Raw genomic sequence first — 71,666 nt, 5'->3', positions numbered from 1 at the left:
AACATCAGACTGTAATTACTTTTCTGAGTTGCCCTGTCAGCTTTTACTGTAGCACCTCACAAAACAAATCCTACATTTCACATATCCCATTGTCCAGTCTTCCATTAGTATTCTTAATATTCTTTCATTTTGTGCGGGTTCAGCAAGCAATGGTTTCTTTACACAGTTAACAAGATACAAAATTCAGAGATCATTTCTGACTGCTGTTTGCAGCACCAGAATTTTTATTTTCAACGTCAATTTCTACTCAATTCTAGCAATTTTTTCGACCCTGCAGTCACTGGAAAACGAACAGTTTTATTGGTAATTTTATTGCTGTTGTTATTTTCCAAAAAGGACTAATTTCTTTCTGTTGTCCAGATTGTTGTGTACTTTTTCCTGCTTTATTTCTCCGTCTTTACAGCCCTCTCTGCTGCCTGTCAGCCACACCACGAAGGCAAAGGAGAGCTCACTGCCTTCTAAAGTGCCTTTGGTGCTGTGCCTGGAGATTTTGGAGTTTCTGGGCATCTTCTTAATGCGAGAAAAGCTCTGACCAAGGCAGGGAAAATCCTGCAGACTGGACTGTCGCCCTGCCTGCCCCTTTAAAATTCCAGGCATTTTGTTTGGATAGGCTGAATTCTCTCATTTTCGACACTTTCAGAAAGGTCTTTTGCAGCTTATTAGGGCTGGAGGGGGGTTTTTCGTCGTTTCGTTTTCATAGTGATTTGGAGCCTTTTTTTTTGTTGTTTTTAGTTGGGTTTGGGTTTTCTTTGGTTATTTGTTCTGGTTTGGGTTTTTTCCCCGAGAACGTCCCATGTTTGCTTTACAAATATCAGAGTTTCACTTCCCGATGCATTTCCCACTTCACAGAATAATTATTTTTTCCCCACCGAAGCAGGCTCAGAAAGCTTTCACAGCATTCTAGTCCAAATGCAAAATACACAAAAACCAAAGTGTTTTCTCTCATTATCTTCCCTTTTTCTTGTACATAAAAAACCTCAATTCACTGAAAACTGAAGCATTTTGCTGGCTTAAAAATAGATTTCTTTTTTCTTTAGCAATCCTTTCAATATGTTACACACACAGAAGCAAAGATACACATTAATCATTCCCCAGTATTTTAGACCTACTAAAACCCTTGAATTAATAATTAACACCTTGTTGATTAAGTGTGCATGCTCATGGAGAATATTTGCATTGAAGAAATATTAACTCATTTTTAAAATATCAATAACATTCTTTTAAAAAAACAAATTTAATGGAAAAACCCCAAAGTAAGTGGAATAGTCATATTTTTTCTTTCAATCAAATCAGACAATTTGTCTTCAAATTTCTTTACTCGGGTGGTTAAACTTTTATTTAATTTGCAACAAGTACATTGAATTTGAGTGATTAGGAAACAGAAGGCAGCACTCTCTGCAGGGAGCACTCACTTCAGCTTTTCCATTTGCTTCTCTCTGCATTTTGAAATGCTCATGCCATTAAAAAACATCCTGTGATAATGAGAAAGACATTACATTCCAAATAGTATTGAATTAAGGATTCTGAATCCATTCAACAGGATAACTTTAACTGTTTAGCAAAATATGAAGTATGGGTTTTCTCCTGACAATAGAAATATCCCAGTTAAAAATGTCTGGGTGTGCATATCAGCCTCTTTGTATCTCCCTGCAGAGCAAAATTTTAAATTCATTTTGCCATGAACTTTTCTAAAGTTCCCATAGCTGAGGCGTTTCCTGCGCCAGAGGAGAGCAGCCCTGGAAGGTGGAGCTGTGCTCGGAGCAGCTGCAGGTTCCAGACCCAGCTGCTGGTGGCAGCAGGGACATTCTTTTGGGGGAACACTCTGGGAAGGCTCAGCTGACAGAGACATCCGTGGTTTTTTGTGGGTGGAAATGTATTTGCTTGAAAGTGGCCAATTCCCAGTGGGAAACCATCCAGTGGGCCATAGTGAATCATCAGATTTAACATATGCTACCTCATATTATTATATATATATATATATATACACACACAATGTAATAATATATATTATTATTTATATATATTATAATTATAGGTATTATTTTTATATATATAAATAATATCTATGTATCTATGATTTAAGATTTACACTGAGCTTTTAATCATTTACATGTTGAATTTTAAGGCTCGTTCTTTCAGTATATTCTTAAGATTTTGAAATGGACTGCTTCAATAGGTCTGATTCAATACCTGACACTCTGGAGGTATTTTTTATTTTCCATGACCTAAAGAGGTTTTAGAGATATCAAAATGTAAGATGGAAAAAACCCAAACCAACCAACCAACCAAAACAAAAAAAAATCCCAAACCCCCCCCAAAAAAAACAAATCCCAAAACCAAACAAAAAAAGCGAACAAAAACAAACCAAAAAAGGAAAACAATTAAAAAAAAAAAAAAAAAAAACAAAAAAAAAAAAACAAAAAAAAAACCCAAAAAAAACCTACTTGAAAATAAGTAAGTAGAGAGGTAGGTCAAGTTGGTAGGAAAACTGGAATGCCATAAGTGTAAAAGCAACATCTTTGTTTTCACGATTGTATGAGTCCCCATAATTCCAGAGTTGAAGTGAACATCCACACTTGAGCACAGCTTCAGACTGGTAAGATGATAAATAAAACTGAAGTTCTAGTCATTAGTTAGCCCATAACACAAACAGTGATGTAATATCCAGCAACTTTGCTTAGAAGCTGTACTTCTTAGAAAAAAAAAAAAAACAAAACTTAAAAATCAATTTTCTGTAGTAGAAAAGCCAAAGGCAGAAGTTCTAAAGTATAGTTGTTACTGAACCAGAATGGTCCAAATCCTGGAAAAATTTTGGACCTGGTTTCTACTTCTGGCAGCTTCATCCCATTAGAGCTTTGTCATCTTGCTTGAAAACTCATTTTTCACCCCATTCTCATTCCAATCCTGCCAAGCACATTCAGGAACTGAGACACCCTCCATTTTCCCATTGGAATTCCAGGAGTTGAGCTTTGAGTCGCTTTTTAGACATAAAAATTTTCAATTTCTTTGGTTTGCCCAAGCGTTTTCCAATAAATGAGTGGTGTTCTTGGAGTGCCTTCCAGACACTGCCACACCAATCTCAAATGAATATCCCCCCTCCTACTGAAGTTGCTCCCATTTTCCCATTTGAGAGCTCCATTTGCACTTTGACAGCCCTTTTCCACATCAACCCCAAACCCTTTTGCATTCCTGCTTCCCAGAGCAGCATTTCTCAAATGCGCAACACACATTTTTTTCCTTGGGTGTTTGTCCATCGTTACTTTGTTCTTAGAATGTTTGTTATTTTCCTGTGGGCAGTTCATCCATTAATATGCCACTTGCAGAAATTTGTCTTCATCCTTACTTCCCACTTATGGGCTACATATGGATTTTCCTCCTTCCGTGGAAAAGCTGTGCCTCACAGAGCTTTGTAGACAGTCCAGATCTCTCACTGATCTTGCACAGATAGCCAGGATTGCTCCAATGATTTTCTTCCATATGGGACACAGCATCCAAGTGCCTCATCCCAGGATTTTCCACACACAGACAAGAGCAATGCAAATAACCTTATTCTTGTTTTCTTTTCCCTCATTTCTAGTGGAGGCACACGAGTACGGCGGATAAAGCTTGCAGCTACTCCATGTGATTCCAATGGCTCTGAGTGTTCTTAAATGTCTGTGCCACAGTTATTCTAACACAGCCTTGCCAGGATGTGGAAGGAGTGTCCAGAAACCTCTCTTTCTTCCCATCAGCAGCCAGAAAGGTCTCCCTTCCCTGCCACTCAGCACTCTCAGCTGGGACAGGCAAACATGTGTCATCAATATGCAAGTGGTGCCCTCAAGAAGAAATTGTGTTTACAAACCAAGATTAATTTGAGTCAGACTCTCTCATTGAGGTTGTCAAGGACATAGGCAGGGATAAAAGTAGGATATTTAGAAACCCCATTACACATACAACACAAATGAAAGAGTTTTAGCATTCTCTTTTAAATTTAATCCCTCAGTCATTGCCCCTTCAAGTTTCCCTTCAGCAGGTGTGTCTGCCATAAGCTAAGCAGGAATTCCTCCCTTCTATATGGATCCAAGGGAAGCAGGGAGCCCCTGGGGGGCTCTGCTCCAGCATCCTGATCCCAGGGTACAGCTGTGCTGTATCAGAGCCAGCCCCATGACCTGGAGCAGGGAAGAAACACCCAGGGCCCCAACAATAGAACATCCTGGATTGATCACCACGAGCAGCACAGCTGCACCCCATCTCCCGGGTATGTAGTGCGCAGCGGGAGCCTCTGCCAAGAGCACAGCTCCTGCTCCTCACTCTGCTTCCATCCTCAGCAAATAGGTAATCACATGGACCTCAGCACCTCTCCTGGCTCTGTCCTCTGACTGTCAAGCAAGTTGCTTAAAACTGATCAGCGGGAGCAGCCAGACAGCAAATTCATTCTGTTTTTACCACCAGATAGAAACTGACCATTGTACTTAGTTATCACATTAACCCATGGCCAGAAGGATTGTTGTTGCCCAAAGGATTTCAGAGGAGAATCCACCATCAACCTCCACCAGTCACAGACCAAATATTCTATTAAGAAAAAACAACTTCACATTTCAGATGTCTGGATTGTAACATAAAAGCTGATTTGTTTCTGAATGTACAAATAGAACAAACCCCAAAACAACAGAGGCTTCAAAAGGAATACCAACAGGAAGTCTCTCATATCCATGTCAGTAAAGCCTCTGTCTAGTCATGAACTGGAAGAGAGGAGAAGGACTTGACAAAAAAGTAATGTCTTACAAGACAAAGCAAGCTCTTACAAGATAACAAAGGGATAAGTATTTAAAATAAGAATTTCTCTGGAAAATGAAAATGAAGCAGCAATAGCTTGACAGCTTCCTCTTTCATAATATTCTAAGGCACTTCCCTGGTTTCCCTTCTTACATGCTCACCCTTCTACAGACAGTTCCACAGAGCTAGAAATCATCATATTTTAGATTTCCCCCATATGAGCCAGAAAGACTTAAACATGCAGAAAATGAGGAACAAGAGAGACCACTTCAAGAATGCTTTTTTTTTAAATCCCCTAAATCGTATGAAGGCATGAGTGCATTTTCAAGCAATCAAAGAGTCCTGTCCCTCAGCTCCAAACAACCCTGGGACCAGGAACACGTCATTTCAAAGAGACAAAATATTATAAAAGGTTGATGGTATTAAAACAAAGTACTAGAATTACTTAAAAACAGGAAACAAACTGAAACTCCTCAGAGACAGCTTAAATTCCAGGCTGCACCTTGAAGGAAAGCTAAATAGCCATCTCAGATTAGGTGCTAATTGTTAAACTGGTGAAGCTGGGTGAGATGCTTTCAGTAAGGCAGGGAATAGTCAGGTAATTATCACTGACTTAATGGCCCTGTGGATAATTAAGCCACATGGATCCAAGCCCTGTGGGTAATTAAGCCGTTACACGGCCATTGGCTTGACTCAAATCCTAGCAAAATTTTGGAGTAGAAGGTGGAGAACTTGATTAAAGATGACTTGAGTGGACTAAGGAGATTATTTGGCACAGTCAAGGTCACTACCTCTGCTTGTAAAGAATAATGAACAAGCTGCACAGTAGAGCCATGTGGATAACCAACAAACTGGAAGAGAAGTAATTTATATTTAGCAGTTCTACAGGCTCAACCTGTTCACCTGAGCTGGGAGATTATTAGGAAGTTACTTGCTCGTCCAGGCACCTCTCAGAAGGGAAAAAGAAAGTAAATGCATTTTTCACAAGGAAGAAGAAGGTTTAGAAGGATTCAGTTTCTAGAAATTGAAATAAGACAAATTTAGATTAATGAATTACCAGAGATGTTATCACTTGGTTCAGTTAAGCCTGAACTACTGAAATCTAGGCAGGGTCTCTAGCCCGTCCTGGAAGAAATCAGACCATGTGATCCCAATGGTTTTGTTTGCTTTTGCAAGCTGCAGCTTCATTACAGCTTTTCCCCCTCCTAGGTATTTAGCTGCACTTTATTTATCCAGTCCTGTTTTGGGGATTTCAGGCTACTTTCTTGATGTTCCTCTAAACTATGGGTTCAGTAGTCTCTTCTAAATCCATTGCAAACACAATAATGAGCACAATAGCTCTGGTACAGGCCACATCCCTGAAACCATTTACAAGAGCTACATCGTTCATCCCCATCCCTGCAAACAGGCTTTAGAATTCTTGATTCCTTGGGCCTTTTCCACCTGGGTAGAACCCAGTTTGCATCAGAGTTACTTCTCTAGAAGTTAGTTCTAAGTATTTCTCTTACTAATCTATTTCTGGTTTTAAGATTCACTCCATCCTCAATTGTGGCATCTGACATCTGTATGGAAAGTGAGACAAGGATCCAACCCTTGATGGGGCTTTATATGCACCAGCACACTGGATAGTTCCTGGGAGGGCAGATTTGTCTGGTTTGGGGACTCTTTTTGAATCTGTGTTAGTTTTGAATATGAGAAGTGTCAGAGCAGACTGACTGACAGACATCTAATTAATTCCTAAATCTCCCTGACTTTGGAGACTGAATAACTCTATCCAGGCAAGGATTGCAGTGCTTCCCTACTCTGCATGTGGCAAAGGTTTCCCTTTTGTCTCCTCTGAACCTTTTCTCCTGTAATTCAAACCTCAGCTTTTTGTTCTCTCCATCCTGAACAAAGAACATAGCATCTGAGCAGGGATGGCTCCAAACAGGCAGCAGGAGAGAGGAGAACAAGCAGAGTCATTTATCCTGAATTCTAGAGGCTGTGCTGGACAAGTTTTTCTTCGAAGAGGACTCTTCCTTTTCAGTCTTAACCACAGCTATCTCTGAAAGCCAGTTAGTCTGGGTTCCTCACTGCCATAAAGTGTGATTCCCACCTTTTTGCCTGAAATTTGAGCTATGATAGCACAGAGAACTCAGCTGAAGATCCTCCATAGGGAAATTTGTTTTCTTCATTTCCAGCCTGTCCAAGCTCAAATGGTTTTGGTCTAAACAGTCTGACATATGCCTAATTACAGGGACTTGACAAACCAGCATAACCGTGAGAGAAAAATACACACAGGATGGTTTGAAAGAGTGTGCTGAACTGTCCCCTCCCTCACATACACACACACAGAGTTAAAAATGGTTGAATTTATATTTGTGTAGACAATAATATATACAGCATCTGTAAATCAGAGGTTTTAAATATATGCAAGCCCAATTATGCCTGTCATTGCATATTCCTGCATTTGGCAAATCTTTTTATATTGTCTGACCTTCCTAACTGCTCTGTAGGCATCAAGGAGCCCCAAAGATTTGGAGATCATAGGAAGGGTTGATGTAAAAAAGGGAACTTTTGCCTGTGGAGTATAAGGAAATTTGGTGTAAAGCACAGGACCACTGGAGGTGTTGCTGGATCACCTTTTATCTCAAGCAATTATTATTTGCTGGCATTCATTCTGACTTGCACACATTTTTGCTTCACATGGGTGACCAAAATTGGACATGATTCTCTAAATGAAAACCAGGATGTGGATAAAATTTTGAACACTTTCATATTTCAGTTTCAAAATACCTCTCTAGACACACCCTAGAATTCAATTGCCTTTTTATGCACAGCTGCATCATATTCTCTCTTTTGGTCATGCTGTGAACAATACAGCTGGTTCTTCTCCTATAATTTGAAATCCAGAAGTCGTTACCTTCAGAAGTTGGTGGCTTTTTGCTCTCAAGTTGAAGTGTTTAAATGTGACCTCTGCACTGTTGTATCTCATTCAGTTTCACTGCTTGATTCCTCAGGATTATCCAGCTGGAGATGCTGAGGACAAAGGTAGGGAAGCAATAAAAGTGTGCAAAAGAAAAAGAACTAAATACATGGCAGGCAAGAGAAAACTGCCAAAAGGGAATTCTGTCAAAAGTAACAGGGCACAGTGGATGGCTGAAAATGAAAGAAAAAAACCCCCAGAAAGTAGGACTAGAAAACTGAAATAAAAGGAGCAAGAAGGGTAGATCGAGTTCAGTAAGTTTAAAAAATGTTAAAGGTAGAATTGCAGAGAAACAGCATATTACATCAAACACTACAGAATTCTCTCTGATGCACTTCTGTCTGCACAACACAATTCATTTTAGTGAACTGATTGTGGGGTCAGTATAGGGGAGCTAGAGAAGACACAGTGCCTCTTGGACCAGGCCCCTGTACTTGAGAATGACAAAAAGATACACAAAAGACCAGACAGATCTGGAAGAAAGAACCAAAGGAAGGAGAATGAGCTGAGATAAGGCCTCCAATGCCACTTGTCAGTTTTACTTTGGTCAATAGTATGTTACAGGCTTTTTTTCAATTTGAGGGTGAAAAGGAGCAGAAATCTAGATGTAACACACTGGCATCCCGTAGAAATCCCAATCCTAGAAATTAATGTAATTTTTTTTTCTTCTATTTAAAAACAAGTGAAGATGACACCATTTTGTACAGATGAATAAGGATTTTAACCCATTTTATTAAAAGGGAAACTGAGTTCTTTCAGCTACCTAGCCACTGCAGGGAGGAGTTTAGTGTCCTGCCATCCCACTATGCTCCAAGTGAGGGTCTTGCACAGGCAGGAATGTCCCTGTCTGGCAGCATCTGAGCACATGGATGAAATCCCTGACTTGCAAGGGGTGTAAAAAACAAGCTTCACTTGCAGCTCTGCCTCCAGGGTCATTCCTGGGGAGCCTAAGGGAAATTATGTGGGTTGGAGGAGAACATTAGTTGGTAGCTTTAAATATAGATGTATTAGAGGAAAACTAAAAATAGCCTCAATTGTTACCCTTAAAAGAAAACAGACTTGGACCTAATTTTGTTTGGAAGTCTGAAAAAATTTGAATTTCAGCTACAGACATGGCTGTCTCCATAGACAGCACATGGATCAGTTTTAACCACATGGAGTTTATATTTAGACCCAAGCACCATAGCTGAGTGCTTTACATTTTTTAAAAATGAGCCAAAATGCAAAAGGTAGGACATGAAATAATGAATGAAGTGTGAGACTGGAACACTCTTGGAACCTGCTTTCCACAACCACGGGCAATTTTTTATGAGCAAATCAGAAAAGAGAAGTTAGAATGAAAGATGCCCAGAAATAAGTACACAAATGGGTTAATCCAATAGTGACATTTATCCTGGCTCTTGAATAACAAAAACCAGATATTGGAATCAATAATCATTGACTGAGAAATAAGGAATTGTGTTCAGAACAAGCACAACATCTCTTGCAGTTTGTGTAAATGCATTTGTGCAATGATTATGGTAGTTAGGTGTACAAGTTAACCCGAATTCCTGATTCAATGTCAAAACCCTGTGGGATTAGCACTGAACTGCTCATGGCTTCCAGAACAGCTGAATTTGGCAGAACTGGGGTAATTATAACCCCAGTGACCTGAGCTAATGAAACACAAACCCTGCAGAGATATGTCCATGCAAGCACTGGGGCTGGAAGTGGCCATGACATTTCTCTCCAGGCAATGTAGTGGTATTTATTATCCTGCATCTCTCTGTGCTGCAGAAAAGAGGAAAACTGGGAGTATTTTGAGGGTTTCTATTATGATCAGTAGCAGATGGGGATACATGGGGTATCTCCCAAAGGGAAAAACCTAAAAAAAAAACAAACTGAACCTGCACTGAAGGTCAAGTGGAAGGGATGGATGTGCACACAGAGACCTCCCTTACTGGGAAATAGCCTTCCCCTCTCCTGGCAAAGTCACTGAAGGTGAAAAGATTAAAAAACATTTGGAAACTGGGCTTCATGAGCAATGCCAGAGAAAGCCTTCATCTGAGTCTGCAGGCTGAGATGCAGGCTGTATAAAACAACCTGCTTGGATCCTCCTCCAACAGCATGAACGGTGGCACAACTGCCAAGTGGAACTTGAGTAAAACATGAATAGATCCAAATGCTGAGGAAAACATAGTCCCTGGTGTAGAATCATAAAATCATAGAAGCACAGAATGATTTGGGTTGGAAGGGACCTTAGAGAGGATCCAGTGCCAACCCCTGTCACCTCCCACTAGACCAGGTTGCTCCAAGCCCCGTCCATCCTGGCCTTGGACACTTCCAGGGATGGGGCATCCATGTACCTGCAAAATAAGAAATTCCTTTCAATTTGTTCTTTTGGACGTGCTCAAGAATTTGCGTTTTGCAACTGGATTTGAAGAGCATGAAAATGGTCTAAGACCTAAGACCAGAACACAAGAGGGGAACAGGAACATGCTGGTATTTCCCTTCTCATGCTTCCTAGGATCCACTTCAACACGGGAAGGGCAGACCCCACCCTAACCCAGCTGGAATCGAGCATGCGTTGAATGTATTTCCAATCTGCAGAGTCACATTTCCATATTAAGGTCTCACTCAACTTTCCTCTTACTTTAATAGTGGAGGAAAAAAGGCAGATGTGCTGGGTGGGGATGGCAAAGAGCTGTCCAGGGGGGCATGGGAGAACATGGGGAGGGGATTGAGGAGTTCAGGTGTCCACCCAAAACCTCTCTGCAAGGTCTGGCCCTGTCACTGTTCTCTCAGAGGTGTGTGGCAGGCCCACACCAAAAAGGGGCACTGAGATTATCAGTCCAGTCCTCCAGCACTGAGTGAAACAACTGAAATTCAGCGAGATTCAGGTCAGAATCCAAACAGAGCCACCAACAGAGTTCTGTGGTGGCACAATTTCAATTGTACAATTTCCATAAATTTCAATTTAAATTATTTTGTGGTTTAAGGAGGAGTAACAGCTATTTCTTTGGTTTTCCTCATGTGTTTTCACATCTTTACAGCCCTGGAAAAGCACCTATCTTTTCTGTGTATATTCTGTGCAGTCAATCCTAAGCTGTTAGGAAACTTCCAAGGCGGAGGAAGCCCTGTGGCTGGGTCAGGAGAGCTCTGCCGGGGACACTGGTGATTCCCATTTGTCTCAGGGGGATCCATTCCTTTCCCTCCAAGTCCTCCTTAACACACCTTTTCCCTTTTTACTGCTATTCCTTTGCTGAAACGTGAGGATTGAGGTGGGATTGCTCTGCAGACTGGATAGGATGGTTCTAGGTGACCATGCAGTTCCCTCAGGAGGTCTCAGTCACCCCATTAACTTCCATGTTTCATTTCCCAAATGTTTCAGTCTCTCACCATCTAAAAATCTCAACACTTCTCAAGGCAGCCACTAATTCCTGTTTTTTTTTCTTGCATTCCCTTTTTTTCCTGTCCTCTCCTATGGTTTAGTGGGCATAGTGGTGTTTGTTCACAGGTTGGACTTGGTGATCTTGGAGTTCTTTCCCAGCCTTAATGATTCCAGGATCCTTTTCAAAGCAGAAGCTCAGCAGCCCAGTGAAGATTCACTGAGTGCTGTAAATGGTTTTCTGTATTTTATAGGTCTTTGTTCACCTACTTTACCATCTCATTTTCCCAAGCAGCTGTTTTCAGCTCTATATAAAGATGCTGATTAATTTGAATCAACCTGAGGTTGTCAGAAAATCTGTCTAAGAAAATTTAAACTTGTCCCTCTACAGTGTTCATGGCAGACTTTTTGCTTTAATGTCTGACACTCTTCACTCGATTGTGGATGAAGATGAATCTCTGAACAGAGTGAAATCAGCTGTGAAAAGAAATGAGTTCTCCTCAAAAGTTTAATATACATGGGTGTTTCCAAGCAAACGAAATTTCTATGAAGACTTTTAATATGACACTACAAAAAAAATTTACTAAAAAGAGAAAAATGTTTCCCATCATCTGTCATTTTCCAAATTTAAATTCAGGAAACATGTTTGTGAAAGACAACAATTGGGGTAAAGATTAAAATACTTTATTTACATATTGAATATAACAATCCAAAGCAGAGAGGCAATGGCACAGAAAAGGGTACTGTGATCTCTGATGACAGTCAACAAACTTTCAAATGTCTGCCTTTGTTTTGGTTTTAAATAAAATTCTGTCATTCCCGTGACAATCAAGGCCCCTGCAACATGTTAACTATTTCCTTACATAATTTGCTAAACTGCAGCTAAAGTTCACTGCTTAAATTTCATCGCTGGGCAAGACCAAGTCTCCAGAACCAAAAATTAAAGTTCTCCTTGCTCATTTTAGTAACATTAGGGAAATTGGAACTCTCCTCTCAAGATTTCACTATTAAAGCTACTTATTCTAAATTGTTAGGGGCTCAAAAGGAAAATAAACTTTTAAATGTAAGTGCTCAGAGAGAAACAGATGTGAAGACAGCTAGAGGTAAGAAAAATAGTTTGATTGCTTTAATCAGCCTTTGATGAGTCCCAGAAGGAAAATAATGGGCAAAATGGAAAAGTAAACCTCTCTTTAATGTCAGAGAAAGAAAACAAACTTAAGGAAGGGTTTTGCAATATGATGCAAAAGGGGAAACCCAAGATTAGTCATAGTATCATGGAATATCCTGAGGTTGGAAGGACCCACAAGGAACATCAAGTCCTACTTCTGTCCCTGCACAGACACCCCAAAAATCCCACCCTTGGCCTGAGAGCATTGTCCAAACACTCCTCGAGTTCTGGCGGGTTTGGGGCCATGAACACCTTTTTACTCCAGCTCTGATTCCACTTTTCTCCTCCTTCATCCCTCCATGAGCTCAGCCCTCACAGACTCCGCTGCCCCAGGGAGCGTTGCTTTTCCAGCCAGTGGACAGAATTTTGCAGAACAAATGCGTATTCCCCAAATATGTGCAATTTCCAGGTTCAAACACTCACCCCAGGGCTGTACAATCCCTACCACCCAAGTGCTTGTGATTAAAAACCCCCATGTGCACCAGGGTTCAAACCAAGCCAGGTTTGCATTTCCACCCCAGCCGTGGTTCAGGTGTTGCTGTTTGAAGTAAACAGATGTCAGATGTAAAATTTTACTGTTTGGTCAGACAAAATCACATCCATTGGAAATTTTACTGAGATAAAGACAAGGAAATACAACAGAAACAACATTTTGGGGCGGAACTGGGGGCAGGCCAGCATGATATCCATCAGGCAGCTTTGTGCCAGCCAAAATTCCGGGTGGGCAGCACACAGTGACCCGAACACCACAGGTATCTTCAGAGCATATCCTGCAATGAGGTTAAAAAGTTGATTTAAAAATTAAAATCTGCAGCATGAACACCACTATGTGCAAAGCAAAACAGCTTCCAGCTCACAGCTTGCTCTTGTCATTCCAGCTCAGAGCAGGGAAATAATTAGAGCCCAAATGTCTCCATCCACCTGCCACAGACAAGCCCTCTGTCATGGAATTTTGGAATGGATTGGGTTGGAAGTGAACTTAAAAGGTAATTCAGTCCAGCTCCCCTGCCATGAGCAGGGACATCATCTAAATCAGGTTGCTCAAAGACCCTCCAACCTGACCTTAAATGTTTTCTGGGATTGGGCATGACCACCTTCCTAGAAAACCTTTGCCAGTGTTTTATCACACTCACCATAAAAAATTTCTTTATTTTCTTTAGGCATAAATCTGAAAAATCAGGAAACTTTAATGTATAGCAGGCCAAGATTTTTAGGCAATATATTATATTTGACCAACTGTATATTTGGAAAACATAGACAAGCTTTTGGGCACACAAGTCATTATTTAGTTCTTGTATGAATTGTAAACATCTGCCTAGAACATGAGCATCACCAGGAATACTCAGGCTGGTAAAATCTGTTAGATGAAAAGAAACTCCAGTTGTGAGCTGTGAATGGTTATGACCTAATGGCTATTTACACAAGTAGGTATGTGTTAGAGCAGTTTTTAGGAAGCATGAAGAAATCTCAGTGAGGTTTGGACTTCTTTTGTAAAAGGAGATGGGGAAGAGAAAATAAAAGGGCAACTCTTCTGAAGATAAGAAAAACATGGGGGTGGGATCCTGACCTAGCAAATATTTTCACATACTCTCATTATAAATGGGCAATTGCCCCAGGCGAGGGCTGAGCTTCTGTACAAGAGTTTGCAAGATTAGAGTAGGTAAAGAATTAACACAGAAGTGTCACCTTGTTACTTTCCTAAACTGCAGCAACTGAAAATTCAAGCCCATTGTTTTACTATGGCAAAAAAAATTCTTATGGCAAGACTTGTTCCTTTTGGTTACTGGAATTTTTAGAGTCTCCTAAATAAGATGCACTTTCTTCTCTCAGATTCAGAATCAAATCAAAGGCTCTTCACATCTGATATGATAAAATTTGAATCAACTCATTCAAAGGAGACTCCTACCCACAGCCATGACTCTGTTCCAGCCAGGGTCTGAACTTTCACATCTGCTTTGAATGATTCCAGCTGTGCAGCATTTCAGGCACAGCAGCACTGTCTTCCCAGAGGTTAATCCTCCCCTGTGAAACTTCAGGCTCAGACAGATCTCTTTCAGTTGCAGCTCATGCAGATGTATAAATCACAAAGGATCCAGCACGTGCATCCCTGCAAATCCCAATGGAGCCCAGACAGATCCAGGAGTGAATTATGGACTGTCAGAATGGTTTGGGTTGGGAGAGATCTTAAAGCCCATCCAGTTGCAACATGGACAAGGACACCTTCCACTATCCCATGCTGCTCCAAGCCCCATCCAGGCTGGCCTTGGACACTTCAGAGATCCAGGGGCAGCCACAGCTGCTCTGGGCACCCTGTGCCAGGGTCTCAGCACCCTCTGAGTAAAGAACTTCTGTCTCCAATCTAAATCTCTTTTAGTTTAAAACCCTTCGGCCTTGTCCTATCACGTTCTGGATGGATAAGAAGTTGCTCTCCCCTTTTTTGATAAGGGCTGAAGGGGTTCTCATGTCTCCCTGGAGCCTTGTCTTCTCCAGGCTGAACCCCCCCAGCTCCCAGCCTGGCTCCAGAGCAGAGGTGAGCATCCTCATGGCACAGCTACAGCCACCAGTGGAAGCAGCCTCGATGCTCCCAGCACTGATTTGGCACAGGAACATAGTGTGCAGAACAGACAATTCCAGAACTGATTCCAAGCATTTGGAATTAGAAGCATAATACTGACCATCTCCCAGGGAGGAGTGGTCAGTAGGGCTACAGAAGCAGGTGTAGAACAGACTTGGTGTAGCAACAGTGACCAGCTGAAGCCCTCCCAATGCAGAAACTCTTCATCTTTTAACTCCCCAGTAATGAAGTCATTACAACCAGATGAATGGCCCAAAACATTTTGTTTCACTCGCTCTTTTTTCTGCATCCAGCAGCTTTTCACTGACACAAAGCTAACCATAAATCTGGAGACTGGCAGTGCCTCTGGGGGAACAAGGCTTCCATAACTCTGACACTGCAGAAAAATGACGCACATGGAAATAAAAATCAGCTTTCAAATACAAGGAAGTACAAGAAAAGGAGTCCAGGCTGGTGACATACTCTGTGTACCCTGCAGGGACTGTCACCTCAGGTGAATGGCCACACTCCACAGCTCAGGTCCTCCATGAGTATCCCCAAGTCCCAGACCTTGCCACATCTTGGAAGTTATTCAGTGCATAACCCCAAGGCACATAAACACTTTACAGCAGTGGCCTTTTATAACTCACATGAGTTATGGCTGTGATTTATATGGGATTAGAGCAGCCACTTGGAGGTGTAATAAAACAAGGTATTACTTCATGATTTATTTTTAAGACCAGAAAATTAACAGGAAACACAATTTGGGGGGGAGGGGGTTAAATTGTCATTATTCTTTTATGTTTTATAGCACATTTTTGTAGCCAAGATTTCCTAGGAAAAATTTGATGATGTGGTTGAGTTTCTGCCCTTGGCCATATAATAACCATTATAAAGCTCAGTTGGGAGGGCCTTCACATCTTAGGGGAAATAAACCTTTTGAGAAAAGAATCAGGAAAAAATAACATCTCGGGGAGTTGTATTTGAGATAGCAAATACAACTTTAAGGGCACTTTTTTTGAGCAAATACAACAAAGAGTTTTTCCACTCTTAGAACTACAATTCTTAGGTATTCCAGTACCAGAGGAAAGGTGCTGGAAATAAAATAATTGTCAGAGATTTGTTGCTAAAGCTGAACAACGTGACAGAAAACCATTGCTGAGATTCATATCCCTGCATCACTTCTGCAGGTTTTGACCAACTTTGGTTTTCATGACAATGGAATTTTTCCTCTCCACCATGGCAAGAAAGAACCTCTTCCTCAGCCTCCTGCTCTGCTACAGCCTGTTCAGGGCTGCTGACTCCCACTTGGTCATTGAGGAGAAGACAGAATGCAACGTGTCCAGGAGGAGCAAAATGGACCTCTCAGATCTTCCACCCATCTCCATAGTAGGTGAGTAAAACCTGCCCTTCGGTGCCAAATTAACAACATTTGCAGGAAACACTGCTTTTGATTATTCTGAATTATTTGGATAACTTTGCTTGGCTTCATAGGACACAGAACTGTGGTGGCTGCAGCACCCAAGAATGACAATGTGGTAAACCTCAGTTTAGAGGGAAAAAAATACAATTTATTTCAGTTTTACAGGTTTCCCTTCAGCTCCCATCACACTGTAAGCTTTTTTATATTGAAGAGAAGTGGTCTTGTGCTAATATGGGAAATAACCTTGCTTACAAAATCTTATGCATATGAGAAAAAAATAACATAATGTGAGGGTTTTAAGGGTCTGCTCTTGTGGTAGAAAAATCAACAGTATTAACAGGTATTAATATAACCTCAGTTTACCTGACATTTAAACAGGGGAAGAAAAGAGCACTGCAAGGGAGAGCCAGGTGTCATTAATTTATCTGTCCAAGACAGGACCAACTCTGTCTCTGCAGTTACTGGCAGATGACCACCTGCCCTGTTTGGGAAGAGCCTCTTTGGGGGGATGCTTAACTCTTTTCTTCACAAAATTCTTTCCTTGTGTCTGCCTTAACTCTTTCCATGTAATTTACACCAACTTCTTCTCTCAAGAAACTCACGGGTGTTTGGAGATAATCAGCTACAGAACATTCATAACTGTTTCAAAATGCTAATAATTAAAAAAATAAACCTTCTCTTGTTTAGGTCCTTTCTGCACGTTTTTAGGGATTTAGTTTAAAGCATTCTGGTTCTTACCTTGTTTCCTGTGTTTTCTCCATGCTCTTGCTCAGGACAACGGATCTTTAAGGAGAAACACTTGCCCCACACATGCATTTCTAAAAAAATCTGAACCTCTGAATCCTGAGTTAACTCAGTGTTGTTTAACTGAGAGTTTAGCAGAGCTTGTGCTGTTCTGCAGCCTCCCAAGCTGTACCATTTCATGGTCCTTGTGATCCTTGATGCCTTCACTCTCACAATTCCCATAACTTTTTTATTTCCTATTAAAATCAGGGCTATAAAATACAATCCCTTCAGCTGATTTCTCCATGTCACAGAAGTGAGCCCATGCTTTTGATATGGCAGACAGGCTAAGCTGTAACACATTTCTCCCCACTGCTTCTTAGAGATGCATAACCCTAACTTACAATTATACAAGAAAAATAAATGAAACCCCCCAAAGCAGCTCAAAATATTTGTTCTTCATTCTGCATCTCAGTAAATCCTAGCAATTGGAAAATATTAAAAAATATATTGAAAGTGGATCCTGAAACAGATAAGGAGCCACCATTCTCCAGTGGGGATATGGATGTTTTTTATCACAGTCATCCATTACATACAGGTAGTGCTTATTACAAAACTCACACACTCAGAATAAAGGTATCAAAAATACCACAATAGCTTGGTGAGCTGGGAAGTGTCTCACATTTTAACAGTCTTGCTGTGTTAGAGCCCAAAACAAGCCCCAAAACAAGTAATGGAATTTACACAGTTATAAATATCTAAAATTAGATATCATGACAAATATATAGAGGGACCAAAGTTACAGGCATTGGAATGAAACACCTTTGCAAGTAACATTATGTAAAATGAGGTCATGGGGGGAGAAAGAACTGCAGAATGAAAGGTGGAATCACAGATGCAGAGAATATGCCAAATCAGCAGAGTTTTTGCTTGTGGAAAGCAGTGTACACTAGTTAATTTCTTCCAAAATTATGCATGTAGCACCACCTTTTAACAGAAGAAATTACAGAATTCTAAAGATTTTTCCTATTTTTGTTTATGTGACTACTGTGCATGAGCACCCCAATCTTTTCCACAGAGACCTTTAATTTTATTTCTCTGAAATAATTAATTGTTTGCATTTTACCAAAAAATGTGTAAAAAATCCCTCCTAAAATGCAAATATCAGTTGCTCCTCTGCTTCGCACAAGCAGCAGTGAGAGAGTTCAGACACTCTGAATTGAGATGAACATCACTGCAAAACATGCAGCAGTGAGGTAGCAATGCAGGTTATCTGCCTCCTCTCACACAAAAATAGGATTATATTGTCAAAATAACATTCTGTAAAACTGATTCTGTATTTTGCTGTGCTATTCTCATTGAAGATTTAACTAGAAAATCCCAGAAAGTCAGCAGGAAAGAGGCAGAGAGCAAGAAATCTTCCAAGGTAGGTGGTTGTTCAAAAAACTTTGTTGGATTAGAACAGTTTGTTACTTCTAGAGTTTCCCTCAGTGCATTCATCTGAAAGGCTTTTGCTGTCATTCCCTGATTTAAATAATTTGTGTACAGTTTAAATCTCTAAATGTTGTAAAAATAGATGTGAAACTATAACAGTGGAAAGAAAATTAGAAGCTGTGGCTGCCCCATCCCTGGTCCAGGGCCAAGGTGGGACGGGGCTTGCAGCAACCTGGGATAGCAGAAGGTGTCCCTGCCTGTGGCAAGGGATGGCATGAGGGGGGCTTTAAAATCCCTTCCCACCCAAAGAATTCCATAACTCTGAGTTTCAGAAGTGCACAGGGTGCCTGCAGCCACTGGGCTCCAGAGATCCCTCCCAGGTCTTAGGCACATGCTGAGCAACCCAAAATTTTCCACCTTTCCACATCCCCAGCAGAGAAACTGCACTCCTGGGGGAGATGAGAGGCCTTTTCCCACTCCCTGAACTGTGTGTGCAGGGGAGGATTCCCATGGATGGAGGATCACTGGGGTCACGAGGTGGAGCATTGCCGAGTCACTGCCCTGCTCTCTCAGTGTCACAGCTCAGCAAACGAGACTGATAGGGAGTTTTCACTCATCTGGAAAGCTGGGAGATCCAAACAAAACACCTTAATTGGTTTTATTGATAACTTCACCATCTTGAGTACATTTTGGCACCCCTTTCTTCACTGCTGCCCCTCTTCTTCCTAGAGACCCTTTCCAAAGCTCCATCCGTGATCATCAAGGTCAAAATGAGGTTTGTCATTTTGCTCAGAAGGTTGCTCTCAAGCCACCCTTTCCCATTTCCCAGCCCCACCATGCCTCTGCATTGCTAGTACAGCTCCCACTGCCACAATCAGCTGCTCATTCCCCCAGAACCTCCCGCTGTTCACCAGCCTCATTTCACCTGTCTATGAATTCTCATGTTTTTATCTTCCAGAAAAATGCTAAACGCAAGGTATCTCCAAAGCCAAGGCCCCCACCTGCTGCTAACTGTGTGCCAACCTTCAAAACCTGCAAGCCACACTTGAATTCCTGCTGTCACTACTGTGCTTTGTGCAAATGCCGAATCTTCCAGACGATCTGCCAGTGCCTGATGTTAAACCCCAAGTGTTAAGCCAAGTCAGAAACACAGCAAGCCTTCTGTCTTTCATTAGCTTCTCAAGTGCATATTTCAAATTGCCCCATATCTCTAGTAATCAAAATAGAGAGCTCTGAAGCTTGAATTTACCCCTCTTAAAATTTAATGGACAGTTGTTTTTATGGGGTTAATGTTACCACAAGCTGGATGTTATTTCAGGAAGCAGACAGGGAGATTGGCACTGATAAGGCATTTTTAGCAGAAGAGCTGTGTTTTATAATGAATTCTGGATTCCTGTGGGTTTGAGCTTTTATTTGAAGGATCATATTAATGCCAGACTGCAGAATTATCTAACCAGCACCATAAAACCTGCCCCCATGGCATCCAAATGGCCACTAACACAGGACTGGTTAGGCCAGTGAGGGACTAGAGCTTGGCTTTGCCCACAGGGACATCACCAGCATTCAGCACAGCCGAAGTATCAGGCTGAAAATGCAGGGTTTGGGTTTAACTCCATTTTCACATATTCAACAAAAATCAGGAAAATAATTTGTGTAGGTTATTCCACCTGCAAAGATGGACCCAAAGCTATAAGGACATTTTTTTAGTCATTCTCAGTTAAGCATTCACCTTCAGGGGTTTTGGTCATTCCGCCACCAGGGTACCTCCCAGGGGTATGATATACATATATACTATAAACCTAAATGTATCTGTGCCTTGGAATATAAAAATCAGATGCTTTTTTCTCCAGACATATCTGTAGGAATCAACTCTTCAGCCTTTCTCGTCCTGCTGCCAAGGACACTGCATGTACAGAGCCCAAAAGCAGGAAGACATAGCTGGGACTTCGAGGAAGAAAGGAAAGATCAGCAAAAGATGAATGTGTGTCCCACATGTACATCTTGAAGCAATCTGTTCCAAGAAATCAATTCTTTGCCCTTTCTTGCTGCAGGAACTCCTATCTCCAAGGTTGAATTGAGGCAGGAACATCCAAGTGCTGCAGCAACCAGGGGAAAATAATACACCACATGCTGTATCAAGACTTAAAGGCTCAGAAGGAGATGGCTGAAGCTCAAGGCAACAGAAGATTTCTTTCTTTTGTTCTTAAAGCTCTTTGTCTTAAATTTGAGGTATCCAAGATGGCACAGAAGGAAAACCCTTCTTGGTTAAACTCCCAGGAGAGCAAGGAGGGAGCAGACCCAGAAAATGTCCCTGACACTGAAGACTTTTTATTTGCCAGACTCCAGCTCTTGTTTTTTACCTCCTCTGTTCTGTACCTACTGTGTTTCTCCCCTGCTCCCTTACACTCTTTTTTCTTCTGTCCTACTTCCTTGTTTTTAGTGTTTTTTCCTTTGTCCAACTGCTACTCTTAGTTACCACGGGAGCACTCCAGGGCTAACCCACATCTCCTGTGCTCTCTCCACCTGCCTACACCAAGGTCCCTTTCAGTGCTCTTTAGCTTTCACAACCATATTTTTCTGGCCATGAATTTATAATCCCAATCAGGAATTTTCTAATTCCTGCACCCTGTGCAGGTCTAATTGAGAAGACAGTTGTTTACTGACTTATTTCTAAACACAGCTGTGGGCTACAAAAATCTTCTAGGCAGGAAAAGATGATACAGATGACACTTCAAAGGGGCTTAAGCTGCATAAAGGAGGTTTTTTTTTTAAATTCTAATAATCAGTCTAAAGCCCATAACTCAAAACTAAGGTCAGATATTGACAGAAATTTTTGTTCATACTACATATATATATATATAGTTGTTGGATTAATCTAAGAAAGAGCCTAATGATGTCAGAATGTCATTGTGTTCCTTATCTTTTATAAGGCGCATCAATTGGCATGTCTGATATAAGTTTAAATTCCTGTAAATATACGTAAGTATGTCTTTTAGCCAGATTTCTTGGCTCTGGAATCTGTAAGCCACTCAGTTATTATGAAAAAGGAGATTAGAAGGAAGAACAATACATTATAATGGATTTCAGAATGTGGCTCCTTCTTTTACTAGGTAAAGATTTATGTTCCATCAAAATTTTTCAAAAGTTTCATAACCATAACAAACTGTTGTTGATTTGATGCCTTAAGTTTTATCTTTAATATTTTTCAGATTCTGTACTGCATTGGTATAGAACTCTGAACTTCATATAAAGTGTCAGCAGTTCTCCTCACAGCTCAGTCTGACAGAACAATCCTTTTCCAGCCCCAGAACCAAGGACACCACTGCAGCTTCAGGCCCAAAATGTGCAAACAACAAAAAGGCCCAAAAGGCCCAAAAGGTGTAAACAGCAGCAAATTGAGGAGAGCAGTCTGGGAGGATGGGACTGCAGAACCTGAAGCTGGAATTGAACAATTAACCCCAATATGGAAATGGACCAAAACTTATAAAAGTGTGAAAACTTGTGACCCAGTGTCCATCTTGGGTGTAACCTTGGCCAGGCTCTTGTGCAAGATGCATCCTTTGAAGGCCTTTTAATAAATCCCTACTTTATTCCTTTAACACTGCCTAGCCTCTGTTCCAGGTAGCCTCTCAAGGCATCAGATTGATACTAAAAATATACCAATAATCACACCACTTCTTATGTGGAAACAAGATCATTTGTTTCCTTTCATAACAGGAAGTCCAGCTGGTGAGAAAAATTAGATTTTACCATGGTCAAGGGGAGTGGGAGCAGAGGGAAGGGAGGGGAAGGAAGGAGAGCCAGAAATCCAACAAACAGCTGCTCTCAACTGCAGCTCCCACTCCAGCTTTGCAGAACCTCAGGATGGTTGAGGTCAGCAGAGACCTCTGGCAGCCATCCAATTGGATCTGCTTGCCCAGGACCACATCCAGGCAGCTTTTGAACATCTCCAAGGAGGGCAACTCCACCCCCTCCCTGGGCAACCTGTCCTGGTGCTCAGTCACCCTCACTCACCATTAAAACCAGGAAAAGAAATGTTTCCTAATGTTTGACTCTCTGCAGTATGTCCCTTTCTCTCTCGCACTGGGGAGCCCAAACGGGACACAGCAGTCCAGGGATGAACTCCACAGTGAGGAGCAAGGAGGGATCCCCCCCTTGACCTGTAATGACAATGCTCCCAACACAGCCCAGGGCACAGTTCACCTTCTGGTGACTCTTGGTCAGCTTGGTGCTCCCCAGGTGCCCCAGGGCCTTTCCTGGCTCCCTGCTGGGTGTCTCCCAGAGTGTCCTGGGCTTGTTCCTCCCCAGGAACAGGACTTTGTGCTCCTCTTGCTGAGCTGTCCAGCCTGGCTCGGTCCCTCTGGACAGCAGCACATCTCTTTGGCACATCAGGGCTGTGTGCCCAGACACTTCTGAGGGGTCCCTCTGCCCCACCATCCACATCATGATGGAGATGTAGCACAACTTGGGGCTCTCAGACAAGGAAATTAAAGTGCCAAGACCCACCCAAGGACCTCCAGACATGGCAGCTGACCCAAACAAGGACAGGATGGCGCATGTAGGCAACGAAGGAAAAGGAAAAAAAGCTGTCAATGACAGTAAGGAGATTTGTTTTTCAACAGATATGGACATAGTTTTTCATATAGCATCTATCTGTAATGCATTTTTCAATTTGATTTATTAATAAGCCTTCTTTGTAACTGGAATTGATTAGAAAGAGGCTTTGCTTTCTTTGTTGTTCATCTATCACACCAGAGAATACATATAATCAAATACTCTGAAATTGTTATTAGCCTTAGTGACTTGACTTTTCTGGGTAAAGATCTCATTGTATGAGGTATTGACACAGGATGCACAAATCAGCAAAATATGTACACCAAAAATTTGCTTCACTGTATTTAGTTTGAGCAGTTATTTATACTGAGGGGATGTTTGTCAGTGCAGGAGTCCCCCCGGAGTCCCATCTGAAATGCCATCAGCACACAGATGATAAAACATGCACATGACAAAGATGGAGTATGTAACTTTTACCTGTCACCCACCAAATTGTCTCCACTGAAAACTTACTGGATTCCAGGGATAGAGATAGTCTCAGGAATGCTCTGTGACAGAGTCATTGTCCTCCTAGAGACTAATAGAAATTTTACCCCAATTGTAGGCTAGTAGGATGAAACACAAATAAATCACTGTTAGCTTTTCCACATATCACCTGCCTTGTGTAAATTTAAAACATATACTGTATTTTCCTGACTTGATTGCTTAGTGTCACACCCAAGGCCCATAAAATCCAAGTTTATCCCGATGGATAAAACAAGTGGTAGAATTAACACCTTAATGGCTATACCAAACTATCTCTAAACATGTCATAGTTTTCCAAGCTAATAACTCAAATTCTCTGGAAGACCGCCAAAGGAAACCAACCAAAGCCTTCAGGAATTGCTGAGAGAAGGGAAGATGTGATGGAAGGTAAAATGACTTTTTCCAAGTTCTCTAGAACAGTCTGCAGTCTGTGATACTGCTTTGGCTGAGGGTGGTGAAAGACTGAACGAGGTTCCTTTGAGATGAGGACAGCATTAAACCCATGATGGAAAGAATTACTGGAGCAGCAGAAGGAGATTTGTATAACCAAACCGAGGGGCTGAGGAAGAACTTGTGACGTGCCCAGCTGTGACTCTGTGGGAGCTCTATTTCACAGGGCACAAATGACATCCATCCCAGTGCTACAGCAAAGATGCCTCTCAGAGCATGGTGGGACACGCTCCTCGTGAGGTACTGCAGCCTCCAGCTCACTCCCTGGGTGGGTGCAGACATGAAATGGTACTCAAGGCCAATGCAGAAAACCATTAAACCATAATACATTTCAACAGAGCATTTTAAGATGAATTAGATCATTCTATGGCCAGAAGTGACTCTATAAATGCTAAACAGACCAGTTCAACACTTGTCCATATTGAATGATCTATTTAACTCCAAGACATGCCTCTGAGTTGCACACTCAGGCCTGGAAAAGAAAATAATTAACAACGTATTCCCTCAGCAAACCCAGGAGCTATTTTTTTTTTTCTGTCTATTCCTGAGCTCCAACCTTGCTGCTCTTCTGGACAGTGCTCCTCACACAGTCCATGATCTCCAGAACCCAGCAGGAAACACGTGAGATGGCCCTCTGTGGTTACTGCACTCCAAAATCCCAGTTACCCCTGTAATACCTGTGGAAGATTTGCCACAGGCACCTCATTTCCAAAAGCAAGAATGCACAGCAAGCAGCTATTCATTGCCAACCAGAAATATAATCTTACATTTTTGTAGTACATTTAATAGTTGGAAAGAAATAATTGCTTCCTGGGCCATCTGCAAACCACTTGAAGCACCATGTGCTTTTCTAAGTGTGGGGATGAGAAAGTCACCAGTCACTTTTGGCAAGCACTGGCCCAAGGCAATGAGTGAAGTCCCCAGCCTTATAAAGGCACAGTTGGCAGGTCACAATGTAGTCATAAGAACACCACTGGGGACATCACAGGTGGGCACGCACACACGGGCAGTACTGAATCTTATCACTCCACGAACAATTCTCTCCTCTCTTTGTACAACCTCCACTGTTTCAGTTTTCATTTTGCCGGTGTCCAGATTCCAATGGGTATTTTTCAAAGGCATTAGCAGCTCCTGGGATAGCACAAAGAACAGGATTGCACACACCAGTCCCACAGTGCATTTCCTTGCTCTTAAAATGATTTGGGTTGGAAGGGACCTTAAAAGCCACACAGTCCCACCCCCTGCCATGGGCAGAACACCTTCCACTGTCCCAGGCTGCTCCAAGCCCTGACCAATCTGGCCTTGGACACTTCCAGGGATCCAGGGGCAGCCACAGCTGCTGCGGGCACCCTGTGCCAGGGCCTGCCCACCCTCAGCATAAAAAGCAAAGATCTTTTTTACATCCAGTTTAGATCTACATCTTTCAGTTTACAACCACCAACCCTTCTCCTGCCACAACAGGTCCAGCTAACAAGTCTGACCCCATCTTCCCTACAGACCGCCCTCAAGTACTAAAAGGCTGCAATGTGGTCTCTCCGGAGCCTTCTCTTCTCCAGGCTGCGCACCCCCAGCTCTCCCAGCCCAGCTCGTGGCCTCCTCTGGACTTGCTCCAACAGCTCCATGTCTTTCTCCCATTTGTTATGGATGAGTAATGAGATGGTTGGCTCTCCCAGTTAAAGGGTGAACATTATATATATGTTAAGAGAAGTTTTATGGATGTAGAGTGATGTTACTGTAATATGTCCTCCCGCCGTATTGTTGTCATGGGATGGCCTTGGTAGTCGGGGCATTTGGGAAGGTTGGCTTGTTACTATGGCAGCACCTGACTTCCAACCAAGGTGTAAGAAAGTGATCTCCACCACTGGACACCAAGGAAGGAGTCGACTGACAGGACTTTAGGAGAGGCTGGAGGTATAAGAGGCGGAGCATCCATTTTGAAGATGAGCCAAGTGGCTGGCAGTCACGGGGGTGGGGCTCCCAGCACTGTAATTTTAACCTTATTTAGTCCTTTTGTTGTATTTTTTGTTAAGGTCTGTGAGAAATAGCTACTCACTTTTCATAGTTTAGGAAGGTGTATTAAACCTTATAAAAAACACAACAGAAGACTGAATAGAGAAAAAAGGTTACGGCACCAGGAGCAAAAGATTTTCCCCACCATGTGCTCTCTTCCTCACACAATGGTTTCCCATTTTTAACCCTTTTACCCCTCCCAAAGTTCTGTCCATTGACTGCTTTTTCACTGTTCAGTGGTGGAGGTCTCTTCCCCAACTCCTGACTGGAGGTCAGATGTCACCATAGTGACAAGCCGGCCCTCCAGATGTCCCACTCCGGCTGTGTCTTGATAACCACGTGAGGAGGTAAAACATAATTATAAGTCTGTAAAACTTTTCTTAACGTATGTACATGATATTTGTCTGTTAATTGTGAGAGTCAATCATCACATTACTCACCTATCACAGGTTTAATAAACCTTTAAAATGTTAAAAAGTGAGCGGTTGTTTCTCACACGTGTGAGCCCCCAGAGCTGCAGGCAGCCCCTGAGAGGGGAGCAGAGAGGCAGGGTCCCCTCACTGCCCTGCTGCCCACACGGGGGGTCTGGGCTGCCCAGTGCATGTGGCCACCCACAATAATAGCTCTTGGACCTGTACAATGGAGTTTCACAGCTAGAAAGGGGTTTGGTGGGATATTCTTCCCCTTCACCAGCAAATTATGCCTGATCTGGGGACAAAGACATCCCAGTGTCAGTCTGGCATGATGGGCTAGTTCAAGTTTTTCTGGTCCTTCAGAAAAAGTATTTTCTGCCTCTTGCACAGTCACATCAGAGAGGGTTGGGAGAGGGAAACGAAATCCTGCCACTTGCCTGACTTCCAGCAGAGGCCCTGTGCTGTGGAAGAGGTTTCACAGTGACTTCTGTGAGCCAGAGAGAAGTTTGATAAGAGGATCCATGTTTACCTCTGAAAGAATTTCCTACCAAGGTCGTTAATATAGAGACCAAGAAAGAAAGGATAAAGAAGAGAAACCTGCAACTGCCTATTCCAATAAGCACTTTGTCTTGCCTGACCAATGAGTAAAGTGTCAACTTAGGAGTTTTGTAAGAATGTATAAAAAGCACCCATGCTAGAATCAAAACGGTTTTGAAGCCTTCTGAAAATGGAGTGTTGCTTTGGATTGTGACCATCTCAACTACAACACTGTGCCACAGCAGGAGCACCCATGCCAGGCTGGCAGGTGTGACGTGGGACCTGGGGGACACCATTCCCACGTGGAGGAGCAGCACCAGGCCAGGGACATGCGGGGCTGCCTGAGAGCACAACCACCCACTCCCAAAGTGCCTGCAGATTACTTTCTAGGTAATACAAAGATTTTATTGGCAAGCTTCCCAGGTGATATGCAGATGGGCAACACATGGTCAAGTCACTCTCCCAGAAGAAAAAGGAGGCTTTAGTCACTTCTGCAAGTTTGTTTTTTTTTTTTCAGTAAAATGAGAAACTATTTCAATTGCTGCATAGCATATGCACATATCTTTCCATCCAGGAAATCCTTAAAGATGAAACCCTGCCTGAAATATGGGAGCCCTAAAATGGCTATATTAATGACATAACACAATGCACATGTGGTTTCATTTTATACAGATAAAGGCAGGAAAACACTAAAATACAGCATTTCCTAGTGATCCACTGCAGACCCTCTGAATCAGTGGAAATCATCCGTTGACTTTAATATACTCTAATAAACTTTAATAACCCCTTCATCACTCACTCTCTACATTTTAGCTAATCTATTAGATTCACCTAACAGTGTTCATGTAGTACCCTTGCCATTTTGGGCAGTTTCCTCAGCTAAAATGTCATTTGGGATCTCATATGGGCTCCCCTTTATTGTGCACAGCTGTCTCAAATAGATGAACAACACTATTTTGTGACTTACAACAGTAATAGCCAGAAATGAACCACAAGAATACACAGCCTCACTTTTCCTTGTGTTCCGTAACAAATAAGAGTGGCATTTAAAAGATACCTATATTATAAATATATACATAAATTCATTAAAAGAATGCTCTTTCACTTGTTGGTGAAAGACATCAAACCTTAGAGTCTTCTAAAATGGAAAAAGGAGCATTCAAAGTAATTAGATACCCAGGGATCCCTCCTCCTCTGAAAAGACCTCAGAAATATCTGACAGAACCAGACCACTTTAAACATTTCAAAGATTTCGTTGCTATAAAACTGTGATTCAATTAATGTCAATTTCTCAGTTTGGGAAGCAAATAAACAAGCAGAGCAGATGGTTTGCTTCCCTGTATTCCCTTCAACATTCTCCGTCACTGCTCCTTTGCTCTGGGTCTGGAGTGTGGTCAGAGATGTTGATATTTATCTCCAAAATGACATCTCAGGGGCAGGACAGGCCCCAAAAAGGGTCAAAGGAGTCTGCAGCCAGTTGTTAATAAAATACACAGGACATAAGTTTTGGAGAGGAGGAAGAACAGGACCACGAAATGTTTGTTCTTAGTGGAAACAAGTTAATAAAAAGGCAGATGCTAACAGTAAGCCCTGGCTCAACTCTAAACCTCGTGCCTGATTACTAAGCATTTAAGGTGCCTCAACCTCTGCATTCTGTTCAGTTTACTTGCAAAATGCTGCTGCTTCATCAGGGAAAAGGAGCACATACCTATGACTGTGGCCCATTAAATATTCCCTTACAGAAATGATTTTCTGGTTAATGAAACCAAAACCAGGGTGCTACGGAAAAGTACCAGGTTTGCTGAAAAGTGTCTCTGGACTTTGCAAATGGAACAAGAAGTAAAAACTTTACTACAAACTTTCTAAGTATCCTAAATAATTTAATCTTTCTGTTGTGCAGTTTTGGGGAATTACACAAGAAGTTGGGGTGTCCCTATCCCATAAAAAGGATGCTGCAGAACCTTAAACCCTTTTTTTTTATCCCACTCATTTCTGGAAGTATTTTTTCACAGGGTTGGGTTTTTTTATTATTATTATTCTGTCAGTCTATTGTTTGTTTTTGCTTTCCCTAAGCTGGCATGCAAACCACAGGCATGAAGGGGATTTTAAAAGAGAAGAAAAATAATTGTAATTGTTACAATGGTGCAAAGCTGTCCAGTGACAAACAATGCTACTGCAAACCCTGCTGAGGTCTCCCAGACTACATTTACTACATTTGATTTGTCTTAGCAAAAAGCCCCACGGGCTAAAAAAACCCACAATTAGCTTCCAAGAAGCTTCATATCATCTGCAGGAAGAACCACTGCTATGAAAACAAGCTCAGTCATGAATCTCAGAGTCATCAGCGCAGCATCCATTCAGCCATGCCTCGTTCCCCTCTGCACTGATCTGTGTTTCCCAAGGCATCCTGTGCACCTCCATCAATCTCCATTTCATAGAACTCCAGCCTCAGAGAAAAATAAAGAGCAGGGCCTAAGAAGACAATATTGCAAATTTAAAAATCGCAGAGTCTGGCATTTCTGCTTGAGATAAATGGAGAAAAATGTACAGCCTGTGCTCTTTTATCACTTCTGACTCAACCATGGAGGGAAAACAGAGGCAGGGGGTGCCTTATTTATAAGAGAAGGGTTATTTTCTCTGGTAACAATAAGGAAAGCATTAACAGAATGTTAGTCTGACAGACATTTGAGAAATACTTGATTACTTTTGGCCAAATTAGAGCTGTCTCATTGTACCATGAGTACAATATTTAATAATTAATTTCATTTGATCACCGGATTCCATCAATTTGCAGGGACAAATTTGCCAGGATGACAGTGCTTGTTACCACCCAGAACAACCCAACCTCACTGAAGGCAATGGGACAGCAAAAACCACTTGAAGGTGCTAAATAACAACCTGAAATGGAACACAGCATGAAAAAATAACTTTTCCCAGTGTGGAAACAAATCTGGTTTAGCACTGCTTTACTACTGAGGGTTTTTTCCTGATCAAGTAGAAAGAAACAGCAGGAAAAGCCCTGCTAAATTAAACACCAGGAATGGCTAAATTTAAGGAACAGCTATTAATTACAGTGGACTTGCTATTTCAGTTCTCAGCCTGTGGTTGCTGGTATTGGGGAGATAAGGGTGGGAGGAAGCAGCAAATCTGAGCCAGCTGCTGTTGTATGAAAGAGAACACACAGAGCTCCACCTATTCCTCACCCATGCCCACACTTTCCCAAACTGCACCTCCTTTGGGCACACGTGGAAATCTCACTTCTTGCTTTTTTTTTTTTTTTTTTTTTTTTTGCCCCTCAAAATGAGCCTGCAAACAAGGCTGGGGGAAGAGGCTGCTGAACTCAAGGTAGGGCTGCTTTGGGACTTTGTGCATTTGCCCAGCTTGGTTGGGACAGGGGCCTGAGGGCTGCTCTGGGACAGCCTCTCCCCACACCTGCCACAGGGAGCAAACACCGCTCTGTACATCCATCCCCCGCTCATCCAGACACCAGACCTGCTGAGCTTCACCAGGCTGAGACTGAATCTCACCCCGGCTGCCCCCTGCCCTTGCCAGCCCTCCCTGTGCTCGCAGTGACCCAGCTCCCCCTCTCCAGACCCCCTGGCAGACCCAGGGGGCCCGTGGCTCACATCTCGCCCAGTGGTGCAACATCTGCTGTGCAGAGACCCAGAAGTGAGAAAAGCTGGAGCCTGTCACTGTCCTCTGACTCAGCAGCCAGATGTGGGGTGCCAGAGGAGCCCATCTGAGGGGTTTTGGTGCTGGGGAGGGGACACTCCCCAGCCTGGGCACCTACAGAAGTCAGGTTCTCCTCAGTGCTATTCTTCATTCATTAGCTCCTGCTAAAACCACTGTAAAGCAGCCACAATGGGTCTGGCAATCTGTAGTTAGGCGGTCTAGATGCTCAACCTCAGGCTAGAGTGAACTCTGAATTAACAGCACGTGGATTGGAAACAAAGAGAAAGGAGGGGAAAAAAATCAGTTGTGAATGATTTAGCAAAACTCTGCCATCAGCTGTGTTCTTGCCCATAAAGAGCAAGCAAGCAATAGGGCTGAGTGATTCCAGTGTCATTGAGGTTGGAAAAGACCTTTGAGACCATGGAGTCCAACCATTCCCCCAGGACCTCCAAGTTTGCCACTAACCCATGCTACTTTTGAATCCTTCCAGGGATGGAGACTCCACTGTTGTAATGTGTTTTTATACTTTGTAATGGTTTTGTCTTTGTATCCCCTTATTTTTCCCAAATGGTTTACCCCAGATTGTACCCCCTCCCTGTACCTGTGTATTCCCTCTCCTTTGTTGAGATCATCCCCAAATCCCTGCCCTGGCTCTCTGTCAGTCACTCAGCATCCCATCCTCTCCATCTAGAACTTTTGGTCCAGGTAGTCGAGTGATTAGTCAGAGGCCAGGGGTCAACCCCCCAAGTGCTACCCCATACACTATCCCAAATGTCCGTTCCGGAAGTGTTCATCCCTGAAGTTTCTTTATTGGTCAGCAAATGTATCTACCTTTGGTTTCCACCCTCCCTGTAAATGTAACCTTGGCACCTCTCCCTCTCAGCAGGAGGCCCCCTGAGGTGTGGGAGCTCCCAGGAGTTCAGAATTAAACCTTGGATTAGCCCCTGCTAAGGGTCGGCCCTTTTATCCTGTGCCGACTCTCTAGCGTGTCCTCTGCTGCGAAGGCGACTAGCCCAGCTGCCTTGGTACCCTCGGGCACGAGTGTCCCCTGCTGTCTGCTGAGCCGGGGCTGACCGGGGTTCCTGGGGGACCCAGAGAGACAGAGACACTCCACCACTGCCCTGGGCAGCTGTGCCAATGCCTGGCCACCTTTTCCATGACATTTCCTCCAATATCCACGCTGACCCTCCCCTGGCACGACTCAAGGCCATTTCTTGTCCCATCCCAGTTCCCTGGAGCACAGCCCGGCACCCCCAATTGTCCCCTCCTGTCAGGAGTTGTGCAGAGCCACAGGATCCCCGCTGAGCCTCCTCTTCTCCAGGCTGAGCTCCTTTCCAGCTCCCTCAGCTGCTCCTGGGGCTTCAGCTCCTTCCCTGGCTCTGTTCCTTTCCCTGGACACACTCCAGCCCCTCAATATCTTTCTTGTGAGAGGCCCCAAAACGGCCCCCAGGATTTGAGGTGGTGCCTCAGCAGCACCAGCACAGGGGGCAGTCAGTGCCCTGCTCCTGCTGGACAAACCTGGTGCCCCTGGCCTCCCTGCCCACACTTTGGCTGTAATGTGGATTGTACATGTTAAGAAACCAGCAGGGAGTCACAACGTGGAACAACAGCATGTATTTTTTTAAAGGAGATCAGCTGCTACACCAAAGGTCAGGTTTCAAAGTCTTCCATTCATCCTGGAAAGCTTCTGAAATGGAATAATAATCTGTGTAACCCACTGAGGCTGAGCAGCTGTACCTAAAGAATGTGAAGTGCACATAAAAAGGCTGAACAAAAATATTCAACATGCTCCTGGTTGCAGTACCAGTTTCCAAACCACTCTGCTGACAGGTACTGACCACAGCAGTGCTGCAGCTACCAAACCACAACTGCACTGGGAAGGAGGCACAGAAATTCTTCCAGCGATTTTATAGGGCCTGTGTTTGATCTAACCCTCGTCAACAAATAATATAGAAAAATAACATTAATAACATAACAAAAAATAAGCAAAAAATAAATACAAGACCTAATACATATATTCCAAATATAAATTCTGCATTTTATCAAAACAACATAATCCCACATTGCTAACTTGCTCACAACAGTGGATTTTCAGCAGCAAATCAGATTTTCATTGGTTTGGTTAATGAATGCACTGTGCTAGGAAGTCACTGAACAGTTCTCGCTCTCACAGTGGTACTTTAATGCCCTGACCCAGGGCAAAGCAGATGAGATTTTTAGAGGCGGTATGGACACTTCCCTGATTTGTCTATGGAATCATGAAGGTAGTGAAGATGGAACTAGTTCCTTCCCAGATGCACAGAGGGAGAAACCGAAGCAGCCAGCACAGGCTGTAACACAGGAAATTCCAGTTGAATGTACAGAAAAATACTTTCACCAGAGAGTGGTCACATTCTGGGAGAGAAGCCTAAGGAGATGATGTGATTGCCCCAAGACAACTGAAACTCTTCTGGGCAAGTTCATCTCAGCATGGCCCTGGTATGAGAACAGGGATGAACCAAACCTCCGGGTGGCCCTTCCTAATTGAATTTTAGGTACCCATGATCTAAGAGCAGAATTACAGCCTTGCACTTCAGCATAGCAGATTTCAGCTGTGAAATGGGTTGAGAAGCCATTTGAAGCCAAAGCCCAAGTAGTGGAAACTAAGGAATAAGGGTACCAGCTGTCCTTATTTTCCCACTGCATTTGTTCTACCACAGTGACATTTTCCACCATTGTTACTCTGTGCCACAAGCACAAGGTGCACATCACCTACATTTAGATGTGTACTCAACTGCTGTGTGTCTCTTGAAGGATAACCACCATTAATGGAGTCATTTATGGGGCCCCTGTGGGACCCTAATTCAGTTCAAATTGGTGCTTTTTAGAGGTCAATGCAAAACAAAACCATGAAAAAAGCTGAACACCGAGCAACATCTTGTTTACTCATCTCTTTTGTTTCCTCCTCCAACACTTCACACTCCACACCATCCAACTGATCACTGAGGTTTGGGCATGAATCTGAGAATTTCAAGCACTTTGTAACATCATTTCAAACCTTTTATCTTCTCACATCCAGAAACAAGAGGTGGTCCGCAGTGCAATGCTGGACTGAAGAGGATAGTGGCAAGAAAGTTTCCATGGCATATGGAGCTAATTCTGTATGGGCAGAGTGACCATCCTGTAAGATTCAGCCCTTCAAATATTTCCTTTGAAGCAGCTTTTCCCAGCCCCAGCACAAGATGCAGAGCAGCCACAGCAAGGGCTTCTGCCTTCAGGACACCCCATGTGGATACATCAAATATTTTCAGTAGCTTAAAGATCACACAATGGTAAACAAACCCATGGCAAACCCCAAAACATCTCACTGCACAAAACAAGTCAGGCCACAGTCAGATCTTTAATAAAAGCACTTGAAGTCAGTGACAAACATGATACAGCAGCCATGACAAGTCGGAGAAATCAAGTTGGGGGTAGCAGTGTGCTGCTGGTGTCCGCAGAGGACTGAACAAGGCCCCTAAACCAAATTATACCCCTCAGTGGCTCCTCAGCTGCTCACAACACTCTTGAATGCTGCTAAAAGTCTCTTGCCTCACCTCTCCTCAAGCTGGTATGGCAGAAGCACAAAATGGTCTTGGTTCGGACCAAAACCGATGGAGTAAATTAACCCAGGTAAAAGCTCCAGCTCTAATCTCTGAACAGGAGGCAGAGTTGCTTTTATAGCGAGGAGAGCAAGCAACCCATATCCTCCCTATTTCCTCCAGTTTCACAATATGCATTTTACCAGGGCACTGTTGTGGAGAGGGCCTGACACTGCCAGTCTCCTACTAGCATTCACCTGATTGGAGCAGGGCATGGCAAAAGCATCTCCCTGCAGAAACTGTTCCCCACCTCATGGTGAGCCTGTTCAAAGCTGTCAGCCATTTGTGTGGCAAGAGTCCATATTCTTATTTAGCCACCTTCTGTCCTGCTCCCCTTACTGGAGCATTATAAACCAACAAAAGGTGCACAGGATCCTTTTCACTGTAACATTAGCTAAGTAACCAATTCTAATTCCAGGAGTCAGTGATCCTCATCCACTGACAGGGCCCTGAAAGCTCCCTGGTAAGGGAAGGGGTTGTGCAGCACTGAGAGGAAAATGGCAAAAGGCTTGTCCTCAGAAGCCCAGCACACACAAGAGCTTTGGAAGGTTGTATCCCTGCACTTTGGTTTTTGAGTAGTGCCATCTGCTCAGTATCTGTAGTGGTCTGGCTTGAAGGGCCCATCTCTGGACAAGCCCAGGTATTTGGCCTGTTTGTCACTCAGCTTCGTCAGCTTCACACCCAGCTTGTCCAGATGAGCAGCAGCCACAGCTTCATCCAGCTGGTAAACAAAACAATGAGATAAGAACATTAGAACAGAGTTCTATTAGTTCAGGAAGTCAGAGTCCAGAGGGAGAAATGAATATGTGGAAATCAACAGCAGCAACAAGGGGGACTTACACTGACACAGCTTATTTCCTGCCAACGTCCCTCACCTGTCTGAGCACAGACCTGCACTCACATGGAAGAGCCTTGTGCTTTTGAGGGAGTCAGGTTAATTGAGACAAAATTTCATATAATCAAACCCGTTTCAATCCGATTTACATATTCACATCCATCCAGCAAGTATTCACATCCATCCAGCAAGCAAAGAACAAAGATCAAACTCCTCAGATAAAAGAATATCCAGTTTGGTAAAATGATAAAGTCCCAGCTTCCACTACAAAGACACCTGGACATACTACACTGTCATCCTACGATATTATGTAAGTCCTAACACTGGAAAAAAATTCTTGCCCTCTCCAGATATCCCATCTTAGGGGCACATGAATAATGATAATGATTCTGGAATAATTCATTCCAGAATCTCCAGTACAGCGAGACTACTTGTATCCACTGGCACTGTCTTCATGAAGACTAAAACCAAGGTGGGCTGTAGGACACACAGAAAGGCTGATAAAATTTCTCTATCCCAGAAATGTCAGGCAGATGTGTAAACTCAAGAAACTGAAAAATTTATGAAGTTAGAAGGCAGTTAAGTGGTCCAGGAGTAGGTCAAGGAGAATCGGAAAACAAACAGGAGGATGCTGACCAAGCTGCTGTTTCAGAGGGGGATGTACAGCCACAGGGGATATTCAGAGGTAGAAAGGACAGCACATGCAGGGATCAAGGACAAGTCTGACTATCTGTAACTCCTGCAAAAACCAGGCAATCATTGCAGAGGGAACTGATACAAGGTAAGACTAAATCCCAGCAGCACAGAGAAGACCAGCAATATTTCCCTCATAGTAGTTAAGTAGACATGAAAGGCTGCAATATAACCAAAGGGCAGTAGATGAACAAAACAATCAAGGGCCAAACCTGCAGCTTGTGAACCAGCAGGACCTAAATGATTCAAAAACTACTCCTGGATTTCCCCCTCCAAGGGCCTGTGGTAACAAAGCCACTACTCTGAAGTAATGCCATGCCACGAACCAGGTAAAAAGCTCCATGTGCACAAAGGGTAATTCACTGCAACTCAGCCTGCTCACAGTGACCACTGTGGACCTGGCCTCTTGGGAACCAGTACAGCCAAAGGTGACAGGACAAAATCAGAAATCTAAGGGGAAATGGTTGAAATGGTGGCAGTGAACCATGAAATCCATCAAAGAGTCAGGTAAACTGTGAAAGAAAGAAAACCTAAGGGAAAGGTCCATGTTTAGAAGGGAAACAAGTATTTAGCCTACTACATCCTGTCAGGATGCCATGAAACAAAAAAAGGGGGGGGGTCAGAAATTGTATTCTCATCTGGTTGATTAGACTGAGGTGTGAAGCTCTCACAGGTGCATTTCCAGTGAATTTCAGACAGATTCCACCCACTTGAAAAGGAACTGAGTCCCTGACAATTCCCAGATGAGGTTTTCAAGCAGCAGCAGGGATCAATTGTTTCACAGCTGCTTCAACTTGGGGACTTTAAGACTTAGACACAGAGACAGACAAATTTAGACAAAGGTAAGCAGACATTCTCACCTTAAAATCAAAGCTAAGCAGGACAGATTTGGTGCCAAGAACACAGAGACAAGAGTTTTCCTGGATTTCCAGGAACACATGTTGCAGAAACGTGTGCACATTTGTAATGGCCAAAGCAATAGTCTTGCAATCAAAGAAACTGCAGTGTAAGGTACTGGGTAATTGTTAAGTCTTGCATTTAGACCTCAAAGCAATTGCACAGAACCAGGAAAGGCATTAACCCAGAAAATTATCACAGAAAGCTCTTTTGTTGGTTCTGACAAGGTGACTGCTTTATTCTTTGAATAAAGCCCTCTGTGAGGCACAGAGGGTCAAAAGTGTTTTGTCACAGTGGATGAACCTAAGGAGATCACTACCATATGCTCCCCTAACAGGCAAATTCTTATTTAACTGCTCTGGGCATTACTTCTCATTTCTATGTATTTCCAGTTCAAATATGCTTACTAAAAATTGTTATTCAGTGAGAGGATGAAGTCATATTTTATAAGCAACACTGGGATCTATTTTCAATAGAACTGTCAATAAGATTGTTCCTTTGAAGACAAAATTGTGGCAGTTTGCTGATCCACTCCTACACTGCATTTCTAGTATGCTTTGCTTGATCCTTAACTAATGAGTTTGTAAACTGAAGTTCTTCAGGAAACACCTCATCAGTAAGCCCAAACATACACATTCTACTTTCCAAATGGAAAGTATTTTCACGTTTACTCTCACACCTGGTTGTGCTCCAAAAGCAGTAGAATTTTACTCCAGCATCTTTTTCCATGAACCATCTCAAATTCTCAGGCTTGTTTTGGAAAATTAAAACCATGTTAGTTTTCTAAAATGAATATGCAAGCTGTGACATGATCCAGACTTTTCCAAGAACAAAGAATGCAGAGATAAGTTTAAAGGGAGATCTGAGGAAATATGTCATTAATATTTTGTGAAGTTATTAGGACCAGATTGTGATAAGCTCTCTCAGGTGCAAACGGGATCAGGACTCTATCAACAACAGTAAAAGGGATTCAGTTCCACTCCAGCTTCAACTCTGCCCACTACACTTTGCTGCTGGACACGTTTGTAGAAGGAACAAGCTGGCTGGTAGAAGCTCTGCAACTGAGGTACTGAGGCAGCACAGGGCTTCCCAGCCCCTCAGAGAAGTCAAGAAGTGCCTGGATGTTCTGTCACAGTTCTGCACACAAAAGAAAAGCCCATTCACACTCAGCACATCCAAAGCCAAACATCCTTTGAAGGACAGAACCACTTTGCAACAAAAACCCTCAGCAGGGAAATGAGTTCAAGCACCAAAAAAGCCACACCTGAAGTTGCCTTCCCTACCAGCACTGCTGTGAGACTGTCACTCACCTTCTTTGGCAGGAAGTGGACCCCCACGGCATATCTGTCACTGTGGGTCCAGAGCTCTATCTGTGCCAGGACCTGGTTGGTGAAGGAGTTGCTCATGACGAAGCTGGGGTGGCCCATGGCACAGCCCAGGTTGACCAGGCGGCCCTCGGCCAGCAGGATGATGTGGTGGCCGTTGCGCAGGGTGTAGCGATCCACCTGTGGGAGCAGCAGGGCCACATCAGCCACGGGGCAAATCTGGGGGGCCTCCCTGCCCCCTCAGCAACACAGGTATAACAGAGACACCCCTCTCTCCATCCCCTGTGGTTGCAAAGCTTGCAGCAACCCTGGGCCTTCACAGCACACGCATCTTGGCATCTGCTTCATACTTCACCAGCTCTCCAATTCATTCAACCAGCTCTCCAAGTCTCCTGGTTTTTCCACACGCCAGTGTAGTCCCAGCCATCTGTGATGGGAATGTGCTGCTAGCAGTAAATCCCAGTTCATCCACACCCACTGGTCACAACTGGTGTGTGGTGACAGGGAAGAGGGAACACCTCTGCATGCAGCAGTCCAGAGCCTTGGCATCTAACATAGGGAACAGCTGGAGCCCTCAGCCTGCTGAAGGTCCCCTGGAACTGTTCCCACCTCTGCAAGGCCAGTACATACAATAAACAGCTGTCCTGGCTCCTGGTGTACCCTGCTTTGCTCTTGGAGGACCACAGGCATGATCCTTCCCAGTCCACCCTAGGGACAGCAGAATTGCACACAGAATCCAGGCTCAGATGGGCTAAGGAGACAGGGCCCCAGCTGTGAGAGTCCCACACAACTCAGGAGACAGATAATGTCACTGTCCCTCACAACTCAGGAGATAATGTCATTTAGCATGTGCCCCAAATGGTGCTTGGGCCAGACTGGACTCCTGCAATGTTAAACTTAAATCTGCTTCTCCTTTCCACCTCTCCTTAGCTCCTCTCTGCCCTGCCTTCACCCTAGAGGAGCAATAATGAAACACCAACATGGCCCATGAGTCACAAAAATATTCAGTATTGACTGGTATTTATTGCTTACTTCATACCAAGCATTTAGGAGTAGAGCACTTTGGAAATAATTAAAACATAATCAGCAACCAACTTCGACAAAGCCTAATGCTTCAGGCCATTTATCTTCTGCTAGCACAGCAGAGCAACTGTGACAGACTTAAAAGGGTCCTTCCTCACAGCTGTATTTAAACTTCAGAAACTAAAAGTTGTTTAAGTAAAACACAATTTTCAATTTTTTCTTAAAGCTTTAGCCTGTAAGTTAAAAGCCACGTGTGATGAAGCTGTAATTGTAACAATACCCTCTTCTGAAAAAACATCCTCGTGCAGGACTTCAGCAGAGATGCCAAGAGCAAACCAATACAAACGATATTTTCTATAACAGGTATTTTACCTTCAGGCAGGTGGAGGTGTGTGCATTTACCTGCCTGCCCCAGCAATGCTTCAATCACAGCACCATTTTCTGCTTCTCAGGTTCACATGACAGATTATTATGATTTCAGCACAACACATGCAGGCAGTAACCACCTCAAAGAGCAGCCCTAAATCAGCCTTGATTTCTCCTGCCCAAAAGCGCTCAGCAGGTGGGATAAGTTATCCCCCCCTGAGCAGCTGCAGTTGTTATTTTGGATGCCAATTCTCCATTGTGGACCAGCAGTGACAGTGCTCAGTCCACCTAAAAAACGCCATATGGGTCATCACGAGATTATGGGAGGAAGTAACAAAAGAAGGAACCAGATGGGAAGCAGAACATGAAAAATCCTGAAAACAGCTACAGTATTACTTATAACAAAGACTGCATTTACAGACTGAACTACTGAAAGATAGTTGAGCAGTTAAAGTAGCATTTCAGTTTTGAAGTCTGAATTGGGTGATTAGGTGTCAAAATCTTATATCCTCACATAATATCCATACAACTTGCCCCTGGACAGCTGCTGGCTTGTGCATAGAACCCCACACCTTCAGCAACCTGTGCTAACAGGAGTCATTCAATGCACAGGGGAACAAAGAAAATGTAAAATTAATGCACAGAAATAAATACAAAATAGTAGTGGTACCAGCAGAGGCTTAAGTCAGTACTGTGGAAACACATCTCATATACAGGCAGACAAAACAGGCTGATTTGTAAACTCAGTAAATTGCTCCAGAAGTAGAATTCAATTTATCCAAGCAATAAGCTCTTCTCCACACTTAGACAAATGCCTCCTCCTTTTTCCCGTTGGAATTTACATGGCTCTGGACTTTCTGGCTGCTTTGCACTTCCCTTCACATTATATGGGAATAATTTACAAGTCAAAGTTCATTGACATTGACCTTTCCTTGCCCTCTCGAGTTGAGTTTGTGCTGCAGGTCAGTCTCTGATACTCAAGACACCGCATGAGCAGGGCTGCAGTGCAAACCCAGAGCCAAACCAACCTGCCAGCTTTTCAGTAATTAAGCCTATTTCCTCCTTACCTGTCCTCTGAAAGCAACACATCAGTCACAATGGCACAGTAAGATGTTTTTCTTATTAAAGATTTCTTAAATCAGCCCAGCACTGGTATTGAAACTGGACACAGTCCCAGTTACTTTGTACCTCCAGCTGAAGTTAACCACCCTCAGCCCTGGCATTAATCCTCTCATCAAGAGAGATGTTCCTCATAGAAAGTCAGGAATTTTTGCTTTTGTACTATGTTCCCCTCTCTGGTTCAGGACACAGAAAAGAAGCTGCCAAGTTTTATTAAAAATCTGAATATTTAGAAAGTTAGATTTCTTCAGCATTAATCCATATGGACAACCCTGACCCCAATTCCATCCTTTTCAAAAGGCAATTTTAGGGTTTTTTTTTAAACCAGAAACTTGTTACAATTTTCATACCTGGGACCACACTGTACTTACTGCATTCTGTCATCTATGCCAGACTGGCACCTCAAAGCAAAGCATTTAAAAAGGGTTTTACTACCTCTGTGCAGGGAGTTTGTATGGTGCCATATTAACATCCAATTAAATCTTCAACAGTGTTTATTCTTCAATCAGTCCAAGGTTTAGTTTTAAAACAACATGAGCTAGCGGAAAGCAGGCAGGTACCTGTGGGCTCCTCTAGGAGAAGAGCTGCTGAGCAGTCAGCTCCACTAAGGCCATAGGCAAGAACAAACCTGAACACAGTGAGAACTTGAGGGTATAACTCCAGACCTGGTTAAGGCCATGCAAAATGACCCAACATACCTTTCCCAAGTGCTTAGTAAGACTTTGATGTAGGTGGCCAATAAGCCACAGGGGAGTTATGAAAATTGGAAGGGCAGATAGAGATCTGAGAAGTACATTTGAGCATGGTGTTATTAACAAGTACAAAACCTGTCCCAAAATCCAGCTATTAGCAAGGACACTCTCTCTTCAAAAGGTAACCTCACCAAGTCCCTCACCAAGTCAGATAAAGCTTGGTTTGCTTTATGGTTCTCACTCAATGCTGGTGTGACAAAACAGTTTTGATCTAGTTCAGTTTTGTTTCTCTGCTTTAAGACACGCAGTTGAAAAGCTGAAATTTTCAGATTCTGATTTTCCTTGTGGAGCTACAACCATAGCTTAAAGCAAATACATGGCAGGCATGCAAGCTGAGCAAGGGTAAAACATCCTGCCTGGTCTGCCCATGCAGGTTTCTAAAATGAAGCGACCAAGCCTGGAAGAGAAACCCAAGTTTGGCATAGCACCAGGCAGGCTTTCCCGAGTCTTCAATTTCAGAGTAGATTAAAAAAACACACCACACTTTGAAGACAAAGAGGTGTGAGTTTTTTCAAACTCTGACAGAATCCTGAAAGTCATTCCATTGAGATTCCCTTAGGACCATGACTGTTCTGCTGCAGAGCAGTGCATGAGCAAACGAGCTCATGAGCTACATGAGCTCCACAATAGGAGATTCAGGTCAAGCACCAGGCAATCTATAGGCTCTGCTCTTAAAGTTTTATAGGGTGTCTAATGGTCTGCTCTGTATTGATCATCTACCTTGCTTTTAGAAGCTGAGCTATGGCATTGTTTTCAGCTCAGGGCTATCAAAGCAAGTACATTTGCATACCCCCTGCCCATGCCCTAAACATCAAAGCTGAATGGACTTGATGCAATTAATTGTCTCTACAACCAGCACTAAGAATAGGCTCCTGTCTCTCAAGGAAGTGGGAACACATGGAGAAAGATGTACACATACCAGGCACCTCTCCCCAGAGATCACCAAGAGGGCCTTGGGCACTGGCTGGAAACAATGCCAGCCCAAGACTATCATGTGCAGCTCGTCCCAGGTTAGCAGAATCTGCATTCTGACCAGAGCAACAGTGGCTTCCAACAAAGCTGGAAACACCAAAGAACCTGAAGAGAAATACTCTCTAGAAATGGACACTGAGTAGCTACCGTTTTTTTTTCCAGCAGGAGAGTCTGTGGAAAGGTTGCCTCACCTGAGGTTTGATATTCACTGCCTCCACTGCATTGTCATTCAGCCACTTGGCATCAACCTCCACATCAAAATGGCCAATATTACACACTATGGCATCATCCTTCATCTGTTCAAAGTGCCTGAAAAAGAAAAAAAGTTGTATCAAAAGTTAATCCACACAGTTTTCTCCCTCAGCAGATCCACAGCCCTGACAAGTGCCCAGCTCAGTAACTGCACTGACTCTCACAAGGTAACCCCTCCAGGCATGGCAAGTCTACTGGAAAAGACTTTCAAGCTTCTAGGGAAGAACATTTCCCAAAGATATAAAAACTTACTGGAGAGAAAGTATTTCCCCACTATGGAAAGTAATAACCTTTTGTTTGATTGGTCAAAACAAATGCCTGCAGTTATTCTCCTTCTTACACAGAAGAAATAATTTTCATGACTTTGAAGTTCCCAGCAGTTTTACATCTCCTCCCACCTAATCTGATCTTGCATTATAACATGTACAGTCATCATGGCAAAGAAAGGAAGGAGTCTGTGTGGAGCTGGGGCTATAAACTGAGATCTAAGAAGCAGTAACCAAACACTTCAGGGCAGTACACTGAGAATAAGCTGGTTTCAGCTGCTGATACGCACCCACAGATGGAATCATTTTCAACCTTTAACTGCCGACTCTCCTGTTCACATTTGTCTGGCCTAACACAGAATTCAGCCCCGATGCCTTCATTCTCCAGAAGTCAATCTATCCCTCTGCATCTTCTGTTTCTCCATCATTACATTCCATAACCAAGGAACAAGTGCAATGTGGCAACATCCAACCAAACTGACCAAAGACTTAATTTCTCACTAAATTAATGCTAAATTCTGATATCCAGAAGTCAGACTGTGTGCTAAGCCTAACCACACTGCTGACAGGTTATAATTGTATTTTAAAGAAGAAATCTAACTGTACAGATATGCTTTCACTAAAGCAAGTGTCTTGGCCATACCTGCCCTGCACAATGTCAGTGCAGCCAGTGGTGGTGACAAAGATGTTGCCCTCTTTGCAGGCCTCCTCCATGGTTGTAACTTCATAACCTGAAAAGAGAGAATGTTACTTCTCTACACAACTACCAACATTTATTAACAAGTGGGACACAATACTAGAAGTAGAAAAGCACAGAGAAAGAATGAGTCAAATGTTTCTGTCCACATCTGGCCTAGACATGATGCAAGGTAGTGGGATAGTGGTCTTGCTAAACACCAACATGGCACAAAAACCATCCCATCCCTCACACTTTCCAAATCGGTGGATCTGTGCATTCAATCTGTGCAGTCTGGCACAGCACTCATGACTGGATTCAGGGGGTCAAATTTGCAAAAAAAGTGTCGCCACAACACCTGCAGTTCTTGGCAGGTATAAACAGAAATGGGATAAACTGGTACCAAGAGGCACAGTTACATGAGGCACCCACAGAGGAGAACAGCTCCAGAGCATGCCCTGAGCTCAGCAGACAGACAGAAAAGACAGAGCATGGCACTGCTCTTCAAAAAACCCATCGAGGGTAAGGCCTGGTGTTTTTTAATGTTTTAATTCCAGTCAAGCCTTATCCCACACTGGAGATTAGAACTGCACAACTCAAAGACAATCCCTCAGACAATCCCACCCCCCACCAATGGTCTTCTAAACACACATTCAAGGTCTCTAGTAACAAACTCTTTCCCTAACTGCAAGGAAAGAATTCCACAGTTAAACTGGATTCAACTGTACCTCAGGAGGGACATGGCTGAAACCCACTGAATCTTTCTTGGCCAGCTCTCATTTACTGCTCTACACTGACATGCAGACCTTGTCAGATGCCCCAGTTCCTGCTCTGCTCAGCTCCCACCTTCCATGGCTGCCTGGAGTGCGTTGATGGGATCAATTTCTGTGATGATGACTCTGGCTCCGAAGCTCCGCAGGGCCTGGGCACAGCCCTTGCCCACATCCCCATATCCTGCCACCACTGCCACCTTTCCAGCAATCATGACATCTGTGGCACGCTTGATGCCATCGATGAGGGACTCTCTGCAGCCATAAAGGTTATCAAACTTGCTCTGAGGGAAAAAACAGAGCAGTTTCAGAACAGATGAAAGCCACTCAAATGAAATTTCCTTCAAGAAAGAAAATGGACTTATGTGCAAGTACTGTGAGAGTCACTTAAATACTTTTGCCACCATGAGGGACAGGAAGCAGACACTCTGGTTTGGAGTTTTTATTTACCCAGTTTCAATCTATGGAATTATATCAGACACAGGCTTCAACATGGTAAGAAGCATTTCATAAATACACTGTATCAACTGACCAGGGCTTGGACTGGCTAAAAACTTCTTAGAGGTAACCTGAGTGTCTTTCACACCAATGTAGGTCTGAGTTCCTAAGCCAGCTGTTCACCAGTTCCCTGCTGCTGTTTATCAGACAATGAACTGAATCAAGTGCCACAGGAAGGCAAAACAGACCAGCAGCATATCATCTTATCTCTGCAAGACACATCCAGCCTGCAGAGCAGCAAGCTGTCCACACCAACCAGGAGCAACTGGTTCTCCCCCCCCCAGAAGATCCAAATTACATCTTTCCACATGAAGAATTACTCTAACACTGTCAGGTTACCTTAACACTGTCACTCACTATTGCTCAGACTTGGAAAAATTCAGCAAGCAGCCATTCACAATAATGGCCACTGCAACCAGGACCCCCTTGGATTTCATCTCCTAATGCCCCATCACACAACATCCTCCTACTGTAACACTGACATTAACAGCCAGACCCTCCAATCAAAAGTGTCCAGCTAGGTCAGACATCAAGTACTACCTCACCCTTTGAACACCTTCCTAAACTCAAACACACCTTGTTGTGCTGATTTTTGTAAGGCTCCTTCTTCTTCTGGAGCCTTTTGTTTTGACCAGGAGGAGGGGCTGTACAAACAGATTTGATTATTTGGGAAGTTACAGAGACCAAGAATTTTTAAAGAAGCTGGCTACTACTGTTGTGCTGTGCTTCCCAAAGAAGCAATACTAAAAAATCTCCATTCATAGCAAAATTCTGGTCTCAAAGCCTGTCCTGGCTTTCTACAGCCTTAGGGCACCAATTCTTCTCACTTTTACTTAACACACCACTGTCTGCTATATGCAATCCTAAGATTAAATTCCCAGAGGCAGCAATCTGGTCTAGTGGAAGGCACACCCACAACACCTGTAGTTCTTCTAAGTATGAACAGAAATGGGATAAACTGCCCATGGCAGAAACTGGGCAAAGTCTAACAAATTACACCTCAGATCCAGAAGTTCCTGACTCAGTGCCTATAACCAGTACCAGATGCATAACTGCCATAAATATATCAGAAAATTGTGTTACCAATCCTTCAAATTCTAGAGCTAGTGCCAGTTGGTATCCCTCTTTCCTAGTCCTGCAGATTTTCCTTGCAGCATGAAGGAAAACAGCATGGTCAGATTTAATTCCTCATCACCAAATTCCCCAGCTGCAGTCAAAGCCTTCCAGGTGTCTGCACATTCCCATGCAGGCAAGAGCAGAGTGTTGGATGCAGACATCTGCCCCACCCAAAACACATCTGAGTGGCAGAGGGGAAGAACAGAGCTGGCTGCTGTGCCTGCCTTCTCTCTCCAAATGTTAGCACAGGAACCTGGCACCAACTGGAAATATCAAACTGGGAGAGCAGAATTTGTCAGCTCAGTTGCACATTTTCCCAGAGATCTGTAATTGTAGTTAGTACAAGTCTTGTACTGTATAAATACCAAAGAGTACTTGAAAACAAGCACTTGCTTGGCATTAGAATCCCAAATCCCCTCAAGAGGCTTTGTTAGAAACATCTGAATTTCCAAGTCTACTAAAAAGTATTAACAATTATTATGCAAGCAGTACAAATCTGGGTGAAAAGGATGTGAAGAACTTCTTTCAACATTAACTGGATTCCAGCCCACTACCTATGAAGCGTCAGGTGCATCTTAGTGAGCAGAAAGGAGACAGCAAACTGCAGAGAAGGCAGGCCAAACATGAGAACTGCCAACCCAACAGGATAATGTCTGTATGAGAACTTGAAATAGAGTCAGTAACTAGATTTAAAAAACATCAAGATGCATAAACCTTTAGTACACTTTTAATTCCCACTATAACTCATCTGCAGCCAAAAAGCACCATCACCCTTTAAAAACCATTCCACTTCATTCTCAATTCACCAGGGTTTATCTTGAAAGCAGTACTAAAGCTAAGCAAGGGATAAATATCTCCCTCCTGCTCTCTTCTTTTGCATCTGCTGCTCACAGAGATCAGCCACAGGCTGACCACCCAACCTTTACCAGCACAAGCTCAAGGAGGTCACACTCTCTTTTCCAGCTGGTATCTGACACCTACCTGGCAGCTTTAAGCTACTCAGAGTAAGGACAGCCTCCTTGCCACAGGTACTGACTGTGCCCAGGAGTCATCTCCAAAAGTGTGTTCACATTATAAAACAGCAGAAGAATGGATGTCCTTACAAAAAGTCCATACAAAAAGCCCCCTGATGTCCTGCCAACAGGGCATTTACAATGACATCAAGGGCTCACTTTTAGGATATGGTGGAAATCTCTTTTCAGAACCAGATCAGGAGAAGCTCAGTAAGAGAAGGAATACTTTTATGGCAATGACAACATCCCAACACCAAGCTGGTCAGAAAGCAGAACACTGCAGAAGGGCTCTGTCTGTACTACCTTGGTGACAGAGTCATTCACATTGATAGCTGGCACTTTCAGGGTCCCATTGGCCTTCATCTTGTACAGGTTGTGAACCCCAGTGGTTGTCTCTTCTGAAACACCTCTAATTCCTGTGGGAAGAGTCAAAGTATTCACCTTAGTTGGAGTCAACACTGTTCAAATCAGGCCATCCAGCTGCTGGGAGCACCCCCCAGAGGCTTAAGTTAAACCATCCCTTGGCAGAGAGCAGGGAAGGGTTGAAAACCCTCAAACTGCAGGAACACCAGAAGTACTTCAGAGCCACACACCTCCGCACCTGCCGGTGCTGTGCCCGCCCGGATCCCGGGGAAGGCAGGCGGGTGCTTTGCTGCAGCGTCTCGGGGTTGGTTTACCCGGGGGAACAGGATCGGGGCCCGGGGGGAGCGGAGACAGGATCGGATCGGGGCCCGGGGGGCAAAAGCCGCGGCCTCAGCACCGGCCCGGCCCGGCCGCGCTCCGCGGCGCCGCAGCGCCCTCTGCTGGCAGCCCGGGGCGCCCCTCAGCGCAGCCCGCACGGACGCACAGAACGTCCTGGGCTGGGAGGGACCCCCAGGATCACCAGCCCAGCCCCAGCCCTGCCCAGAGCCCCCAACAACCCCAGCCTGGGCACCCCTGGCAGCGCTGTCCCAGCGCTCCTGGAGCTCTGCCAGCCTCGGGGCCGTGCCCATTCCCTGGAGAGCCTGGGCAGTGCCAGCCATTCCCTGAAATCCTGTCACTGGTCAGAGAAGAGATCATTGTTTTCCTCTTCCCCTCACAAGGAAGCTGTAACTGCAATGAGCTCTCCCCTCAGTCTCCTTCAGCTGAACACCTCAGCTACTCCTTATATGGCTTCCTCTCAAGGTCCTTCATCATCCTTGTGTCCCGCCTTTGGACACTCTCTAATAGTTTAACATTCTTGTTACATTGTGGTGACCAAAATCACACAATTCAAGGTGAGGCTGCCAAGCCCACAGCAGGGCAGGCCAATCCCCCTCCCTTGACCAACTGATGATGCCACCCATGACTCAACTGGTCCTCCTGGCTCCAGGGTACTGCTCACTCACAGATGCCAAGTCTGGTCCAAATCCATCCTCACTCCTCAAAAAAATCCAGCTGTGAGCTGGTCCAAGCCCAGGCAGGAAACTCTGAGAGCAATTCAACATGGTTTTCACAACAGAATTCTGACACCCCAGTGGAGCCTGAGACTGAGCCGTGAGACCTTCCCGTTGCTCCACAGACCACTCTGTAGCACATGAAGGAAATGAGACCAACAGCACTAGAAGGGAAAAGGCTGATTAACTGGAGAAGGCTCCAGAGAGCTCACTGCAGCTTTTTAATACTTTAAGTGGGCTTACAAGATGTGGACACACTGTTTAGCAACTGTGTCCTGTTGCAACAGGACAAGGGGGAATGGTTTTAAATTGAAAGAGGATGATTCAGACTAGATATAAGGTACCTTTTTTTTTTTTTCAATGAGGGTGGAATAGGCTGCCCTGAGAAGTGCTCTAGGTCCCATCCCTGGGAATGTTCAAAGCGCCCAGAGCAACCCGAGTTGAAGATGTCCTGCCCATTGCAGGCAGGTTGGACTAGATACCCTTTAAAAGGTCCCTCCCAACCCAAATCATCCTGTGATTAGGCTGACTGACCCCCACCACTTCTATCTCACCACACAGCCCCCGACAGCCCCACTCCCCTGATGGTCACCTGCTGAGGGAATGCATTCAGGCTTTGGCATATTTAGGGCTTGCTTAGAGGAGAAGGAAGAGTTTAAAGTTCACAATGTAGTAGTCTTGCACACCGTGAAATGGAGGATCTGTAGACAGTCTCCCAAAAGCATCAGTTTCCAGAACAACTGCCTGGATCACGGACAGTCATCCCCTTGAAGAAAAGCTTTTGGAGGTCACAGCAGGAACCTCCAGTTCAAACCTGCCCTCTCTCTTCTTGTGCATCTGGCAAACAAGAGACAGACTTCCGATCCTTCAAAGGCTCCCCAGGTGAGAGTCTTGAATTTAGCAGATTGTCTTTCCACAGCACTAAGCAGACCTCACATTCTGTATGCCAACAGCTTCCCCTCCCTGGAGGAACACCAGCGCTGCCCCAGGTGCCACTCACAGCTGGTCTAAACCACTCTGCAGCTGCCCCAAGTGCTGCCTACACCACTCATGGTTAATGCCTGACTGACTGGAGAGCAGAGAAGGGCCTGCACCAAGGACAAGTTTGAATGAAACTGACACAACCTTGCTAAATGCTCAGACGTGTATTTGTCACCTGAGCAATGAGCAAGTCTGATCAATGAATCACAAACAAGACAGTCTTCCCCACACAGGTCTTTTGCACAGATGACTTTCCCCATTGGTCAGTTCTTGTTTCCCTGCTTTCTTTCTTTATCTTGGTATTAAGGGCTTTTGGCTTAATGGAATAAGCCAACAGTACAAAGGCCACTCTGCCCTCTAACTGCAAGCACACTTCAGGAGAGAGGAAGCTTACTGAGCAGCTCCACATACACATTTAACTCATCTCCTAGTTGAAGGAATACCACTTTCAACTGTTAGCTGCACACTTGGACTGAACTATTTAAATTAGAAGCAGCTGAGGCATGGAAGACAATTCCCTCTGAAATTAGACCAGAAAACTTATGCAGCCCTTAAATGGCAAATGGCATTTTCAGCTGCCTCATGCCAAAATGTCTCCCATGTTCACAATCCACACACTGTGCATACTGCCAAGGTCACTCTCATTCCACCTCCACAGATGTCAGATTTCCACAGAAGCCCTTAGGATATATTAGCCTCTGTTAGCTAGAAGATACCAAAATTGGATGCTACACTTCTTCATTTAAACATACTTTGCAGCAAAAGGCTAAGCACAGATCTCAGATTAAGGAGATCAAGACTTTACTCCGTGAGTCCCATTCTGGAAGTTTTTCCGTTTCCAAGGAGCAATGGACTGGAAGGGAAAACAGATCAAGTTTGTCATCCTCTACAGGGATCAGTCTTAGTTCACCGAACTGCTTCAAGAAGCTTTTCAACTACAGCCAATGCAGACAGCCACACATTTTGGGAAGGGAAACACTGACACACTGCATCCTCCCTAGACTTTCTAAAACCCCAGAAGAAGAGTAATTTCTATGAATTTAGGAAGCAAACACTGACAGGGATGTTTTTTGCCAGAAGCAGGCTACGCATGTATGTCAAAATATGAGACAGTTCAAGACCCATTGTCCTACTGCACTATATAATACTGGTCCCTTCTCCACCAGGAGCACAAACCTGCAAGAGGGTGAAAAGGGCTGGAGAGGAGAAAGAAGTACAACAGGAGGGCTGAAAGTATGAAAGGAGCTCAGCTCAAGTACCTCTGGAAACAGACACCAATCAAGGTGTACATGGTAGGGAAACAACCCTGCAAAACAGAGAATGAACATGGGAAATGCTTTCTTTGGCCTCTGGCAACACCAGGAAGACAGAGAGGGATGACCAATTGTATTCCTGGGCATCAAACATGGGAAAAGCAAGAGGTCATGCATGTCACAAAGAGGCAACCCAGGAAGCACCAGACCTTTGATGGAAGAGAGGCTGAGCAAAGACCAATGAAAACCTTTCATCACAGTTTAAATAACACAAAGATGTTGAGTGTTGGATTATGAGTGACATCAGGCTGAGGATGAAGGACAAAGTGAGGCTTGTCACAGAGAAAGTTTCCCTCTTCCTGGTGCCCCTACATGCAGCAGCACATGGATGAAGGGCAGAGACCCAAACTCCCCACAAACAGCCCTATTCACAGCCTGCCACCTTCAGATTTTTTCCTATCTTCTTACTATAGCAGAGCACCGGTCAGAGGAGAGCTGATCCAGCAGGCTTCTACAGCAACCTCCCCTCTACAAAAGCACCAACACACCCCACTGTATCACCCAATTTCCTTCAGATCTCAGATCAAACATGCCCCTTAACAACCCTGGGCACACGTCTTGCTGCAGCACAGCTGATGGGCACTGGCAGAGCTAAGGGGAGTCTGTCATACTCACCAGGCACAGATCAGCCTGGTCCTGTCAAATTCCCCCCACATAAATCTTTTACATAAACACATGCTAGCAACACTATACTGATCAGTTTTACTAACTTGCACGGAAGGCAAATCAAAGCAAGAGTTCCTGACTTCATCAGCATCTCCACTGACAAAGTGAAAGAGTATTTAAGGTAGAAAACTGTTAATTTTCCACAGAAGGCTACAGGTGATGATGACTTCATTCAGAACAGCACTAAGATGATGGGTAAGAAATGCATTAATGTAAAATTGCTAATTGCAAACAGACATCGAGCAGTTCTAGAACACAGCCCTCTTCCAGGAAGCTTTTAGCATGACAGCAGAACTAACTAGTGGTTAATTAGTTAGCCCATTCTTAGGTAATGGGCACAGTAAAGTATGGCTAGGACAGGCTCATTGCAGCTACAGAGCAGAGGTGAAAACGGCTCCTGCAGGTAAAAGATTCTGGTCTTGAACTGTAAGGAATTTTCACAGCCTGTTTGTACATGCCTGTCCCTCTTCCCCCACCCCTTTTTACACACTGGCCACCCAAACAGCCTCCCAGGCAGAACTGTGCCTGCCAAAACAAAACACAAGTCACCTTTCAGCAGCTGTGGGTATTTGGTATGAACTAGGTTGGTAAGATCTCCACCATCATCCAGAATCATGTTGAGGGGCTGCCCATCCTTGAAGTACAGGGTCTGCTCGATGCACCACAAGTATTCCTCATCTGTCTCCCCTTTCCAGGCAAACACTGCATGGGAACAAACACAAACCATCAGCCAGTTTCTTACTCAGCACGTAGGGAAGCAGCCAAAGGAAGATTTCATCAGCGGCTCCCAGTAGCAGCTGACAGACAGATGATTATCCGTGCCTGCAGGCCAGCAAGGACATTTGCACTGAAAAACAGACCTCAGAATAATCACTGTTCCAGGTCACAAACATGGTCAAAATTTTGAGACTTCATTGTTCTCCTTATTCTTCTTCCATATTAAAACGGAGAAGACAAAGTAAACTAAAGCAGACTCACATCCACAGCACCCCATTCGTTAGAAATAGCCACTGGACATAATGATAGAGATAAATGAAAACACAACCACAGCATTTTCTAGTGCAGCAGAAAAGAGGGATCAGACTTCAGCATGAGCTACTTCAGCATGAGCTAAGCAGTAGAATATAAACTCTTCACCAACTCTGAGTTTAAATTCTAGTCTCTAGCCCAGCACTAAAATCCAAGCTGAGGTGTCTCATCTGCTCTAATCAGGGTGTATTTCTATGTCGTACAGCCCCAGCAACAGGCTGCCACCACTGGTATGTTGCATCCACTAGGATTTTTCTTTCCAGGCATCTCTACTGTCTTCATGTTATACTCAATCCTCAGAAGTACTCAGCCACTCAAACATGTATTGGGCACATTATTTACACACCCCAACATTTGGCTAAATTGTTGTTTTCATTGTTTACACAGAAAACTGCTTGAGCCGTGAAGAACCAATCACGCAATTGCCTATTCTGAAGTCACGTGTGTCAGGATCTCATATTGAAGCCAAAGGACCTGTATTCCTCCAGGGTCTCATAAATTCAGTATGTGAGGCATAATATTAACAAAAAGAGCAAGTTCCAAAAATAAGGACAATGGGCAATGGTCACACACTTTGACAAACACTCAACCTGTAAATGGTTCTTCAGTTGAGCTTTGGATGTTGAAAGCAGTGAGGAAGACAACCCAATGTCTAAAGAATCCCATATGGCCCTCTGACATTCCACACCAGAGGCAATGCCTGAAGCTGGTAGTGCTAAAGGAGCTGATGAAGGGATCACTTTGTTGCCATAGAATGTGCCACAGTTAGGGAAAGACCTGTGGCAATAATTGATTATAATAGAAATGAGAGATCCCTCCCAAAGCAGACTGCCAGAAACCAAATTTAGCCTCTGCCAACAGCTGGGCTCAGTCCCCAGCACTGAGGATTACATTTCCTTCACCTGAGTTACACAGCAGACAACTTCAAGTATTTATACTGATCCATGAGAAATTGCTCCTTATTGGAACCTAACAGTAACAAGACAGCAGCATCCTGATACAGCACCAAAGGGATATTAGGCAGGAACACATCTGGGCTAATTCAAGCCTAAAAATATCTTGGGTATTGACCCTGCCACTGTGACAGGGCACATGGCAGTTCCTTTACCTTTCCCAATCCCTGTTTAGCACAGAGCTTGCTGGAAAGCACCAAACACATCCAGCTGCACACACCTACACACCACTCCATTTCATCACCCAGCCCATTCTACCATCTTAATGGGATCTAACAGAGCCCAACAGCAGCTTCTGCTGGGAGACCTGTGCACAGGCTGATGCAACACAGCCTAAATCATATGTCCTGGTTTGTAAAAACCACTGCTTCTGATGGGATGTTTCTATCCTCAAGCTTGCTCAGATCTTGATGTGTACAGTTTGATTTAGGAGGAACAGGCAGTACAGCCCAACTCAGCCAAGTCAGAACATGGAAAACTTACCAGGGATACCAGCTTTTGCAATAGCAGCTGCAGCATGGTCCTGAGTGGAGAAAATGTTGCAGCTTGACCATTGTACCTGGAAAACAACCAAGTTTTGTTTGCTGAACAAAGTTCTGAGATATCAGAGACTCTATCAAACACAGGACTTAAAAAGGGAACAAGAGCAGAAAGAAACTAGTGCAGATTCCTGCCTCTTTCAGTAGCTCTACAAAGATAAGGTGAGAACTGGGTGTCTGACTAAGTCAGGGAAAATAATGTCACATGGAGAGAATGTGAATGAGCTTTAGTTGTGCCGTATATTCAGTCATCTCCTTGCTCACAAGCACTTCTCCCAGACAGCCAGAGCATACTCCAGGATCTTCAGGGGTGCCCAAGAGGCATAGGGTGCCCACAGGGTGGGTTTGGGAAGTTTTGGTGAAAAAAGGTCAGATTTTCAGAACAGCCCTTTAGCAAGAGTCCACTGAGGTTATGGACATGCAGCAACACACCTGCTGGCACTCACTAGAGTCAGAAATGCAGCTGAAACATTACACTCAATCCAGGCATTCTCTAAGATTATGCTCACCCACCTCCCACTCTGTGTTCCAGTCATGGAAGCTTTTCCAGCTGAGCTAAGTGTTTTCCTCAGATTTCATAACTAGGCTCAGGCACCTAGAAAAGCAACAGCATGTTGCTGAGTTGCACTGAAAAGGATCTGCAAACCTACTGCAGCTCACAGCACCACATCCCAGAGCCACATAACCTCTGCTCCCCACAGGGCAGACTGGCAGCTATTAGCATGTTCACTGGTTACAGAGCTTGAGTAGAGATCACAATAAGGCACAATCATTCACCCTGTTTTCAGATACTCATCCCACCTGATCAAAAAGTGACATTTTGAAGTAAAGGGTGGAGTAGGAAGCAGCCTACACTACCTACACTTGTCATGAAAACACACCTGGAAGGAGCACAGGAAAACAGAATCCATAACCTAAAGCTGCACCTCCTCACCTGTGTTTTTGCAAGCTCCCCCCATACCAGCAGAGGTGAGTGACATCAGGAGGTGTCATGACATTCAAAGTATACAGAATACCTATATACTGTTTACACTTCAGACTTGATACAGACTTGTGGTAGTGACATAGAGCCTAGAATAACTGGAACACTTGATGGGCTCAGACCCTAGTATTTACACCACTGGTTATGGAAAGGATTATTTTTTGTTACAAATTTTGAGGCACAGAGTATTTATTCTATCCTTATTAACCAGGCCAAAAAATGGACACTAAGGTTATTACGCTGCAATGACCTACATACTCATTACATGGGATATGATTTTATCAGTTTCATTCCCCCCTCCCTGGCACCAAAGTTCTGACAGAACAGGTGAACCAGGGCTGAATCCAAACTCAAATCAAAGCCTAAACTAATCCACAGGCATCAGGACAAGGAGTTAACACAGCAACACAAGCCTTTAAAAGTACAACCACATCTAAGAGAAAACAAGTCTCTGCAGGCACCTCCCTGAGTGACTTGGATAAATCCCATATAACACTGATCTGGGGTTATGCTCAGCTTAAAGCAGCTTGGCAATGTTTAAGTAAAAACACAACTGCCTCCTCAGCCAGCCATACTGGGATGCAGCAACTAAGAGGAGCAGCAAGGAGCTTTCCCAAATTTCAATGGCTACTGCTTCCTTTTAAATCCTGTGGAGGAACAGGAGTTCCTCATGGGGCAGCCGGAACAAAGCCAGGACTGTACCTCCACATCAAGGCTCTCCTTCAGCACTGCACCATTTACAACCACAGGACAGCTCTGAACAGGCTGGGAAACACCTGCACAGCAGCATGTACCTTGCCCAGGCTGACCTGGCAAAGTGTTCATACCTACCTCCTCCTCTCTTTGAGGACACACCTTCACTGCTATGGAGGAAACTCCTCCTTCTCCCAGCACCTTTCAATCAGCATGACACTGCTCAATTCTTAACTGTTCCCAGAGAGTGATCCCACATAGGGCACCTCTGAGCAGGCAAACTGCAGGAAGAAGGAACTTCAGATCATATACATACGTAACAATCCATCAAAATTCCAGTCAGCTTCCTGCTCAGCACACAAGCAATGCAGATTGTGCTCAGATACCTGGCTCTTCTCATGCCCTGTACAGCAAACACTCAGCTGTGAAGTCTGGACTTCATTCAGCAAGTCAGGCATGGGACACAAGGCAGTAAATGGCTTCTAAGTATCTCAGAGTTTAATATGGATGAAAATAACTGGTCCGTAGTCACACAAAAAATTCAGTGGAGATCCCAGCCCTCGGTCCCTGAGCCACAGTGCATCCCTGCTCTTTTCCTGCACAGCTGAAGGGCCAGCATGAGCTCTCAGTAAACTTCATTAGATTTTGCTGACTTTACTAGGGCAGTGTGGGGTTCTTAATACAGGCTAATCTGTGCTGGAGGCAGTCCCTAAAGCTGCAGCATGAGCAGCCAAATCACTGCAAGCCCAAGCACAGCATGGCTGCGTGGGAGCAGCTGTGGGCACTGCCCAGGGCACAACAGGCACTCAAAGCTGCAGGTTGTCCACAGAAAACACACACCCCCCACAGCCCAGAGGTGCTAAGGGCAAGCAACAAGTTTCTTGCTCGAGGAGAGAAGACAATCCGTACATGTGGAGATTGCAGCCTCATCCAAAAAGCACAGACATTTGCCAGGATTCTGTAAGGTGTTACATAAGCAGGAGCAGTGACCTGGCAGAGCGTTACGCAAGAGCTGAGGGAGAAACTCAGAGCCACGTTACCTCAGCCCCCAGCACAATGAGGGTCTCTATGAGCACTGCTGTCTGCACAGTCATGTGGAGGCAGCCAGCGATGCGGGCGCCTTTCAGGGGCTTGGATGCAGAGTACATCTCCCTCATCTTCATCAGCCCTGGCATCTCATTCTCCGCAATCTCAATGGCCTTGCGACCCCAGTCTGCAAGGCTGATGTCAGCTGCAAGAGAAGCAGGACAGGTGTCAGAGTTTGAATAGCTGAGACCTTGGTATCTGTTCACACACTTGTGGGTAGGCACTGGCTGCAACAGCTGAACACCCAGCAACAGCTGGGAGACAGAGTTGCAGAAAAACCAGACCCTATTCCAGTCACTTCCTGGTTCTTTGCTATGGTACACAAGATTAGACCAAACCTAACAGCCCTCTAAAAAACAAGCATGCTACTGCAAAAGGGTATAAATCAACTGTGATCTAGTACACATACATCCTGAGGTCCATGAATTCAGTAAGCCACAGCCTTAAGCACTTTTTATAGACTCTCCCCAAGAGTCCAAAACTTCCTATAGGGACTGACTTCCACAGTATTGACCTGCATGTGGGGAGAGGCTGACTGTAGGGCAGTGGCTTCCCACACTGAGAATGTTCAATAAGAGTGCATCAGGAGCTGAACCCCGCTTAGCTCCCCTCTCCTAATAGCAAAGCTGCAGGTCCTTCCCCCTTGGATCCACAAAAATTATTTTAAGTGACTGTAATTATCTTAGTTACCAGCCTACTTCTACTTTTGTAAAAAGTATCTACAGCAGAAAAGTCCAGCAAAAAATGAGCAAGAGAGATTTCTGACAGGCTTACTGTGTTCACCATGGATGTCCAACCCCAGCCTTAAAAACACAAGGGTCAAGCAGGTAATGCCCAGCTGCATCAACTCTGCAGCACCAGCCAACACAGAGTGTCCTTTTTACTTGGTTTGAGATTCTTTGAGAGATTTCAGAAGTTCACCACTCCATTTAGACCATAATCAGATGCTTTTTTTGTCACCTACCTTGTGAACACAGATTGTTTAGAGCACTGGGGAACACCAGAACTCAGAGTCAGATTGCTGGGTTTAATACAGACACGCTAATTGCATTTTCCTGCAGAACGAAGCCAGGGGCCACTGAAGCTATTGCACGTGCTAGAGCTGACTGGAGCACAGGCTGTACACCACTGGGACTGAAATCTGCCTGCAAACAGGCAAGGAAAGGACCATAGAAACAAATATATCAAGAGGAGGAGGTTTAATCTTACCCCTGTTACGGGCTTGGTAGCTTTACCAGGGCTGCTTTAAAAATATCCTGCAGTATTTTAGGTTCAGAGTCTCTAGAATCTGAGCCTTACACACTAATGTACTCTGAATGAAGCCTCCAAGGAACACGCAACTCTTCATAAAAACTGGGGTTCTTTGTGAAGTTTCAGGTCTACAAGGCAAAACCTTCAGGGCACGTGAGTAAAAGGTCCCAGGATAGGAAATACTTTCACCTTCGGACCTAAGCCTATTCCCGCCAAGGGCTCAGAGCGGCGGGGGAGGGACGGGGCAGCCGGGCCGGGAGAACGGCACAACCGCGAGTGGGAAGCCAGCGGCGCCGCGCCCCCGAGCCCCCTTCCCCCGCGGTGGCCCCCCCAGCGCGCAGGGGGCTCAGGCCCGGCTTCGCCGCGGGCAGGACCCGCCGCCCTCCCCCCCGCGGCCGCATCTAGCGTGGTGCCGCAGCCGCCGAGGCCGCGCTTCCCGCACCGCGCTCGCCCCGGCCCGGGGAAGGTGCCGAGCACAGCGGAGCCGGCCCGGGGCTCGCACTCACCCACTTTGTAGGGCAGTCGGTCCGACATGGTGGAGCTGCGTGGCCGGCGCGCAGGAGGAGGAAGCAGCAGCTCCAGGCGCGCTTTAAGTAGAGGCGGTGCCGCTTGCGTGAGGCGGGGCCGGGCCGCGCTTGGGCGCTGGGCCGGGCCGGCCGCGGGCCCGCCTCCTCTGCGAGCAGCGAGGGCACGGAGTCCGCGGGGCTGGGTTGTTCGCAGAACCTGCCCCCTGGTATGGCCTCTGCCGCAGCTCCAGCCCCGTGCCCGAGTAGGCTCTGGCGGCCGCTGCACCCACCGTTACCGGTGCTAGCACAGGAGCTGATGTATAAATATCTGCAGGGATGGCTCAGAGCATGGACCAGGCTCTGCTCCGTGGGGCCCAGCGATGGGATAAGAGACAATGGGCAGAAGCTGAAGGAAGTTCCGCCTGAACATGAGGAAGAACTTCTTTATTTTGCAAGTGACCACTCACTGGAACAGATTGCTAGAGAGGCTGTGGAGTCTCCTTCACTGGAGATATTCCAGATCCATGCTGTGGGATGGCTCTGTTTGACCCAGCATGTGGGACCAGAAGCCCCACTCTGGTCCCTTCCAGCCTCACCCATTCTGGGATCCTGTAACCCAGAGCCACGTGCAGTCACAGCAGGTCCCAGGGCAGTGTCAGGGACAGCCCTGATTCCCAGTACCAGGCCTCATCACATAGACATTCCCTGTCACACTTCCCAAAGAGGATCCCTTGTTCAGTGTGAGGTACTACCCTGGGGCACACAGACCCCTCACTGCAGCAGGCCCCAAAGCAATAGGCAGGATACAACTGGTGAGATTCCATGCAGAGCTGGAGCCAAGGTGTGAGCAGCTCTATCACCTTGGACCTTGGACTTGGCTGCAGGCAGTTCCCCTCCCCAGCCTGCAGCCCTCTGCCAGGTGCTGGGCAGGGCTGCCGGCCCCCAGGCACAGCCAATGCCTGCTGCGCACAAGAGGCACAGCCCTGCTTCGGCCTTGCCTGCAGGCCATGCACACATCTGCTTCTGTTCTAACATCTGAAACACGTTTTTCGTAAGCCTCAGTCATGAACTGGAATGAACTTTCCAGCCACACTGTTATACATGTCTCCTTTAACCCGTGAAATACACAAGAGTGACGATTTCCTTATAATTGCACAGAAATTCTCATTGAATTATTTTGAAAAGTTTGAAATAGATCTCAGTGCAGAGTTTATCCTGAGACCCCAGTTCCCAGTCCACCCTGGGAGGGTAATTATGAGGGTAATAGGTAAGCAGCAACTGATGTTTAGTGACTGTCCTACAGTGAAGAGACCACAGAAATCCCAGTAGAACGCCTGGACAATCAGTACACGTGGAAATGGCAGGATTTTTGTATAATACTGAGAGTACTGCAGGTGCACTGGCATACCTGATACCATACAAAGGAGTTCTGTAAATCAAAAGGTTGATTTACAGAAACGTAAGCCTGAAGTGCAAGCTTCATTCCTTTAGTTTTATCCCTCATCATCCAAGTGTGCTTAGTTCCTCTCCAGGGATAACACAAAATTCCCTGCTGGTGCTCATGAAGCTGCAGCCCCTCCTGGGCTCATCTCTGCCCCAGCTCTGGGGTCCTGAGCATGGGAAGCACCTGGAGCTATTGGAGGGAGTGCAGAGGAGGCCCCAGAGATGCTGCAGGGGCTGGAACCCCTCTGCTCTGAGGAGAGGCTGAGAGAGCTGGGGCTGCTCAGCTGGGAGGAGAGAAGGCCCAGGGGAGGCCTCACTGTGGCCAAGCAGGACTTGGAGGGCCCTGGGGAAGGATGGGGACAGAGTGTTCAGCAAGGCCTGTGGCCAGAGGAGAAGGGGGCATGGTTGGAAACTGGAGGAGCTCAATTTAGCTTTGATCTGAGGAAGATGTTTTTCTCCCACAAGGGTGGTGAGGCCCTAGAACAGGCTGTGCAGAGAGGCTGCGAAGCCCCATCCATGGGAACATTCAAGGCCATGCTGGAAGGGGCCCTAAACAACCTGGACTGGTGAGAGGTTCATCAGGTTGGAACAAGATGATCTTCAGAGACCCACCCAAGCCAAACCATTCAGGGATTCAATCATTTTAAAACAAAAAGTATCCAATCTGGAGGGGCCCTGGAACTTCTGTCACGTAACAGCTCCCAGATTCACTGTGTCACAGCCAATGTTCCATGTGGCACTTCCAGCATCTCTTGATGAGCACAAGGCAAACACTGCCCTTGTAGCCAGCAGAGCCTTCAGTCTGCTTGGAGACCACCCTTCTCACTGATTGCATCAGACTGTTCTCAGCTGCTCCTTGCTATTGGCATCAGTCCTGAACTTTTCCTGATGTCTGGATCTCAGCACCAATCCCACCAAGATGTGCAGTCCTCTCCCAGTGAAAGTACAGTGCCATTCCAGGGAGGGGGGCACCCCCTGACTGCCCAGGCAGGCTGGAGCCCTGCATAGACATACAGGAACAACAGAGATGATGAACACAGTCCCTTCTGTATTTAGTTATCTAAATTGTTCGGTTCTTCTGTAAATATTTTTATTAGATTCTAGGTGTTCTATAGGTCCCCTATACTGTAAATACATTTCTAAGATTGTTGTTTTTATAAATGTCCTTTAGATTGCAAATACGTTTGCTATGTTACTGTTTTAGATAGATCTTCTATACTGTACACATTTTTTATAGATTGCTGTTGTTATAAGAATTCTTATATTGTATATGTTCCATAGTTTGTTGTTGTTTCTGCTCTTCTGTAAATACATTGTTGTTTGTCACAGCCCAGCTATCTCTGCATTTGCTTTGGGCATAAGCAGTGTTTGCAGAGTTGTGGTTTCCATTTTCTCTGGATTCCTGGGGCTGGAGGTCCCTGGGGGTGCTGGCACGGGCACCCCGGGGCTGGGGGTCCCTGTGCACAGGGGATCCCACTGAGGCTGCTCCCAGAACTGTGCACTGCTCGTGTTCCTGGGCTGCTGCAGAGAGGTGTCCCCAAGAGCAAAGCTGTCACCAGCAGAGAGGGGGCTCTGACAGCAGCGACCCCTGCAGCAATGCCACCAAAGCAGGCAGGAAACCTTCGGCCACCCTTCCTGCTGGAGCCACAGGGACTCCTGGGCCGAGCCGGCGTCAGGCCACAGGGATACGAAATCCACATTCACGCTCTGAAGGTCATGACAGCCTCGAGAGTTGCTGGAGCCAGGATCTGGGGGGCAGCTTTTGCATGCAGGGGCCAGTGTTAAAGGGTTGGAGGAGCCCCCACACAGCACACTGGTTCCTTGCTGATCCGGAGCTTTCCCGAGGCGTTACTCCTGATGGTGACCTTGTGGCCAGACCACAGGATTTGGTGACCTCTGGCCTTCCCAAGGCTTCTCTTCTACAGGCATCTTCAAGGGCAGACTGTGGCATTAGCTGAGCACAGTCCTTGATGAGGAGTCTCCTGTCCTTGTGGAGGAGCCCTCGAGACCAGAGTGCAGGACTTGCTGTCCTGTAACCTTGCCAAGACTTCACTCTTGCGGGTGCCTTCAAGGCACAACTGCAGCACTTGCTGACACAGACCTTTTCCGAGCCATCTTCTCCTGCAAGCAGTCATGAACCCAGGCAGTGACGTAGAGCAGAGACTCTTGAGTGTGCCCAAGCTGGCCTGGGGGAAGAGGGAGAAAGAAGGCCCTGGAACTGCTCCAGCACAGCAGCTTGAAGAGGTGGAGCAGTTTCAGCCACTGCATAAGGTGAGTGGCAGAGCTGGGCCTCAGGGCTGGTGCCTGCAGCCAGCTTGGCCCCATCCCATCCCATCCCATCCCATCCCATCCCATCCCATCCCATCCCATCCCATCCCATCCCATCCCCTGAGGACATGCTCATGGACAGGACAGAACAGGGCCAGGGCAGACACCCCGCAGCCGTGCTCCATGCCCTGGGGGGGCGTCGCGGGGCTGTCCCTGCCTGGTGAGCACGGGGCTGGCCTTGTGTCCTTCAGCCTCTCCCACAGCCCCTCAGCTCGGGCTGCGCTCGCTCTTTGCCAGGTGCAGCCGTGGAGCGCACGCAAGAGCAGGAACGCACCCGTGGCCTCTTCCGCAGAACAGCGCAGGTACCGGCAGCCACCCCCATCTGGGCTGGGCCTGTTGTCACTGCTCAGCCCGGCACCGTGCTCGGAGCACTGCGTGGAACATCCCTGGCTTCTTGCCCTTCTGCTACAGATGGTTGGCAAATTCATGAAGAGGATTCGGGAGGAAGAGACCAGCGTCATGGGCACTGTGGTCAGAGCATACTCTCCCATCTTCAAAACCAAGACCAGTGCTGCCCTGCTGGATATGCTTGTGGAGGAGGGTCCTTCCAGTGCAAAGCAAGTAAGCAGCCTGGGGCCTGGCTTTGATCCTCCCAGCAACTGCTTGGCCTCCCAAGCCATGCCTGCTGCTCACTGTAAACCTTGGCCATGGTAGTGCGGTGGCAAGGGAAGCACTTCGCTGGGGCAGCTGGGAACATTACTCCCTCCGGCAGCTTTCCAAGTCTCCCCGTGCCTTCTCCAGGTGCCCGCCATGGTGAGGTACATCCACCAGTGGCCAACGAGTTTCCTGAGTACAATCTGTACAGGCCCCTTCTGGATCTGACAGAGGCACAGCCCGCTGATGTGGTGATGGCTCTCCTGCGCGTGGCCCCGTCATGTGACAGGTACAGGGCCCACATGCCCACAAGGCTCAGGGCTCAGCAGCCCATCAGCCCTGTACAGCCTGCCCCAGGTCTCTGACAGACAGAGAATGTCAGGGCCCTCTGGCTCTTCCCTTTGCCAGCCCCGGCCCCTGCCAGCCCCTCAGCGTACTGCCGTGCTCCCTTCCGGCTCCTCAGGGGCCAGTCCTCACTGGGCTGGGTTGCCTGCGTGCTGCCAGTGAGGGCCAGTGGGCAGAGGCAGGGCTGGCAGCCAGCTCAGCTCCCCACTGCAGACCAGGCCACAGTGCTGTGTCCCAGACTCCCCTGAGACAGAGCTCTGACCCCACAGAGCTGCTACCACCATGTGGAAGACGTTTGTTGCATCCCAAGACATAGAAAGGGATGCTGAAGTAGGGATGCCCAGGTAAGAAACACCCCTTTAAGTTAGGGTGACCCAAGAAGATGTTCTCCAACAGTTCCTTGCACCTTTGTTAATGATCAAAGTCACATCATCCCTTTTCCCCTCCCCAGTTCTAGAAGCTTCCTCGCTCCTGCTTTCCCCATTGGTCCCTGTTCCCTATGGCTCCTCCCCTGGATCCCATCTGGTTGCTGCCCTTTAGTCCTGCCTTTGTACCGCCCCTATCTCCTTTACCCATTGGCCCTCAGACCTGATGCTCTACCTCCCTTATCTCGTACATAACCCTGGACGCTCCTTTGTTCTTGGTTCTTTGTCCCTGGTTTCCTTCAGCGTGTGTTAATAAACACCACTGGAATACCATACGTAGAACCCCTCCTGCTTGTCTTTCCCTGTCGACCATTGAGTAGCATTGTGTGACATGAGCATCTGATGCACGCTGAGCTATCCCTTCTTCATAGAGACGCTCTCGGGAAGGCGGTGGTTTCGGCAGCTCTTGCCGCACCTCTACAGCTGGCACCAGAACAGGGACCTTTTTAAAGTCACCCTGAGAGCATCTCCACTGGACTTTTGTCCCTGGACACAAGTCATCTCCAGAGCTCCAGCTCCCAGAAGGGATCACCTTGATTTTTCAAGGTGTTCTCCAAAGGGCGGGCCAGCAACCCTCAACAGTGCAGTTTGTGGATTTGCTGCAGAGGATTGGCTGGAGCTGGCAGACCGCCATGAGACCTTTTCTTTTGACTTGTTGGTTTGGTGAGTGTTAAGGGCACTGGGGGAGAGTGCCTCCACAAGTAATTTTCAGTTTTTTATTTTCCTTTGTTTTGTGGGTGGAAAATTTTAGTTTAACCACAGTGGGAACTAAATTATCCATTGGTGTTGGGGTGTGATGTCATGGCTTGCCTCAATTTCCCCTGGTTTCTCCCTGAAGTTTCCTTCACAGGTGGGGTGTCAATCACCTTTCCTTTCCACACCCTTGACCCCTGCTGGGCATTGTCTATCAACCCAGAAATTCCAAGGAGAGACTTGAGTGATGGGCAGGTTTAAAGGATGCTCTCCATGCCCTGGGGGGCCATTGGCCCACCCAGGTGCCCCTCTCACCCGAGACCCCCTCCCCCCATACCTGGTTGGTGCTCCCTGTGTTCCCTCCCTTGCCCCTCTCCCCAGGTAAAAGGGCAAGCAGACCACGCGGTGGGGGTTCTGTTGGAGAGTTCGGTTGGAGAGGTTGTTGGAGTTGTTGCAAGATTCAGAAATAAAAATTCTGGATTAAAAACCCTCCATCAGGACCCACTCCTTTCTTCACCTCACCTCAAAGGTTTCTCCAGCTCAGGGAGGCCTGAGGAGTGACCCCCTCAACAGCAAGCTCCAGCCCATAAGCACTGCAGCTCGGGGCATGCCCGGACTTGTCCCCACGTGCTCAGCTGTGACCACAGGTACTGAATAGCATCTCTGGGGAGAAAATACCACAGGTGCTGCTATTTGGTTCAGCAGCTAGGACCAGGCAGACCACAGCAGTCCCGTTCGATAATATTGGCAACTCCAATACATTGGGGAGCGGGAGGTTTATGCCCAACTTAAGGGGACCCTTGCAGCAGGAGATGTTAAGTTTTCTAAGGGGGATTTAAAGTCTTTCATTCACTTTTTATTTAAACACTTTCTGGGGCTTACCCAGGAAGATGTTGTTTCGATTAAGTTTTGGTACAAGGTGGAGAAATGTTTATACGTTGAACAGGTTAAATGGGATTTTTAGGTGGGGAAATATTATCCTTTGTTTAATTCAATTTATAAGTTGATCAAGGGAAAAGGGGAAAGTTCAGGATCCAGTTTACCCCAGTTGTCAACTTCCTCCCTCCCCAGTCCTATTCCCTCTTCTCCTAAGAGTGGGTCGGGAGATGGAATTTGCCCTGTGGGACAGGAGAGCCACCTGCCTCCTGCCACCTCCTACCCCTCTCTGTCCCCTTCTCAAGGTGGCACCGGCCATGCCAACTTGAGACCTAACATCGCTCCCTGTCCACCTGCATCCCCTTATCCCAGTTCTTCTCCCTTTTCTATGTTCTATGGGCCAGGATGGTGCTGACCTTGTGAGAGGTCCCAGTCAGCCAGAAGGCTCATGTCCATGTCAATCCTTTCTCATCCTCTTCAGAGGAGGAGGACAGTGGTGATGACTCCCCAGGCTCTACCACCAGGCCTGGGAGAGGCTGGGCATGAGTCAGGAGAGAGTCTGTCAGGGATGGTAACCTGGAGATGGCTGAGAAGCTACATAACTGGCTCCAGTCATTCTCTGGAGAGGAAGGAAACCCCAAATGGGAGCACGTGCCATATTCTGAACAGAACTGCAAAACGACCAAAGATTATGGCAGGAAGTCACCTTTAAAAATATTCTTAGTGACTCTTTCGGGCCATATCCTCACCCCACATGATATCAAAGATATGTTGCTCCTGCTGTCCTCCACAGAACTCCTGTTATTGGAGTCTTTGTGGAGGAAGCAGTTGAAGCCTTTACTATCCAAACATAAGACTAAGGATGAGAAAGCAACAATTGGTGTTGGAGGAATTATGCAGAGAAGGTGATTTTGATAAGCCTGAAGACCAGGCCAAGGATCTCCCTATACTTGTTCTGGAGGACATTAAAGCTGTTGCTTGCACTGCACTGCTTCAAGCATCTGATGGCTTCCTATCTCAACAAAACTCTTCGGACATCCACCAAGGCACTGACAAAACTTTTATTAAGTTTATCAACAGGCTCAAGGATGCACTGGAGAAGCAGATCAACAACCCTCAGGTCAGGGAGGTGTTGCTCAGGAAGTTGGCAGTGATGAATGCCAACACCAACTGTAAGAAGATTATTAGAGCACTGCCCCTGGAACCTGAGCCCACCATCTCACACATGGTGGAGGCCTGCACAAAGCTCAGCTCCATCGAGCACACAGTCGCCCTGGCTGTGAGTAAGGGTATGTGGGAAGCCATGGCCGCCCAAAACAACATCGTATGTTTCAACTGCAGCCAAGTGGGGTACGTGCAGGCACAGTGTCCGTTCCCTTTCCCTGGGCCAAACAGAATATGCCGTCAATGCTACCAACATCTGTTGGGAAATGGCCTGCAGAGCACAACACAACCCCGTGTGATGACAGGAAATGGCAGGTCGTTCCGCCCCAGTCTCCCTACCATCCAGGAGCACCAACACCCAGCAGGCACATTTCAGAGGATCGCAATTTCCAGAGCGTGCTCTGGTTCTTCTGATGGACCAACCAACTAAATCCTGATGGGTGCTGTCCAGCACACTTCCCATTCAATTTGATGACCATGCCATCGCCTATATTCCAGCAGGACACTTTGGACCCAGGGAAGGATCAGTAAACATTTTACTCGTTGGGGATGTCAAACATACTCCAGATTCCATCCAAGTAATCCCTGAGGTTGTTTTAGTTGACCTAGAACAGAAGATCACCATCTTTGTTATATGTACCAACTCTCCATTCCTTTTAAGTAAAGAAACCCATTTGCACAAATGTATGTCTTAAACAGACAGGACTTTACGGACACGGACAATTATGACATTTACCTGACACAGGTGCTGGGGAAAGACAAACCAAAAATCAAATGCCACGTGAGTTATAAAACAAATCAGTATCTCTTTCAGGTATGGCGGACATGGGAGCAGATGTCACCCTCATCTCTTGCTCTGATGGCCCAGAGACTGGGAGTTGATGTCCCCTTGTGGCACAGTCTCTAAGATCAGCAGACCTGTCACCTCTCTGAGGAGCAAACACCTTATTACCATTGAGGGACCTGAGGGACAGGTGGCAACCTGGCAGCAAGGCCATTTGTGGTACAAGGCCACATGATATTACAGGACAGGGACCTACTGTCCCAATGAGGGGCTAGGCTAGAAATCCCACAACCATCTTGGGATTTCTAGTCGGGGCCACTGTAGAGCATGCCACCCCACTACTCACCTGGAAAACTGATGAACTGGTGTGGATGGATCAGTGGCCCCTTCCTGAACAAAAATTAAAGGTGCTGGAGTCCCTTATTGAGGAACTCAATTGAGTTATCCAAGGGCCACATAAAACCTTCTACAAGCCCTTGGAACACCCTGTCTTTTGTTATTAAAAAACAAGGCAAAGACAGGTGGAGGCTCCTACAGCACCTGCGAAAGATCAGTGAAGTCCTGGAGGACATAGGTCACCTGCAACCTGGCCTTCCCTTGCCCTCCATGCTCCCCAGAGATTGGCAGCTCACAGTCATTGACATCAAGGACTGCTTTTTTACCATTCCACTCCATCCCAGAGACACTCCCAGATTTGCCTTTTCTGTATCATCATTAAATAGGCAGGCACCCCTGAATAGATACCAGTGGCGAGTCCTTCCCCAGGCATGAAGAACTCACCTGCCCTGTGCCAGATGTACGTCACCAATCTGAAAGACGTTTTCTGATGTCATTATTTTATATTGTAAGGATGATATTTTAATTTGCGCCGGACTGACACTTATTTGGAAACTGTATTGCAACTGTATTGTACACCATAAGTACCATCAAGGAGGCAGAATCTGAGATTGCAACGAACAAAGTTCAGCGCACCTGCCCCTGGAACCACCTTGGTCTTTGCATCGCCAAGCAGACCATAGTACCCCAGCAGCTCAACAACAAGGACAATCCCAGGATGCTGAGAGATCTACACCAACTCTGCGGTTCCATTAACTGGGTTTGTTTGCTGTTGGGGATCACAAAGGAGGACCTCACCCCTCTCTTCAACCTCCTGCAAGGCAACGATGGTCTGGACTCACCATGTACCATCACCACCAGAAGCCAAGGTAGTAATCCAGAGGGTAGCTGAAGCTCTATCCACCTGGCAAGCCCACCACGCTGACCCTGCCCTTCCTTTTCAGTTTGCCATCTTGGGTAAGTCACCCAAATTTCATGGTCTTTTGTTTCAGTGGGACACCTCACTCAAGGATTATTGAGTGGGCGTTCTTTTCTCATCAGCCTACCAAGATAATCACCACCCCACAAGAGCTGACAGCGCAGCTGATGGCAAAGGCCAGAGCTTGCCTCCGGACCCTTGCGGAGTGTGACATCACATGTATATATCTTCCATTGACACCACACAGCCTGGAGCCTTTGCTCCAGACCAATGAGCACCACCAGTTCGCTCTTGACTGCTACCCAGGCCAAATTTCAATACATTACCCAAAACACAAATTGTTTAATGAGGCCTTTCATTTGGTCCCAAATTCATTAAAAAGTAAAATTCCTCTCAAAGGCCTAACACTCTTTACAGATGACTCTGGAAGATCCCACAAGTAAGTTATTATAGGATTTTACCAGTATCACTGAACGGGACTGCCTTGGTCTGTCTGGTTCCTGCTGCTGAACCAAATAGCAGCACCTGTGGTATTTTCTCCCCAGAGATGCTATTCAGTACCTGTGGTCACAGCTGAGCACGTGGGGACAAGTCCGGGCATGCCCCGAGCTGCAGTGCTTATGGGCTGGAGCTTGCTGTTGAGGGGGTCACTCCTCAGGCCTCCCTGAGCTGGAGAAACCTTTAAGACGATGGTGAAGGAAGGAGTAGGTCCTGATGGAGAGTTTTTAAACCAGATTTTTTATTCTGGGCCGCATGGCCTCTGAATCCTGCAACAACTCCAACAGAACTCCCGACCGCGTGGTCTGCTTGCCCTTTTACGTGGGTAGAGGGGGAGGGAACACAGGGACCACCAACCAGGTATGGGGGGAGGGGGTCTCAGGTGAGAAGGACACCGGGGTGGCCAATGGCCCCCCAGGGGGTGGAGAGCATCCTTTAAACCTGCCAATCACTTGATGCTCCCCTGGTGTTTCTGGGTTGATAGACAGTGCCCAGCAGGGGTCAAGGGTGGGGAGAAGGAGAGGTGATTGACACTGCACCTGGGGAAGGAAACTTCAGGGGAGGGACCAGGGAAACTGAGGCACACTATGACAACACACTGCAACAAGTTATGACTTGGGAAAACCTTGACACTCAGAAATGGGAGTCTGATGTCGAGATCATTGAGGGGTCTCCACAAATTGCTGTCGTTAGAGCCTTTGAGAAGTTCAAACATCCTTTTAATCTAGTCACTGATTTGGCTTATGTTGCTGGAGTAGCTGAAAGAGCTGAGCATGGGCTATTAAGGAAGGTGTCAAATCCCAAATTATTCTATTTCCTCTCAAAGCTGATTTATCTCATCTCCCATCGAGAGCAACCTTACCATATTATGCATGTGAGGTCACACACCGACCTCCCTGGACCAATCACTGAGGGAAACTTGAGGGCAGACCTCTTGGCCATGGCTGTGAGTGATTCCAACACACTACCAGATATTTTCAATCAGGCCAAACTAAGCCACCTGTTGAGTTGTATTATTTGGTTTGTTCTCGGTTTCTCCCATATGTGGTTGTGCCCTAAGTTACCTCACTTTCCCTAAATGCCAATTCTACCCCCGATCCACACACTGCATCAGAAGATTCCCTGTTTGTCCATGAACCTCCTCCCAGGCACCTTGCTTGTCACCCAGTCCTCCATCCTTTTTCTCTAGAAGCTTCTGGGAGAGGCGTTGAGTGGTTGGACCAGGGCCAGGGCCCTCCCATTAAGCCTTTTAAAAGGCTGCCTTAATTGTCAGTTGTCTTCCAGTTCCTCCCCCTTGTTCCCTTACTGGTGGACAGCCAAGCCAATTCTTTGTCACTCCCCCTGTATTTAAGTTGTTGTTCCTAAGATCTCAGGAACTCTCTGGAGTCGTACCCTCTGAGGCTAGGAACCTTTCATCTTTTTCAATAAAGCCTTGGATTAAGTACTCTCTAGAGCGCCCACTCCCTTCCTTCACCATCATCGACATGTCCTCCCAAGGAAAGGGCTCATAACCCTTAGTGGCCGTTCTGCACTCTCAAGGACAGAAGAGTGTCCCTTGCAGTCAGCAGTGTCAGAGCTTGCAGGGAAGGGCAGAGCAACTGCCTGTTGGACACTGCAACAGCCACCAGTTCTACCATCAGAATATGCCAGCTCTTGTGTAGATGTTCAAGATTACGAGATGCCAGGCCAGAGCAATTGTAGCCTTCTGCCCCAATTGCCAGATATTTGCCTTACCATCTGTGGGGACTGGGGTTAATCCCCAAGGCTTGGGGAGATGTCAGGCAAATAGACGTCACACACTAAGCACCTTTTGGACATTTAAAATACATCCATGTGTTCATTGACACCTTTTCAGGTGCAGTGCTTGCATCCACCCAAGTGGGTGAGAAGACTAAAGATGTAATTAAACATTACTACCTGGCATTTGCCACCTTAGGAGTGCCACAAGCACTTAAGACAGACAACGGTGTTGTGATAAGGTATGAAATGATGACACAGACACTGCTGCTCTTGAGGGGAACAAAAAGAAGAAGAACCTTTATTTTCTGACTTCAACATTTATAGTTTTTCAAAGGTGACAGTGGATTGGAGGGTGACAGTGCCACCTCTCCAATGCCACTGGACAGACCAAGGGTCCATCAATTCTCTCCACTTCTATGAAAGAATGTAAAACATAGGTTATTTACAGAACTGTGTGTGAGAAAGTTTGTTGAAAGAATGTAAACATCAGAAGGCTTAACAAAGTCTTACAAAATCAGAGCGACACAACGGTCCGGCAATTTAAGCACTTCCTGAACTAATGGGGCATCAAACACAGCACAGGCACACTTTGTGCCCTGTGCATTTTCAGGCCTGTGATCCAGGTGGGCCTGAAGCAGCTGATGCTGAGGTCTTCCTTCCTTTCACACGGGATGATAGCCAGGTGCAGTTGTGCTCCATATTTGTCTTCCAAGAGATGCTGCATTTTTTACCGGAAGGAGAAAAAAAGGCCCTGAAGCCACACGTGCGCCAGAGCCTGCTCCCACTCTCCTTCCACTGCCATGACGAGAACCAGCGTGTGGCAGAGGTGAGGACTCAGCGGCTGCTGCTGCTGGCCCCCTGGCAGGGGGCTCAGCTGCCTCCTGCTCTGGTGCCTGGCAGGCTGCAGCCTCCTCCTGGCCTTGGTACAGTGACCTGTGCGGGTCCTGTGCCCTGGGCTGTGGTGCCATCTCTGGGTCTCTGCGGCTCTCCAGGCCTCCCGGGAAACGCTGCATTGTTCAGCCACATTCCTGCACAGGAAGGATCTCCAACACATGCTGCGGGTGGATCAGACCTGGAGGTTCGGCGAGTGCCTGGTAAGGACGGCCTGCAAGCCCCAGCCTCAGGCTGGAGAAACCCCCGGACCGCACTGCTCAGTGCGTGCGGCTGGCAGCTGTGCCCCAGCCCAGGGCTACAGCCAGGGACCCCAGCCTGCGCCCCACTCACCACTGCTTTCCCTAGGTCGTGCGGGCTCTGCTCCAGGCTCCTGTGGCACCGAGCCGGGTGCCGATGGAGCCCCAGCCCAGCTGGGCTGTGGAGCGGGGTGTCACCGCGGCTCCTTGGGCAGCAGCCGGCCCGCTGCACCC

The 71,666-nt window shown here is 45.8% G+C and overlaps 2 protein-coding genes across 2 annotated transcripts; one reads left to right on the top strand and one right to left on the bottom strand.

Moving 5' to 3' along the window:
* The first annotated feature begins 16,006 nt into the window (after positions 1-16,006).
* On the top strand, positions 16,007-19,524 carry LOC121359689 (agouti signaling protein). The gene is made up of 3 exons (XM_041478809.1): positions 16,007-16,202; positions 18,320-18,381; positions 19,348-19,524. The coding sequence occupies exons 1-3, from the start codon at positions 16,022-16,024 to the stop codon at positions 19,522-19,524; spliced, it is 420 nt and encodes a 139-aa protein (XP_041334743.1). The 5' UTR covers positions 16,007-16,021.
* A 14,386-nt stretch (positions 19,525-33,910) lies between these two features.
* On the bottom strand, positions 33,911-58,252 carry AHCY (adenosylhomocysteinase). Its single transcript, XM_041478813.1, has 10 exons — positions 58,158-58,252; positions 56,355-56,545; positions 53,584-53,659; positions 51,668-51,820; positions 47,047-47,159; positions 44,193-44,400; positions 43,314-43,401; positions 42,344-42,461; positions 37,906-38,100; positions 33,911-34,891 (listed from the first exon to the last, which is right to left on the bottom strand). Exons 1-10 carry the CDS (start codon positions 58,183-58,185, stop codon positions 34,760-34,762), a joined length of 1,302 nt encoding a protein of 433 aa, XP_041334747.1. The 5' UTR covers positions 58,186-58,252; the 3' UTR covers positions 33,911-34,759.
* Positions 58,253-71,666: the final 13,414 nt, after the last annotated feature.

This window comes from Pyrgilauda ruficollis, unplaced genomic scaffold (genome assembly GCF_017590135.1).
Source record: "Pyrgilauda ruficollis isolate IOZ18807 unplaced genomic scaffold, ASM1759013v1 scaffold46, whole genome shotgun sequence".
NCBI classification, from domain to species: domain Eukaryota; kingdom Metazoa; phylum Chordata; class Aves; order Passeriformes; family Passeridae; genus Pyrgilauda; species Pyrgilauda ruficollis.
Note: the sequence above shows the minus strand (reverse complement) of the source record. Positions and strands in the feature narration are given on the sequence as shown.

Bases quoted from the DNA above. Each gene is read 5' to 3' on its own strand.
- LOC121359689 (XM_041478809.1), top strand. From the start codon at position 16,022: ATGACAATGGAATTTTTCCTCTCCACCATGGCAAGAAAGAACCTCTTC. The intron at 16,203-18,319 runs GTGAGTAAAACC...TTCTCATTGAAG, and splicing joins TCCACCCATCTCCATAGTAG to ATTTAACTAGAAAATCCCAG. The intron at 18,382-19,347 runs GTAGGTGGTTGT...TTTATCTTCCAG, and splicing joins AGAGCAAGAAATCTTCCAAG to AAAAATGCTAAACGCAAGGT.
- AHCY (XM_041478813.1), bottom strand. From the start codon at position 58,185: ATGTCGGACCGACTGCCCTACAAAGTGG. The intron at 56,546-58,157 runs GTGAGTGCGAGC...CTTCTCTTGCAG, and splicing joins CCGACTGCCCTACAAAGTGG to CTGACATCAGCCTTGCAGAC. The intron at 34,892-37,905 runs GTGAGTGACAGT...TTTGTTTACCAG, and splicing joins TCCACTTCCTGCCAAAGAAG to CTGGATGAAGCTGTGGCTGC.